The 72,089-nt window shown below is 44.7% G+C and overlaps 2 protein-coding genes across 2 annotated transcripts; one reads left to right on the plus strand and one right to left on the minus strand.

Annotated features, from left to right (window-relative positions):
* The first annotated feature begins 10,007 nt into the window (after window positions 1-10,007).
* LOC123057130 (uncharacterized) lies at window positions 10,008-12,183 on the plus strand. The gene is made up of 2 exons (XM_044480258.1): window positions 10,008-10,265; window positions 11,576-12,183. Exon 2 carries the CDS (start codon window positions 11,605-11,607, stop codon window positions 11,896-11,898), a length of 294 nt encoding a protein of 97 aa, XP_044336193.1. The 5' UTR covers window positions 10,008-10,265; window positions 11,576-11,604; the 3' UTR covers window positions 11,899-12,183.
* Window positions 12,184-12,388: 205 nt separating this feature from the next.
* On the minus strand, window positions 12,389-16,659 carry LOC123057120 (bifunctional aspartate aminotransferase and glutamate/aspartate-prephenate aminotransferase). Its single transcript, XM_044480254.1, has 10 exons — window positions 16,398-16,659; window positions 16,090-16,297; window positions 15,517-15,610; window positions 15,319-15,422; window positions 14,276-14,524; window positions 14,058-14,171; window positions 13,692-13,775; window positions 13,071-13,241; window positions 12,883-12,996; window positions 12,389-12,791 (listed from the first exon to the last, which is right to left on the minus strand). The coding sequence occupies exons 1-10, from the start codon at window positions 16,499-16,501 to the stop codon at window positions 12,648-12,650; spliced, it is 1,386 nt and encodes a 461-aa protein (XP_044336189.1). The 5' UTR covers window positions 16,502-16,659; the 3' UTR covers window positions 12,389-12,647.
* Between the last annotated feature and the right edge of the window lie 55,430 nt (window positions 16,660-72,089).

The raw sequence follows: 72,089 nt of genomic DNA on the forward strand, positions 1-72,089 counted from the left end.
CTCCAAGGGGGGGCGGCGGCCAAGGGGGACTTGCCCCCCAAGCCAAGTGGGGCGCCCCCCACCCCTAGGGTTTCCAATCCTAGGCGCAGGGGGAGGCCCATGGGGGGTGCACCAGCCCACCAGGGGCTGGTTCCCCTCCCACTTCAGCCCATGGGGCCCTCCGGGATAGGTGGCCCCACCCGGTGGACCCCCGGGACCCTTTCGGTGGTCCCGGTACAATATCGATTACCCCCGAAACTTTCCCGATGGCCGAAACTGGACTTCCTATATATAAATCTTCACCTCCGGACCATTCCGGAACTCCTCGTGACGTCCGGGATCTCATCCGAGACTCCGAACAACTTTCAGGTTACCGCATACTAATATCTCTACAACCCTAGTGTCACCGAACCTTAAGTGTGTAGATCCTACGGGTTCGGGAGACACGCAGACATGACCGAGACGATTCTCCGGTCAATAACCAATAGCGGGATCTAGATACCCATGTTGGCTCCCACATGTTCCACGATAATCTCATCGGATGAACCACGATGTCGAGGATTCAATCAATCCCGTATTCAATTCCCTTTGTCAATCGGTACGTTACTTGTCCGAGATTCGATCGTCGGTATCCCAATACCTCGTTCAATCTCGTTACCAGCAAGTCACTTTACTCGTACCGTAATGCATGATCCCGTGACCAAACACTTGGTCACATTGAGCTCATTGTGATGATGCATTACCGAGTGGGCCCAGAGATACCTCTCCGTCATACGGAGTGACAAATCCCAGTCTCGATCCGTGTCAACCCAACAGATACTTTCGGGGATACCTGTAGTATACATTTATAGTCACCCAGTTACGTTGTGACGTTTGGTACACCCAAAGCACTCCTACGGCATCCGGGAGTTACACGATCTCATGGTCTAAGGAAATGATACTTGACATTGGAAAAGCTCTAGCAAACGAACTACACGATTTTGTGCTATGCTTAGGATTTGGTCTTGTCCATCACATCATTCTCCTAATGATGTGATCCCGTTATCAATGTCATCCAATGTCCATAATCAGGAAACCATGACTATCTGTTGATCAACGAGCTAGTTAACTAGATGCTCACTAGGGACATGTTATGGTCTATGTATTCACACATGTATTATGATTTCTGGATAACACAATTATAGCATGAATAACAGACAATTATCATGAACAAGGAAATATAATAATAATCATTTTATTATTGCCTCTAGGGCATATTTTCAACAGAGGCAGCATCAAGATATGCTCAGAATGCGCCGTCGATTGATGTAGGAGCAAGATGACTTCGGCACCTCCAAAATTTTGAGTGTTAATTTATCTTTCTATTTTAATGTGTTTGTAAGTGCATGTAATACTTAATATATGACCTTCGCAACAACAAAATCTTTAAGAGTATTTCAAAAATCTTTTGAGTTAAAGAGGCTCTTATAGCCTTACTAGGAACCCGGCATTGTTCTGGGAATAGGTAATCCTGCCCGAATCCCATCGTCTACTTGGCAAATTGGCACAGTAATGTCAGTACACTACAAAAACTCCATGATCAACAAGTTAGCGGAGATGACAAGCTAGAAGGAAAAGTCAAGAGAGAGAAACCATTAGGTAGAGGGATGAGTGAGCTAGTCCGCCATTGACCATTAAAAGTCTGTCTCTTCGACAACTAAAATTGCCATAAAAACGTTTAATTTGCTACGGTCCAAATCAAAACATTCAGGATTTACCATTTTCGTAAACTCATGAAGGAAATATAATCTAAGAGATCATAAATTTCCACCAAAACCTGTTATGACTGTTTTGGGCCTACACTAACTCTTTCTTTTCTGCTAAAAGTTTATTTTATTTTTATTGAAATATTTATTTTTTGTAGTTTATATATAACTAGTACAATGCCCGTGCGTTGCCACGGGCCTTTTAATTCTTTATTCTGATTGCACATATATACATGTATTATTGTATATAACTCGGCGAATTTTAGGCCCCTTCAAACAACACCACGTCGGCAATTTTGTCAAAGGATTCCTTTTGAATGTTGACATAATACATCTTCATCTCTCTCATACTCTGCAAAAATAAGCATATATGAAAATTCATCTTATATATTATCATATCCAACAAGTATTACAGAAGAACCATTATTTGTACAAATCTCTTCCAATTGTGTAAGACTTCAATGAGTTTTCAGGCCGCCCATCATAAAGCTTTGTGAGTTGACACTTTCAAAGCATCATCCGAAGTCATAGTTCTTATCTCCAATCTACAAAAGGGAATATATAAACACATATTTGAAAAAATCAGATAAGCCCATATACAATATATATTCATTTGTCAGCTGCTCGCTTTGAGCAAGTGATATTTCTCTCACAGCAAACAAATATTTTCCCCTAAAAACACAAACGACAACATATTTTCTTCTCATCTTATAATAAACAAAACAGTTCACTCTCTCACTCTCACCGCACGACACATGCACATCTCATTCCCCCGGACTGCTCTCCACGTCACCGTGTCGACCCGGACTGCTCTCCACGTCACCGTGTCGACGCCGCCATCTCTCCCCACCACGGCCTTTTGCTGCCGCCTTCCCTCGACGCCATGTCATTCATCCCACACCTTCCTCTCACTGCCATCTCTCCTTCCCTCCACTGTGTCGCCCGCCCCCTCCTCTCCTCTCCACGACGTCCCAGCCCAATTCCCGGTGCCAAGGAATGCACATCGCTGTAGCTGAGGGCGACCACCACAGTGTGTTTTTGCTGCCAAGTTATATGAAATGATATATATCATGCGATCCTTTTGCCTCTTTTAAAATAAAAAAAAGACTCGTGTCAAGGTATGTGCCCGCGAGTTGCCATAACACCAAACTTTATTGAGGCAATAAGAGAAGCATAAGGGGACAAATCCCAGAGAAAATGAAATAACCAAAAGAAGATTATGTTTTGGTTATGAAGCATAGACAAGGTCATCCACGAGGTGCCCCACACCGCCTCGCTCTCCATGGTAACTGTCTATCAGCTCAAACCAGACAACCGCCATTCAGCAAATCATGGATCTAGTGTGGGTTAACTCCCTCATTGTGATAAAAAAAGGTATGGACCACTCCTTTGCCGTGCACTCTTCCTTGTTCACATTCTCCTTTCATTCACCCCTCTGCATCAAGTGCCGACAACAATAGTGGCAACGGAGCGGCTGCGGATTCTTTCCATATCTGAGCACAATAAGATGGCCCTCAACCAGATTTGATTGGACTTGACACCCATGATTAGAAGGCTATCATCAACTTACTCACCGAGGTACCATCTGATGACAACAACATAATAAAATTCATTTCTTGCCGAGCTATGTCCCGTAGCAATTTCCTGACAAGCACTCAATCATAAGGACAAGTCAAGACATAACAACATATTGGCTATGCATTTCTAAAAATCTACAATACACATACCATGGTCATAATATGTGATGTCGTCTCTTTTTTCCCTTTCATATTTTTAACACCGAGTTAAAATATTCCCTTGCCTCCAATGTCATTGTGACAGTTGCAATGCTCCATGTTGTGTCTCAATGTTGTCACACAATAGGGTCCTCTATTAGATGAATTTTGATAAAGAAAGTTGGTTTGGTTATATCTTTGTAGTTTCTTATATACAAAAACTACCGTAACAAGATAAATAAGTAGAAAATTATTCTATTATTCTACACTATCGACCCTAGGCAATTAGCATCATTTAAACGGTAAAATAATGCATTTCGTTAACTTGTGATGGTCAGTAAAATAATGCATTTTGATAACTTGTGAAAATAATCAGAAAAATATCATGTTTTTCTTACTCGATAAATGGCGATGCATGTGGAGTGCACACAATCACTGAACAACCTTGGTCAAGCAACCTAAATAAAAAGTAAAAGCACCATAGTTTCTAGGAAATGACTTCAGCTCATTCATATGAAAGCATGTTTAGAAGATAGAAGTATATGAGCGCACCTGGCCATAAATTCCCTCGAAGAGAAAGGAATTATGACTGAAACATGAAGCTAGCATATGGACATCGATGATTAAATAATGAGGAATGCACTCAAGAGAAAGGAATAAAATGTTGAGTTTTTGCTTACAAGGGCAATAATTCAGATCATGTGACTTCCACTTATAATTAGCAAGAAACTTTGCATCAAACATGGCCATCAGATATGAAGTGATTATTATCGGAAAACCAGGACCAACAGTTTTGGGCATGTAGTTTCTCGTTAGCTCTGTCCGAGCCACTTTATCTCCATGATAAATCAGACCATTTAGAGAAGGAGCAAACCTGAAATTAAGTATTCCACATAAGATAGCAAACAAACTAAGCACAGTGAAGGACAACTCTGGATGCTTTACCTCATTGTGTCGTTCAACCAGTTTGACAGGGTGGAAGGAAGAGCAATAACCATGTATGGACGATACAGACCATTCCCTTTAAGATGAGCAAGAAATGCAATTGTCTAAATTGTTTTTCCAAGGCCCATTTGATCACCCAGTATCCCATTAAGCCCATTTTGCCACTGTGATATTAGCCACTTAACGCCCTTTATCTGGTAAGATTTCAACTTCCCCCTCTCAATAACGAACAAGGCTGGCTTGCTCTCTTTCCCACTGTTCTTATTCTGTTAGAGTACCATCATCAGCAGAACGATCTTCACAAGATTTTGTAAGCATGTCTGCCACTGTGGTTTTAGCCTTCGTCTGAACAACATTTTATTTCCAGTAATTAGATATAACATAAGGTCTAATTGAGGAAATGAGTTGCTTTCCCTATATATTCTTCTAACTAATAACAGAACAAGATAACACTCAGAATGATGGGCCATCTCATGGAAAATATTAAAATAAATGTTATTCAACTGACATTAACAAGTCCAAGTCAAAGTAATTTAAACCTTAGAACATCTTGAATAGTCCATTTAACCAAGATTTGTAACCTTTCGTTAAGAAAGATGCTACTAATAAAAAGGAAGTCGGGAATTTTTGATGAGTAGACATTATGAGATCAAGCTCCCCCATCTAAAGTTAATTCACGAGGAAACAACGACCAGATGAGGTAAATACACTCACTTTCAAAGTAGGTCAATGACAAACATCCCGTCTCTTCCTTGCCGAGCTACCCTCAGTAAAAACTACCCTGTTCATCATGTTGACAGGCTTCCTCTCACTGCAAATCCAACACGATTCAACCTCTTCCTAACTAAGCAACAAATTTATACATTACCTTAGAGAACAGGCAATAGCATGTCATATCATGTTTGTGTAGGTAGGTAAAATTCACTAAATGATGATATTATAGAACCAAATTCTGTAAAGAACAAAAAAACAGACATGGGAGCAATCACCATCGACCAGCCAAGAAAATGTCGATCGCCTTGGTCCCGGAGTGTACAATACAGACTGTTAGCAGTGGCAAAGGTCCATTGAAGGTGTCTGTGAGCCAGAAGAGATAAGTGCCATGTAAACTGACACAAACTTACAGTGAGTGGAGCACGGCAAGCTAGATGATGTTCCGACGAGATTGGCTGGGTCGGCAATTTTGATTTGCTGAGTCAGAGATTCGATCGAGGGGCTTTATGGCACGCCAGAAGAGGGATGGCACCCTGGCAGCGAGCTGTATCAGTTCTCCGGCGCGGACATAGCACCCCATGGCCGCGAGCTGGATCAGTTTACCGACATGGCAAATCACAGCTTTTGCTCCATTCTGGCGTTTGTGCTGGAGGACGAAGTGGTGAAGACACGAACGTGGTGGGTATGAACTGCAACACAAATTCGACAGCCAACAACAAAGGGAGCACATCTCTGAAGTAAAACAAATACACGATGCAAACAAATACATGGGAGCAAATAAAACATGTACGCATTAAGATTTAATTTGTATTTTGTCTTCTATCACTTTGGCGATCGCTTCAAAAGTATTTATCTTCGATCATAGTAGTACTTTGACTTCAAGGAACTGACACTAATACAATCAGACCTATGTAGCCTGGATGAACCCCAACTCTGTTTGATTCATCGTTTGACATCCAATTAAGATAAAAATTAATCTAGACCTACAGCTCGAATAAGCTAAATTAGAGCACTGAGTGAGCACTGCACCAGCAATCATCGTCCAAGACCATGACCAAAATGTTCAGAATTTTCTTGCTTTTTCCTCCTCACTCTGGCAATTATTCAGATTTCTTTCAGAATTAATGATCACAGCAGATTTCTTTAGAAGAAAAACATGTGTGCATCCTTTCGGTAATATACATGAAAGGCAAAAGTTCAGAATGATAAAAATTTATATTTTATTTACCTAGTAAGAAAATAGAGTTCCCATATTTTGCTGGATGAAATCTGAAGTAGTCCCTCCATATCAGCTCAAATAATACCCTGAAACCATTGCCATGTCAGGAATAGCAGTCCAGTATGAATTAGAGCATTATGTATACAAGACTTCAAACATGGAATTGAGCTTAGTCTTTCCGTTTTAGTATAAGATGATTGTCTTCCTAAAAAACACAATTTAGCACACTTCCCAATAACACCTCCTATGTCCTCTCAAGTTTCTCTAGCTCCACATCAACCCAATTAACATACTTGCCTACATAGAAGCATGGCGATATTTCATATTAAAGCTAATTAAAAGAAGAGAGCAAAATTCACGACAATATCACACTACCACCTGCCATTTTTCGGTAAGATGCCATCAGTCAAAGCATGCAGATCAGAGTCCTTCTCTCTATCATAACTAATTCTAAAAATTAGCATAAGTCTAAAAGCTTTCGAGGTGGTATGTTAAAAAGAGGGAGAGAGAGAACAAGGTAATAGACAAAGAACAGTTACACCCATTGACTGGTTTTACCTGTAGTCAAAATTAGGGAAAATATAATGAAGAGAATTCACTACTAAATCCACAGTGGTGATATCTATTACAGAAGTATCCACCAAGTGGTCGTGTTGAACCTGTAAGCCAAAACAGGGGTCAAAAAAGTGAAAGACAGACAACATGCTGGTGAACTCTGCTGTCATAATTGAAGAGTTCAAACTTAACATAAGTGAACGAATGAACTGCAGTCTTTTCTTATATAATAACAACAATCTTGACAGCAACTTTTTTCCCATCATGTGTTGTGGACGCATGGACTTGCACAAGAAAAGCACTTGCAAGCAGGACAATGAAGAATTATGCAAAAACCTACACCAACGGGAATAGGGGAAAGCCAAATTTTATGTCAGAGTTTCTTCTAAGCTAAAAACAAGCTGAGCATAAATCCAGGTTCTGATTCAAGGTGAATACTCTGTTGGCCAACAACTGAACTAAGCACACTCAGTCTGATTGTTTGGTTTTGCTAATCAATACAACAACGAAGTTAGTTCAGAAGGGTGTAAGACAATGCCGTGATGCAATGAAGGAACTAAGAGTTTGTGGCAATTCTCCATTCTCTTTCTTGATGACTCCGCGGACGACCTCTTGAGCATCGGCGCCCTCATCGTCTGCACATACACCTGTGGTAGTACAAGCAAACAAGCAGCTGTTCCACAGCCACAAAATTATGCAATCTTACCACAGATGAATCCAAAGTGAATTCAGGCGTATCCTCACAGAGTTAGGAATTCCTTTCCGTACCAGTTGTGCGATGTGCTGGCCGAGCTTGATGTAGATGTTGCCGTTGCGAAAGCAGAGCTCCTGGAGTCGGTTGGCGGAGTGGCCGCCCTGCGTGCACCCACTTTGTAGGAAGGGAGGAGACATGCAATCGGAGAGGAGAGGGATGCGGGCGCCGCCAGGCCGCTGGATCGCGCGTGGCCGCGTTCGCCGGATCCCACCCCGCGTGCGCCCACTTCGTGGTTAGGGAGGCGACGTGTGACCAGAGAGGCCAGGGATGTGGGCGACACCGGGCCTCTGGATCGCGTGCGGCCGCGTTCGCCGGAGCCCGCACCGCGTGCGCCCACTTTGTGGTTAGGGGGGAGACCGGTCTGGCCGGAGAGGAGGGGGAGCGGGCATCCTTCGCCGGTGGCCGCCCACGCTCGAGGGAGGGGTAGCGGCGGCGGGGAACCCTAGGCAGAAGATCGAGAGGCGGCGGCGAAGGGATGGAGCGGCGCCGGCTTTGATGTGGGAGGGCGGCGGCGAAGGGATGGAGCGGCGGCGGCGAAGGGATGGAGGGCGGCGGCGGGCGAATGAGGGCAGAGAGTCGTGCGTGCGACTATTTCTCGCTCGAGGGCAGGAGACCTCCCTCGTACGTGCGGGCGATTGGTTTAGGATTTTTTTTCGCTGCTTAATTTTCGCCGGTTTTTTTTTCTGGTTAATTTTCGTTCGTGTCAGTTCGATGCGACGGGAGGTTGGGCGCGTGGGGGAGGGGGCGGGACTCGATGGTGGGGTTTTTTTTGGTTTTTCACGGCTGAGAGGGAGGTGAGAGGAAGTACAAAAAAATACAAAAAAAACCGGGTGAGGTGGGACGAAAATAAAACCCGAAACGCGACCTACCAACTGAGACATTAGGATAAACTAGAAGAACGCCCGTGCGTTGCAACGGGGCCACATTAACTTTAAGAGTTCAATATTAATCATGTTAATAATACATTTAATATTCTCATACATATCAAGTGACACTGGCGATCTTTTTTTTAATTTAGCAACGGACTCAGTTGCAACGGGCTCTTTATACATATCGGACAACTCGCTACTGCTTAAACTATAACTATGGCTACCAATATTTTTTTGTCAATTTAGCTCAGCAATAGTGCCTGGCTTAATAGACTGCTTTGCATTCACCCCTTAGAAGACAGAGAGAACCAACTCAACATGTCAGAAGATTAACAGAAATTCCATTTGTATTGTATGAACATATAGCAGGAGCACCAACACATAGATCAGCAGAGAGCAGAGCACAGCATGCGCACACTCGGGCCATCTATATCATACACACATCAACGCACACACGCATCACGCTGGCATACACATACAGAAAAGCAGGCACACACGCATCATGCGCATTGGCTGGTGCGACGCATGCAGAGCAAGTACGTACGCACGGAGAGTAAGCTAGCAAGCACGCACGCGTCCAACCCCGCCCCTGCATGCGCTGGCAGGAGGTGAGGCAGCAAGGAAGACTGCACATTGAAGCTGTCCATGCAAGGCTGGAGGTGCTGGGCCGGCGACGGCGGTGTCGGGACGGCGCTTGATTCGTTCCTGGTGGCGTGGAGCTTGGGGCGGCAACGCGGCGATAGCTAGTGCTCGGGGATGGGGGTTTGGGGCGGGGGCAGTCGACCCGATGGCTGGCGAGTTAACGGGCTCGGGCGGCTGGAAATTCGGCGGGTGGCGGCGGCACAGCGCGAGGATGGGACAGGCGGAAAACCTAGCGGGCGTTCAACTACCAATACCCACGCCTTTTTTTAGGGGAATTGCTTGTGAAAATAACATGCGACGACGACTTAGCGAGCGGATCCCCTTAAAAAAGACATAGCGAGCAGATTCCCTTAAAACTGGTAGGAACGGATACAATTGATGACGTTGATAAATAGTGGTGAATGTTGGCCTAATTTACTATCATCATGCATGAAAACGAATCATCAAGAAAAGGAATATTTCCTATTACTATATTCATAGGAAGCTTTCTAATCTCTGCTACCAAACAGTTTCTGCCCAAACAAGAAAGAAAAGTTATGGACGTGATTCGGAAGGAAACAAACGTTATGAAGATTAATTAATTTAGATTTAATCTTTAGAGATTGATTGTAATTGATTCTTTTACATAAAGACATTACTAAATAATTTGCATCAGTATGGAAAATTCTGATCCGTTTAGTTTTCTTCGTTGTGTGAGAGGGTGAAGTGAAAATAAACCGATGAAGTGAGAGAGGCGACGAAGAAAATCTACGACGGTTAACCTACAAAAAAACCGGACGAAAGTGGTGGGACGAAAAAAAACCTGGAAGCGAGACTACCAACTGCTCTATTAGGAGTAAAGAAAAATATCTTCTTATCTCCTTTTGCCCGTACCTTTCTTGCATCTTCCTCCTCGAGTCCCTCTGACCTCTGCCAATCCAACCCAGCACGGCCTCCGCATCGCCTGCCCTACAGCCGCCGCCGCGCCATCGCAGCCTACCGTCCCGGCCGACGCTTTCAACCCCCCCACCCCCACCCCAAGGCCTCTCACGCGCGTCGCCGTCATCACCGCTCCCGATCTCCGCATCGCGAGATCGCGTTCCTGCTGTCTCCACCTCGTCCGCAGTCTCCGGTCATTGAGCCTTTGAGGTATGAGCTTGGTTTCATCCAGTGATTAGTCAAACCCCGCCGGCCTCCAGAATTTCTGGGTGCAGCGGTGCGCACCCGGCAGATCTGCCCCTGCTCTTACGATTGGTTTGGGAGACCTGTCCATGTCTTGCTGCTATGATTCTGCCCGTAGGAAAGGGGTCCTGTTTAGACTAATAAAAGTCGCCCTTTTGCCGTGTCTTTATAGCTATATAATTGAAGCAAATGAGTACGGTGCCTTTTGTTTCTTTAGGTTGTGGATTACTTTTTGATTTGGACCTTTGGTTCCGTATATCATCCTCGTATCCGTGCAAAAGTACGTCACTTCATAGTGTTCGTAGCTTCAGCTTAATGAGAATTAGGGAGATGGTTATAGAGGTGCTTCCCATATCAATGCAGTTTATGCTTTATAAATCATCTGTTTGTTGTAGACTTGTAGATCATCTGTTTGAGTAGTATCGTAGCGTCATGTTTATGTTTCAAAGCCTGCCTGTCTGCTCAAAGAATGAAGAAATCGATTTGCATTTACCTGTTCTGTGTTTCATCTTGGAATATACAGCTCAATAGTTGCTTATGACGTTTCCTTTGCAATAATACTGAAGTCTTTGGTGTTTTTTTCTCTCTGAGAAAGTCCTGATTGTTTGTGTTCATGGACATATCCATTGGCATTCTGGTAGCTGGTTTGAATTATTCTGCACCCTAACATTGTATGTTGGATCAGTAACATATCTAGATGATAGTACTGCAGTCCTGCCAGGGCATACATGCAGATCAGATGTGTTAGTTCCTTTTTTATTTTTTGCCTCCCATGTTTTTTGTGCTAGATGTGCTCTCAGAAATATGAGCCCTGAACATGGTTCTTTTTGGTTTTCTGTTATGGGCCAACTATCTTCCCATGAATGATTAGATGCAACAGGGACTTATACTACTCGCCATAATCCATGGTGTAGCATGATACCTGTTATGTGATAACGTGTTAGCCTTTTTCTTTTAGTACAGTATAAATTAAGCTTCTAACTAACGCTGTATGTTTGATTCCTCATTAGTTAGTACTGAAGCAATATATAGTGTTGTTATAAGTCGTCCTTTTCTATGTAGCGAGATTATGACTGTTTAAAATGCCTGGAAATTTTGTTGGGGTTGATTGTTTCTTACTTTCTTGGTGCCGCGTTGATAAGATATTTCTACTTTCTAATGAAACTCTGGGTGTTGCTTTGTAGCACTAGTCACTCAAGGTTTTGACCATGATGTAAGTTGAAACAGATTATGATTTTTCATTTCACATTTTCTAACTATTGTTCATTCCATTGCAGTTACTGGCAGTTTCAGCTAGACAATAATCATGAGTCTTGCTTGTCTCGTATGCCATGGCATGAACAGCCCCTCACACTCTCTTAGAAGCTACTCGGTGTCGAGTTCAGAGGAGGACAACCGATGTGGAGCTGTTGTTTCCTGCTTAACTCGGAGAGTAACGCCGGCTGGATCTGCTAGTGTTGGGACATCAAAGGTGACCCCCTTTCCATCCATAGCGGCTGGTCAAGGCACCGAGGGCACTCCTCGCCTTCAACGAAGCCGTGCTGTGTCCAGGGACCTTGTCAGAGACTGGAACTTTGATGAAGCCGTAGTTGCAAACTAGATTAGGCGTCAGCTGTTCCCAGTTGGATTCCGCACTCTTACTTATTCAGGAGGAGACTCCATCAATTTGGTGTACATTTTTTTGCTAGTATACTCTATGTCTATCAGTACTTTTCAGTTGAGACTATCGGTCTATGCTCACTTCTCATGAGCAGTTTGTGGCTTGGTAACATATGAAGGCCAACCTGTGTAGATAGAATAAATTTTAGGGTATTTTTCCTATTTCTAAAAGTGGATATGCTATCCTGTACTTCCTGTATATTATGAAATATCTAATTTCCTATAATTGCTGGGAAAATGGCCACTGGGATTTTCATGCGTTGCGGTTGGCATTTCTTTGCCACATGATAACACTGCAGTGGTCAATTGTATCAGCTATTTCTCTTGTGCACAAAACTTGCGTAAAAATTCATCAGCATGCTATATTTTCATTGATAAAATGCTGAAAAGCAAGGATGTTAAGTACTTCTCCATAAATGATTTACAAGGTCTTTTCCACCCAAATCAGTGAACATCAATTATTTCCCATCTTAGGTTGTCGAAGCAACATATTATTTTCATTTCTGACCTGCAGGTAAAGACAATTACATTACACCAAATGAAAAGTTTGAAACAAAGCAAATCGCTCGCAAGTTCACAACCAAGAAAATGGTGAACTATCTGTTGTACAACAATGGCATGTTTTCCTATTTTCCCAATGGGCATGCTTTTAATATAATGCTGGCGAAGATGCCTTCAGCACGCTATTTTTTATTGAACCGCGGCAGGGGCCTTGAGCAGAGCCATTGCGTCTTTTATCTTCTCCATCGCAGATTGTAGCGTTGACAGTGCAGCAGCGTAGGAGATACGAATGCCCTTGTCATCCCCAAATGCATCTCCAGGGACAAGCGCGACCTGTGATGCAAGAGAAAACACCTTAGATACCCACCTACCCATTGATCTTGTTTATGTCGACTGACGCACTCGAAATGGGTGTAACCGTCACCTGTGCTTTCTCTAGCAGGAACATGCAGAGGGTCTCAGAGTCCTTGATAGTGCCAAAACCCTCTACCTCGGATCCGTAGTAGGAGCTGAAGTCGAGGAACAAATAGAAAGCACCCTGAAAATTGCGAAGCTTAGCTACCTTCCTGATATAGATATGTCACATAGTCGCGTCGCAGTCGAGAGGCTTACCTGAGGTTCTGATATTTTTACCCCTGGCAGTTCCCTGAAACTTCTTACAAGGTAATCCCGGCGCTCCTGGAATGCTTTGACCATGGTTGAAACTGCTTCACCGCCGGCATAACCAAGGTTCAAGGCTGCAAGCCCTGCCTTCTGCGATATACTACTGGCACCAGATGTGTACTGTGTAGTAAACAACTCACTATTATCAGGACAATTAAAAAAAAAATCAAGACTGGATATATGTGAGCCAATTTCTACAACATCATCAGGAACTGTCATCATTGGGGATCAAAATAAGTTCTGCAAGACTATGATTGCTATCTTTATATTAATTACAGTAAGTAAAGATGGTGGTACTGGACCTAATGGTGGCTGATGTTTAAATAATTTAGAGACTCAGGGCTGCACTCTACTACCAGTGAATTGAGCACTTTCGGGTACAGTGTTGCTGAATTAAGGATGTAAAGACAAACTTAGGATCTCTGGTGAGCTGGGCCTACCTTTCTAACCATCAGCAAAGAAAAAAAGGGGGTGATAACTAAAATAGGGAATTAGGAAGTTGCAACATTCTATAGCAGATATAGTAGCACAAAATGATTCAGATGAAAGAAAAGAGAGACAAATACTCACCTGGCTTTGGATCTTTCCACAAGCTGAGACAAAATGTTTAGGGGCAGCTAAGTATCCAAGTCGCCAGCCAGTCATAGCAAAAGCCTATAAAAATTTTGTTCAGTAAATATCAAGATATTCCAACTTGAGCTAGATCATGCATATCTAGAGAACATGGACATCTGTTTCTTCAGTTATCAAGTCTTAATTGAAAGAACACCTAAATTTATACTCCCTCCTCTTCTTTATGCAAGGCATATTTTGATTACTCAAATCCAAGCATTGACGAATACTTGATCTAATAATATGTGGGTTATGTTCCACAAAATTGTTATTTATTGCATTCATCATCACAAAGAGAGAATAAAATAAAAACAACCGTGTTACCTTAGAAAATCCATTTACAGTTAATGTTCGGTCATACATTCCAGGTAATGCAGCAAAGCTTGTGTGTTTAGCAGGATGATAGATAATATGCTCATAGATCTCATCAGATAGAACCTGCAAAAATGGTTAAAAGCACGACACATCAAAAATAGTGATGAACTGCTGACACAAAAGATCTTGAATAATCTGAATAACATACAAAAGGTCAAAGTGCAGACCAGGAGCCTAGGATACTTCTTGACTATAGCAGCAATCTCCTCAAGCAGCTCCTTAGGATACACAGAGCCTGTTGGATTAGATGGAGAGCATAGAATCAAGAGCCTTGATTTTTCAGTGATCACTGAGGCAAGTGACTCTGGCTTTAGCAGGAAATTGTCTGATATGCTTGTCGGGAGGATCACTGGTGTTGCACCAGCCAACCTAGCCATTTCAGGATAGCTGACCCAAAATGGTGCTGGTATCAAAACCTAAAATAAGATAAAACTCAACATTTTCAAAGAATGGGGTGCAAATCAATGCAGTGCTAAGAATAGTAAGATGATATAATTATATGGCTTGTTTACTCCAGATTAAGCTATAAATATCTGCAGTTCAAATAAGAAAAATCAAGCAATCAGTTAGGCTTGTAACCTGCAGGGATATTTTCTAAAATAAAAGATTAGTTTTTCAGATAATGGAAGAGAAGCCTCCCCTGGCCCCTGCATCCGAAGATACACACAGCCCCAAATTTTATTTTATTTTTGAAGAGAGGCAAAAGATTTGACTCATTCATTAAATAAGAGGAATAGAGTTTATGGTCGTGTTACAACTTACAACACAGACAGTGCCGCAACAACCCAAATAAAAGTGACCAACTACTCTCGCGTCATCAGGTATCCCAAAATTATTACAAAGCTCTTTACAATATCAAGGAGCCAAAAGGAAGTGACAAACTACAAAGAATGTGACAAAACAGAAATTTATAAGATAGGATCATACATAAAATATTACTATTACATTGGTAAGGGCATTTTATCTAAATGGCTCAGTAGAGATAGGATCACACAAACAATAAGGAGACACAATAATGACAAGGCATGGAAGACCCAAACAATATTTGCGGTTTAACAAAAAAAGAATGAAGCAATCCGCTAACTTTTATGGGCTGGGAACGACAAAATGACTGCAGGATAAGCACTTGGTGCTGCTATTTTCATGGTATGGCACTTTATGAAATATATTTCTCCTAACAAATTGCAGTGTGCAGAGATGATAACTTTACCTCATCACCAGGTGAGCAGACAGCAAGAACAGCTTGTGTAATGCACTGCTTAGCTCCATTGCTCACTAGCACCTGATCTGGGCTGTAGGTTAGACCATTCTCCTCTGCATATCGATAACCAAACAACAAGGAAGTCAATTAGACTACTTATCCAATCTGAATATTCTGCAAACAAGAAATTGATCCGGGCGCACGCACCCTGAAGCTTGTTGCAGATGGCTTTCCTCAGCTCCATAGTCCCTGCATTAGGTGTGTACCTTGTAGACCCATCCCTGATTGCATTTATCCCAGCCTGGGCGAAAAACAAAATTTAAATGCTGAATCCAATTTTACTACTCTGAAGTCTGCTACTGTATTATATAAGAGGAAAATTGGATTCAGAATGCATTAAATTTTGCTACTCCGGCTGGCAAAATTTGAATGCTGAATGAATCCAATTTTGCTACTCTGAAGCCTACTAGTATTATATGTAAGAGGGAAATGATAGTACAAGAACAGCAGGCGTGCCTGTAGAATGCATTACTCTGAAGTCTACTGTATTAAGTTTCAATGAGACAAAGGGGAATTTGAAGCGAGCTAACAATCTCTTTTGTCGCTCAATACAGTTAATCTGACTGGTAGTTTGACTGCTATCGTTCGCGATCCAAGTCATGTCGCTAAGATCCAAATCATTCCGCGATCCAGGCACCAGGAACGGGGCGGAGGACAGTTACTTGATTTCCTCCCCGTTTCCCATTGCAAAAATAAATAAATAACAAGAACGGCGGTCACCTCCGCGATCACCGCCGGCGTGTCGAAGTCGGGCTCCCCAGCGGCGAGTCCGATGACGGGCACCCCGGCCTGCCGCAGCGCGCTGGCCATGTCGGTGATGGCCATGGTCTTGGACGGCCGCAGCGCGCTCACCCGCGGGCTGATGGACGTGTCCACCGCCTCCGCCTGCGCCCTCACCGCCGCCATCCTGAACCTCCCCGCGGACGCCCTGCAACCAGAGAAGCAAGCAAAATCAAATCTTTACCCCCAACGGCAGCGGACAGATGAATCGGGATGGGCAGAGCTGCGGAGGGGCCGCCGCGACTCACCTGGAGAAGGAGAGGGAGCCTGCGCCCGGGGAGGGCTTGGTGGGGAGGGTGAAGGACGAGGAGGGGGACGAGGAGGACGGGGTGGAGAGGGAGGAGAACGCCATTGGAGCTGTCTGTTTACCTTGCTGGTGCGTGAAGTTGCAGGTTCTTCAGGCTATATTTTGGGGGGGCGGCGAGGGGAAGGTGGGGGTGGGGGTAGGTGGGCGGCGACCGGAGTTTTGCGGGCCTGCTGCTTGGGGTTGGCTGCTGTCAAAAAGAAAAGAAAAGATGGTTGTTGGCTGTCAACGTGATCAATGACGAAAGTTATATCGGATGAATTCACTTTCGGAATGTAGTGAAAAATCGTATTTCTAAGTTTCAAAACTTAGGAAAGAAAATCATGCTTAGTTTCAAAAACTTAGGAAAATTCCATGTATAAAGGTATTGGGTGGAAATTTACCTACGTTAAATTTCATTAAAAAAAGACTGATCATTTCTGACATGTGTAAAGATGAGAAAATGCGGAAGCTACAGTAGTTGTGACTACACCCAATACATGAACTATTCGCAAAAAATAGACTTATGAAAATTATTTTTCACTAAGTTCTAAAAGTGGGTCATATGTTACCCCAGTTTTTTAAAATGCATATACTAGATTAATGGCAGACATGTAAGCTCTACGGCCCACGGTGTAGTCGTAATATATCATTCATAATCTTTGCAAGTGTGTTTAGCATCGAGCTTTTTTGTATAATTGTGGTATGCTAAATTGTTCTGAGAAGTCGAGTAATTAGTTGTTCAATTATCTGGTAATCAATTTAATGTACATATTCTTTGTTGACGAACACATGTGACGAAACGTGAGAGAACGAACTATTATTGGTTCAATTTGTTTATATCTACCTTGTTTATGAAGAGATCAACACAGTTGTCTAAATTATTAGTGCAAAGCTAAAAAAGTAAAGTACACTAAACAACACTCTTAAAAAATTATGTCTGAACCTCGGTGTAACTTTGTGTTGCAAAGCTAGGTTCGAGCAACAGGTGTGTAGATGTAACGTGGGTCCGGAAACTCAACAAGAGACTTATCGAGACCCCTTCCTCGTTCCCTCCACCCCTTCTCTCACCATCCCCCGTCTTCATTGGCGGTGAGTGCTACTTCTTGAGTTTGTGTTGTTTTTTTCCTTAAAAAAGAAAGGGTGATGCAGCACAATAGAGATAAGTATTTCTCTCGGTTAAGAACCAAGGTATCAATCCAGTAGGAGAAGAACGCGCGAATCACCAATACCTGTACAAACAATCAAACACTTGCACCCAACGCGTTAAAGGGGCTGTCAATCCCTTCACAGTCACTTGCAAATGTGAGATCTGATAGAGATAGATAAATAAAAGATCAAATATTTTTGGGTCTTTTGGTTTATAGATCTGAAAATAAAAGATTGTAAAATATTATATCGGAAACTAATATGATGGAAAATAGACCTGAGGACCATAGGTTTCACAAGAGGCTTCTCTCATGAAGGTAAATAATATGATGTGTGAACAAATTATTGTCGAACAATTGATAGAAAAGCGCAAAGTTAGGACGATATCCAAGGCAATGATTATGCAATCACGTCCGTGTCAAGTAGACGGACTCCTGCTTGCATCTACTACTATTACTCCACACATCAACCGCTATCCAGCATGCATCTAGAGTATTAAGTTCATAAAGAACGGAGTAACGCCTTAAGTAAGATGACATGATGTAGAGGAATAAACTCATGCAATATGATATAAACCCCATCTTTTTATCCTCGATGGCAACAATTCAATACGTGTCTCGCTACCCCTACTTTGTCACTAGGTGAAATCACGCAAGATGGAACCCAAAGCTAAGCACATCTCCTTGCAAGAAAAACCAATCTAGTTGGCCAAACCAAATCGATAATTCAAAGAGAAATACAAAGATATCAAATCATGCATAAAGAATTCAGAGAAGATTCAAATAATATTCATAGATAAGCTAATCATAAATCCACAATTCATCGAATCTTGACAAACACACTGCAAAAGAATATTACATCAGATAGATCTCCAAGAGCATCGAGGAGAACATGGTATTGAGAATCAAAGAGAGAGAAGAAGCCATCTAGCTACTAGCTATGGACCCGTAGGTCTGATGTAAACTACTCACGTTTCATCGGAAGGGCAGTAGGGTTGATGTAGATGCCCTCCGTGATCGAATCCCCCTCCGGTAGGATGCCGGAAAAGGCCCCAAGATGGGATCTCAGGGGAACAGAAGGTTGCGGCGGTGGAAAAGTGTTTTCGTGGATGCTCCTGGTGGTTCTGGAATATATGTGAATATATAGGGCAAATGGATAGGTCAGAGGTGTCCCGAGGAGGTGACAAGGTAGGGGCGCCCCCCCCTGTCGGGGAATGTAACATGCAATTTCAGAATTTTCCTACGATCACGCAAGATCTATCTAGGAGATGCATAGCAACGAGAGAGGGAGAGTGTGTCCACGTACCCTCGTAGACCGAAAGAGGAAGCGTTAGGTTAATGCGGTTGATGTAGTCGAACGTCTTCATGATCCAACCGATCTTAGTACCGAACATACGGCACCTCCGAGTTCAGCACACATTCAGCTCGATGACGTCCCTTGAACTCTTGATCCATCTGAGGGGCGAGGGAGAGTTCCGTCAGCATGACGGCGTGGTGACGGTGATGGTGATGTGATCCGTGCAGGGCTTCGCCTAAGCACTACGACGCTATGACCGGAGGAATAAACGGTGGAGGGGGTACCGCACACGGCTAAGAGAACTATTGGTCTCCCTTTGGGGTGCCCCCGCCCCCGTATATAAAGGAGGGGAGGAGGAGGCGGCCGGCCGGCCGGGAGGGGGTGCGCCAAGGGGGAGTCCTACTAGGACTCCTAGTCCTAGTAGGATTCGCCCCCCTTTCCTTTCTTCACCGGAGGGAAAAGGAAGGAGAGGGAGAGGGAGAGGGAAAGGGGGGCCGCGCCCCTCCTCCTTGTCCTATTCGGACTCCCTAGGAGGGGGCGCATGCCACCCCTCCCCCCCCTGTGCAGGCTTCCCTGTTGGGGAACATAGTAATTTCAAAAAAATTCCTACACACACGCAAGATCATGGTGATGCATAGCAACAAGAGGGGAGAGTGTGTCCACGTACCCTCGTAGACCGAAAGCGGAAGCGTTAGCACAACACGGTTGATGTAGTCGTACGTCTTCACGATCCGACCGATCAAGTACCGAACGCACGGCACCTCCGAGTTCTGCACACGTTCAACTAGATGACGTCCCTCGAACTCTGATCCAGCCGAGCTTTGAGGGAGAGTTCCGTCAGCACGACGGTGTGGTGACGATGTTGATGTTCTACCGTCGCAGGGCTTTGCCTAAGCACCGTTACTATATTATCGAGGTGGACTATGGTGGAGAGGGGCACCGCACACGACTAAAAGATCCAAGAGATCAATTGTTGTGTCTATGGGGTGCCCCTCTCCTCCGTATATAAAGGGGGAGGAGAGGGCCGGCCAAGGGGAGGAGGCGCGCCCAAGGGGGGAGTCCTACTCCCACCGGGAGTAGGACTCCTCCTTTTCCTATTTGGAGAGGGAGAGGGAAGGAAGAGGAAGGAGGGAGGAAGGAAAGGGGGCCGGCCCCCTCCCAATTCGGATTGGGCTTGGGGGGGGGGGGCGCCCCCTCCCTTGATCATTTCCCCTCCTTTCCACTAAAGCCCATTAAGGCCCATATACCTCCCGGGGAGTTCCGATAACCTCCCGGTGCTCCGGTATTATCCCGATCTCACCCGGAACCATTCCGGTATCCAAATATAGTCGTCCAATATATCGATCTTTACGTCTCGACCATTTCGAGACTCCTCGTGATGTCCGTGATCACATCCGGGACTCCGAACTACCTTTGGTACATCAAAACACATAAACTCATAATATAACCGTTATTGAACTTTAAGCGTGCGGACCCTACGGGTTCGAGAACTATGTAGACATGACCGGGACACGTCTCCGGTCAATAACCAATAGCGGAACCCGGATGCTCATATTGGCTCCTACATATTCTATGAAGATCTTTATCGGTCAAACCGCATAACAACATACGTTGTTCCCTTTGTCATCGGTATGTTACTTGCCCGAGATTCGATCATCGGTATCTCAATACCTAGTTCAATCTCGTTACCGGCAAGTCTCTTTACTCGTTCTGAAATACATCATACCACAACTAACTCATTAGTTACAATGCTTGCAAGGCTTATAGTGATGTGTATTACTGAGTGGGCCCAGGGATACCTCTCCGACGATCGGAGTGACAAATCCTAATCTCAAAATACGCCAACTCAACAAGTACCTTCGGAGACACCTGTAGAGCACCTTTATAATCACCCAGTTATGTTGTGACGTTTGGTAGCACACAAAGTGTTCCTCCGGTAAACGGGAGTTGCATAATCTCATAGTCATAGGAACATATATAAGTCATGAAGAAAGCAATAGCAGCATACTAAACGATCAAGTGCTAAGCTAACGGAATGGGTCAAGTCAAACACATCATTCTCCTAATGATGTGATCCCATTAATCAAATGACAACTCATGTCTATGGTTAGGAAACTTAACCATCTTTGATTAACGAGCTAGTCAAGTAGAGGCATACTAGTGACACTATGTTTGTCCTAGTGACACTATGTTTGTCTATGTATTCACACATGTATTATGTTTCCGGTTAATACAATTCTAGCATGAATAATAAACATTTATCATGAAATAAGGAAATAAATAATAACTTTATTATTGCCTCTAGGGCATATTTCCGGCAGTCTCCCACTTGCAGTAGAGTCAATAATCTAGTTCACATCGCCATGTGATTTAACACCAATAGTTCACATCACCATGTGATTAACACCCATAGTTCACATCTTCATGTGACCAACACCCAAAGGGTTTACTAGAGTTGATAATCTAGTTCACATCGCTATGTGATTAACACCCAAAGAATACTAAGGTGTGATCATGTTTTGCTTGTGAGAGAAGTTTAGTCTACGGGTCTGCCACATTCAGATCCGTATGTATTTTGCAAATTTCTATGTCAACAATGCTCTGCACGGAGCTACTCTAGCTAATTGCTCCCACTTTCAAAATGTATCCAGATTGAGACTTAGAGTCATCTGGATCAGTGTCAAAATTTGCATCGACGTAACCCTTTACGATGGACCTTTTGTCACCTCCATAATCGAGAAACATATCCTTATTCCACTAAGGATAATTTTGACCGCTGTCCAGTGATCTACTCCTAGATCACTATTGTACTCCCTTGCTAAACTCAGTGTAGGGTATACAATAGATCTGGTACACAACATGGCATACTTTATAGAAACTATGGCTGAGGCATAGGGAATGACTTTCATTCTCTTTCTATCTTCTGCCGTGGTCGGGCTTTGAGTCTTACTCAATTTCACACTTTGTAACACAGACAAGAACTCTTTCTTTGACTGTTCCATTTTGAACTACTTCAAAATCTTGTCAAGGTATGTACTCATTGAAAAAACTTATCAAGCGTCTTGATCTATCTCTATATATCTTGATGCTCAATATGTAAGTAGCTTCACCGAGGTCTTTATTTGAAAAACTCCTTTCAAATACTCCTTTATGCTTTCCAGACAATTCTACATTATTTCCGATCAACAATATGTCATTCACATATATTTATCAAAAATGCTGTAGTGCTCCCACTCACTTTCTTGTAAATACAGCTTCACCGCAAGTCTGTATAAAACTATATGCTTTGATCAACTCATCAAAGCGTATATTCCAACTCTGAGATGCTTGCACCAGTCCATAGATGGATCGCTGGAGCTTGCATATTTTGTTAGCACCTTTAGGATCGACAAAACCTTCTGGTTGCATCATATACAACTCTTCTTTAAGAAATCCATTAAGGAATGTAGTTTTGACATCCATTTGCCAGATTTCATAAAATGTGGCAATTTGCTAACATGGTTCAGATAGACTTAAGCATCGCTACGAGTGAGAAAATCTCATCGTAGTCAACACCTTGAACTTTGTCAAAACCTTTTTCGACAAGTCTAGCTTTGTAGATAGTAACACTACTATCAATGTCAGTCTCCCTCTTGAAGATCCATTTATTTTCTATGGCTTGCCGATCATCGGGTAAGTCAACCAAAGTCCACACTTTGTTCTCATACATGGATCCCATCTCAGATTTCATGGCCTCAAGCCATTTCGCGGAATCTGGGCTCATCATCGCTTCCTCATAGTTCGTAGGTTCGTCATGGTCAATTAACATGACCTCCAGAACAGGATTACCGTACCACTGATGCGGATCTCACTCTGGTTGACCTACAAGGTTCGGTAGTAACTTGATCTGAAGTTACATGATCATCATCATTAGCTTCCTCACTATTTGGTGTAGGAGTCACAGAAACAGATTCTGTGATGAACTACTTTCCAATAAGGGAGCAGGTATAGTTACCTCATCAAGTTCTACTTTCCTCCCACTCACTTCTTTCGAGAGAAACTCCTTCTCTAGAAAGGATCCATTCTCGGCAACAAATATATTGACTTCAGATTTGTGATAGAAGGTGTACCCAACAGTTACTTTTGGGTATCCTATGAAGACGCACTTCTCCGACTTGGGTTTGAGCTTATCAAGATGAAACTTTTACACATAAGCATCGCAACCCCAAACTTTAAGAAACGACAGCTTAGGTTTCTTGCTAAACCACAATTCATACAGTGTCGTCTCAACGGATTTAGATGGTGCCCTTTTTAATGTGAATGCAGCTGTCTCTAATGCATAACCCCAAAATGATAGTGGTAAATCGGTAAGAGACATCATAGATTGCACTATATCAAATAAAGTACGGTTATGACATTCGGACACACCATTACGCTGTGGTGTTCCAGGTGGCATGAGTTTGTGAAACTATTCCACATTGTTTTAATTGAAGACCAAACTCGTAACTCAAATATTCGCCTCTGCGATCAGATCGTAGAAACTTTATTTTGTTGTTACGATGATTTTCCACTTCACTCTGAAATTCTTTGAACTTTTCAAATGTTTCAGACTTATGTTTCTTCAAGTAGATATACCCATATCTACTCAAATCATATGTGAAGGTCAGAAAATAACGATACCCGCCGCGAGCCTCAACACTCATCGGACCTCATACATCAGTATGTATTATATCCAATAAGTCAGTTGCTCGCTCCATTGTTCTGGAGAACGGAGTCTTAGTCATCTTTGCCCATGAGGCATGGTTCGCAAACATCAACTGATTCATAATCAAGTGATTCCAAAAGCCCATCAACATGGATTTTCTTCATGCACTTTACGCCAATATGACCTAGACGGCAGTGCCACAAATAAGTTGCACTATCATTATTAACTTTGCATCTTTTGGCTTCAATATTATGAATATGTGTATCACTACGATCGAGATTCAACAAACCATTTTCATTGGGTGTATAACCATAGAAGGTTTTATTCATGTAAACAGAATAACAATTATTCTATAACTTAAATGAATAACCGTATTGCAATAAACATGATCAAATCATATTCATGCTCAACGCAAACACCAAATAACACTTATTTAGGTTCAACACTAATCCCGAAAGTATAGGGTGTGTGCGATGATGATCATATCATTCTTGGAAATACTTCCAACACACATCGTTACTTCACAGTTAACTAGTCTCTGTTCATTCTGCAACTCCCGTTTCAAGTTAATACTCTTAGCAACTAAACTAGTATCAAATACCGAGGGGTTGCTATAAACACTAGTAAAGTACACATCAATAACATGTATATCCAATATACCTTTGTTCACTTTGCCATCCTTCTTATCCGCCAAATACTTGGGGCAGTTCCACTTCTAGTGACTAGTCCGTTTGCAGTAAAGGCACTTAGTCTCAGGCTTAGGTCCAGACTTGGGCTTCTTCACTTGAGCAACAACTTGCTTGCCGTTCTTCTTGAAGTTCCCCTTCTTTCCTTTGCTCTTTTCTTGAAACTAGTGGTCTTGTTAACCATCAACACTTGATGCTTTTCTTGATTTCTACCTTCGTCGATTTCAGCATCACGAAGAGCTTGGGAATCGTTTCTGTTATCCCTTGCATATTATAGTTCATCACGAAGTTCTAGCAACTTGGTGATAGTGGCTAGAAAACTTTGTCAATCACTATCTTATCTGGAAGATTAACTCCCACTTGATTCAAGTGATTGTAGTACTCAGACAATTTGAGCACATGCTTACTGGTTGAGCTATTCTCCTCCATCTTGTAGGCAAAGTAATGTCAGAGGTCTCATACCTCTCGACACGGGCATGAGTATGAAATACCAATTTTAACTCTTGGAACATCTTATATGCTCCGTGGCATTCAAAACATTTTTGAAGTCTCGGTTCTAAGCCGTAAAGCATGGTGCACTAAACTATCAAGTAGTTATCATACCGAGCTTTTGTCAAAATGTTCAAAACGTCTGCATCTGCTCCTGTAATAGTTCTGTCACCTAGAGGTGCATCAAGGACATAATACTTCTGTGCAGCAATGAGGATAATCCTCACATCACGGAGCTAGTCCGCATATTTGCTACTAACATCTTTCAACTTATTTTTCTCTAGGAACATATCAAAAATAAAATAGGGGAGCTAAACGCGAGCTATTGATCTACAATATAGATATGCCAATACTACCAGGACTAAGTTCATGATAAATTAAAGTTCAATTAATCATATTACTTAAGAACTCCCACTTAGATAGACATCCCTCTAATCATCTAAGTGATCACATGATCCAAATCAACTAAACCATGTCCGATCATCACGTGAGATGGAGTAGTTTTCAATGGTGAACATCACCATGTTGATCATATCTACTATATGATTCACGCTCGACCTTTCGGGCTCCAGTGTTCCGAGGCCATATCTGCATATGCTAGGCTCGTCAAGTTTAACCTGAGTATTTCTGCGTGTGTAAAACTGTCTTACACCCGTTGTAGATGAACGTTGAGCTTATCACACCCGATCATCACGTGGTGTCTCGGCACGACGAACTTTGGCAATGGTGCATACTCAGGGAGAACACTTGTACCTTGAAATTTAGTGAGAGATCATCTTATAAGATACCGTCGATCTAAGCAAAATAAGATGCATAAAAGATAAACATCACATGCAATCAAAATATGTGACATGATATGGCCATGATCATCTTGCGCCTTTGATTTCCATGTCCAAAGTACCGTCATGATCTCTATAGTCACCGGCATGACACCATGATCTCCATCATCTTGATCTCTATCAACGTGTCATCGTATGGTCGCCTCGCCAACTATTGCTTTTTCAACTATTGCTATCGCATAGCGATAAACTAAAGCAATTGTATGATGTTTGCATCTTATGCAATAATGAGACAACCATAAGGCTTCAGCCAGTTGCCGATAACTTTAACAAAACATGATCATCTCATACAACAATTTATATTTCATCACGTCTTGACCATATCACATCACAACATGCCCTGCAAAAACAAGTTAGACGTCCTCTACTTTGTTGTTGCAAGTTTTACGTGGCTGCTATGGGCTGAGCAAGAATCGTTCTTACTTACGCATCAAAACCACAATGATAGTTTGTCAAGTTGGTGTTGTTTTAACCTTCTCAAGGACCGGGCGTAGCCACACTCGATTCAACTAAAGTTGGAGAAAAAGACACCCGCCAGCCACCTGTGTGCAAAGCACGTCGGTAGAACCAGTCTCGCGTAAGCGTACGCGTAATGTCGGTCTGGGCCGCTTCATCCAACAATACCACCGAACCAAAGTGTGACATGCTGGTAAGTAGTATGACTTGTATCGTCCACAACTCACTTGTGTTCTACTCGTGCATATAACATCTACGCATAAACCTGGCTCGGATGCCACTGTTGGGGAATGTAGTAATTTCAAAAAAAATCCTACGCACACGCAAGATCATGGTGATGCATAGCAACGAGAGGGGAGAGTGTGTCCACGTACCCTCGTAGACCGAAAGCGGAAGCGTTAGCACAACGCGGTTGATGTAGTCGTACGTCTTCACGATCCGACCGATCAAGTACCGAACGCACGGCACCTCCGAGTTCTGCACATGTTCAACTCGATGACGTCCCTCGAACTCCGATCCAGTCGAGCTTTGGGGGAGAGTTCCATCAGCACGATGGTGTGGTGACGATGTTGATGTTCTACCGTCGCAGGGCTTCGCCTAAGCACCGCTATGATATTATCGAGGTGGACTATGGTGGAGAGGGGCACCGCACACGGCTAAAAGATCCAAGAGATCAATTGTTGTGTCTATGGGGTGCCCCTCTCCTCCGTATATAAAGGGGGAGGAGAGGGCCGGCCAAGGGGAGGAGGCGCGCCCAAGGGGGGAGTCCTACTCCCACCGGGAGTAGGATTCCTCCTTTTCCTATTTGTAGAGGGAGAGGGAAGGAAGAGGAAGGAGGGAGGAAGGAAGGGGGGGGGCAACCCCCCTCCCAATTCAGATTGGGCTTGGGGGGGGCCTCCCTTGCTCCTTTCCCCTCCTTTCCACTAAATCCCATTAAGGCCCATATACCTCCCGGGGGGTTCCGGTAACCTCCCGGTGCTCCGGTATTATCCCGATCTCACTCGGAACCATTCCGGTATCCAAATATAGTCGTCCAATATATTGATCTTTACGTCTCGACCATTTTGAGACTCCTCGTCACGTCCATGATCACATCCGAGACTCCGAACTACCTTCAGTACATCAAAACACATAAACTCATAATATAATCGTTATCGAACTTTAAGCGTGCGGACCCTACGGGTTCGAGAACTATGTAGACATGACTGAGACACGTCTCCGGTCAATAACCAATAGTGGGACCTAGATGCTCATATTGGCTCCTACATATTCTACGAAGATCTTTATCGGTCAAACCGCATAACAACATACGTTGTTCCCTTTGTCATCGGTATGTTACTTGCCCGAGATTCGATCATCGGTATCTCAATACCTAGTTCAATCTCGTTAACGGCAAGTATCTTTACTAGTTCTGTAATACATCATCCCGCAACTAACTCATTAGTTACAATGCTTGCAAGGCTTATAGTGATGTGTATTACCGAGTGGGCCCAAAGATACCTCTCTGACGATCGGAGTGACAAATCCTAATCTCGAAATACGCCAACTCAACAAGTACCTTCGGAGACACCTGTAGAGCACCTTTATAATCACCCAGTTACGTTGTGACGTTTGGTAGCACACAAAGTGTTTCTCCGATAAATGGGAGTTGCATAATCTCATAGTCATAGGAGCATGTATAAGTCATGAAGAAAGCAATAGCAGCATACTAAACGATCAAGTGCTAAGCTAACGGAATGGGTCAAGTCAAACACATCATTCTCCTAATGATGTGATCCCATTAATCAAATGACAACTCATGTCTATGGTTAGGAAACTTAACCATCTTTGATTAACGAGCTAGTCAAGTAGAGGCATACTAGTGACACTATGTTTGTCTATGTATTCACACATGTATTATGTTTCCAGTTAATACAATTCTATCATGAATAATAAACATTTATCATGACATAAGGAAATATTAATAAGTTTATTATTGCCTCTAGGGCATATTTCCTTCATTCCCTCTCTCTCCCATAGGCCCATGTAGGCCCAATACTTCCCCGGGGGTTCCGGTAACCCCTCGCTACTCCGGTAAAATACCCGAATCACTCGGAACCATTCCGATGTCCGAATACTACCTTCCAATATATGAATCTTTACCTCTCGACCATTTCGAGACTCCTCGTCATGTCTGTGATCTCATATGGGACTCCGAACAAACTTCGGTCACCAAAACACATAACTCATAATACAAATCATCATCGAACGTTAAGCATGCGGGCCCTACGGGTTCAAGAACTATGTAGACATGACCGAGACACATATCCGGTCAATAACCAATAGTGGAACCTGGATGCTCATATTGGTTCCTACATATTCTATGAAGATCTTTATCGGTCAAACCACAATAATAATATGCGTTATTCCCTTTGTCATTGGTATGTTACTTGCCCGAGATTCGGTCGTTAGTATCATCATACCTAGTTCATTCTTGTTACTAGAAAGTATCTTTACTCGTTCTGTAATGCATTATCTCGTAACTAACTCATTAGTTACATTGCTTGAAAGGCTTATAGTGATGTGCATTACCGAGAGGGCCTAGAGATACCTCTCCGCTACTTGGAGTAACAAATCATAATCTTGATCTATGCCAACCCAACAAACACCTTCGGAGACACCTGTAGAGCATCGTTATAATCACCCAGTTATGTTGTGACGTTTGATAGCACACAAGGTGTTCCTCCAGTATTCAGGAGTTGTATAATCTCATAGCCAGAGGAATATGTATAAGTCATGAAGAAAGCAATAGAAATAAAACTTAATGATCATTATGCTAAGCTAACGGATGGGTCTTGTCTATCACATCATTCTCTAATGATGTGATCCCGTTCATCAAATGACAACCACATGTCTTTGGTCAGGAAACTTAACCATCTTTGATTAACGAGCTAGTCAAGTAGAGGCATACTAGGGACACTTTGTTTTGTCTATGTATTCACACATGTACTAAGTTTCCGGTTAATACAATTCTAGCATGAATAATAAACATTTATCATGATATAAGGAAATATAAATAACAACTTTATTATTGCCTCTAGGGCATATTTCCTTCAGTCTCCCACTTGCACTAGAGTCAATAATCTAGATTACATAGTAATGATTCTAACACCCATGGAGTCTTGGTGCTGATCATGTTTTGCTCGTGGAAGAGGCTTAGTTAACTAGTCTGCAATAATCAGATCTGTATGTATCTTGCAAATCTCTATGTCTCCCTCCTTGACTTAATCACGGATGTAACTGAAGCGTATCTTGATGTGTTTGGTTCACTTGTGAAATCTGGATTCCTTCGCCAAGGCAATTGCTCAAGTATTGTCACAAAAGATTTTCATTGGACCCGATGCACTAGGTGTTACAACTAGATAAGATACGAACTCTTTCATCCAGACTCCTCCATTTGCTACTTCCGAAGCAGCTATGTACTCCGCTTCACACGTAGATCCCGCCACGACGCTCTGTTTGGAACTGCACCAACTTACAGCTCCACCATTCAATATAAATATGTATCCGGTTTGTGACTTAGAGTCATCCGGATCAGTGTCAAAGCTTGCATCGACGTATCCATTTACAACAAGCTCTTTGTCACCTCCATAAACAAGAAACATATCCTTAGTCCTTTTCAGGTATTTCAGGATGTTCTTGACCGCTGATGACCCACAAGTATAGGGGATCTATCGTAGTCCTTTCGATAAGTAAGAGTGTCGAACCCAACGAGTAGCAGAAGGAAATGATAAGTGGTTTCCAGCAAGGTATTCTCTGCAAGTACTGAAATAAGTGGTAACAGATAGTTTTGTGATAGGATAATTTGTAATGAGCAACAGGTAACAAAAGTAAATAAAGTGCAGCAAGGTGGCCCAATCCTTTTTGTAGCAAAGGATAAGCCTGAACAAACTCTTATATAGAGAAAAGCGCTCCCGAGGACACATGGGGATATCGTCAAGCTAGTTTTCATCACGTTCATATGATTCGCGTTCGGTACTTTGATAATTTGGTATGTGGGTGGACCGGTGCTTGGGTACTGTCCTTACTTGAACAAGCATCCCACTTATGATTAATCTCTATTGCAAGCAACCACAACTACAACAAAAGTATTAAGGTAAACCTAACCATAGCATGAAACATATGGATCCAAATCAGCCCCTTACGAAGCAACGCATAAACTAGGGTTTAAGCTTTTGTCACTCTAGCAACCCATCATCTACTTATTACTTCCCAATGCCTTCCTCTAGGCCCAAATAATGGTGAAGTGTCATGTAGTCGACGTTCACATAACACCACTAGAGGAGAGACAACATACATCTCATCAAAATATCGAACGAATACCAAATTCACATGACTACTAACAGCAAGACTTCTCCCATGTCCTCAGGAACAAACGTAATTACTCACAAAGCATATTCATGTTCATAATCAGAGGGGTATTAATATGCATATAGGATCTGAACATATGATCTGCCACCAAATAAACCAACTAGCATCAACTACAAGGAGTAATTAACACTACTAGCAACCCACAGGTACCAATCCCAGACTTGGAGACAAGAATTGGATACAAGAGATGAACTAGGGTTTGAGAGGAGATGGTGCTAGTGAAGATGTTGATGGAGATTTGTTGGAAATATGCCCTAGAGGCAATAATAAATTAGTTATTATTATTATATTTCATTGTTCATGATAATCATTTATTATCCATGCTAGAATTGTATTGATAGGAAACTCAGATACATGTGTGGATACATAGACAACACCATGTCCCTAGTAAGCCTCTAGTTGACTAGCTCGTTGATCAATAGATGGTTACGGTTTCCTGACCATGGACATTGGATGTCGTTGATAACGGGATCACATCATTAGGAGAATGATGTGATGGATAAGACCCAATCCTAAGCCTAGCACAAAGATTGTGTAGTTCGTTTGCTAAAGATTTTCTAATGTCAAGTATCATTTCCATAGACCATGAGATTGTGCAACTCCCGGATACCGTAGGAGTGCTTTGGGTGTGCCAAACGTCACAACATAACTGGGTGGCTATAAAGGTACACTACAGGTATCTCCGAAAGTGTCTATTGGGTTGGCACGAATCGAGACTGGGATTTGTCACTCCGTGTAAACGGAGAGGTATCTCTGGGCCCACTCGGTAGGACATCATCATAATGTGCACAATGTGATCAAGGAGTTGATCACGGGATGATGTGTTACAGAACGAGTAAAGAGACTTGCCGGTAACGAGATTGAACAAGGTATCGGGATATCGACGATCGAATCTCGGGCAAGTATCGTACCGCTAGACAAAGGGAATTGAATACGGGATTGATTGAATCCTCGACATCGTGGTTCATCCGATGAGATCATCGTGGAACATGTGGGAGCCAACATGGGTATCTAGATCCCACTGTTGGTTATTGGCCGGAGAGGTGTCTCGGTCATGTCTGCATGGTTCCCGAACCCATAGGGTCTACACACTTAAGGTTCGATGACGCTAGGGTTATAGGGAAAGTATGTACGCGGTTACCGAATGTTGTTTGGAGTCCCGGATGAGATCCCAAACATCACGAGGAGTTCCGGAATGGTCTAGAGGTAAAGATTTATATATGGGAATTCCCGTTTTGGTCACCGGAAAAGTTTCGGGTGCTATCGGTAACGTACCGGGACCACCAGGAGGGTCCCGGGGGTCCACCAGGTGGGGCTACCTGCCCTAGAAGGCTGCGTGGGCCAAGTGTGAGAGGGGACCAGCCCAGGTGGGCTGGTGCGCCCCCCACCAGGGCCCAAGGCGAAGAGAGAAGGGAAAAAGGGGAAACCCTAGGCTCAGATGGGCCTAAGGCTCACCTAGTGGTGCGCCCCCCTCTCTCCCCCTTGGCCGCCCCCCTAGATGGGATCTAGGGCTGGCCGCCACCCCTAGGGGTGGAAACCTAGGTGGGGGGCAGCCCCTCCCCTCCCCCTATATATACTTGAGGTATGGGCCTGTCTAACACGTGTGATTTGCTCTCCCTGTTGGCGCAGCCCTACCTCTCTCCCTCCTCGTCTCTCGTAGTGCTTGGCGAAGCCCTGCTGGAGTCCCGCGCTCCTCCACCACCACCACGCCATCGTGCTGCTGCTGGATGGAGTCTTCCCCAACCTCTCCTTCTCCCATTGCTGGATCAAGGTGTAGGAGACGTCACCAGGCTGTACGTGTGTTGAACACGGAGGTGCCGTCCGTTCGGCACTAGGATCATCGGTGATTTGGACCACAACGAGTACAACTCCATCAACCCCGTTCACTTGAACGCTTCCGCTTAGCGATCTACAAGGGTATGTAGATGCACTCTCCTTCTCCTCGTTGCTAGATTACTCCATAGATTGATCTTGGTGATGCGTAGAAAATTTTGAATTTCTGCTCCGATCCCCAACAGTGGCATCATGAGCTAGGTCTATGCGTAGTTTCTATGCACGAGTAGAACACAAGTTGTTGTGGGCGTCGATTTTGTCAATTTGCTTGCCTTTACTAGTCTTATCTTGATTCAGCGGCATCGTGGGATGAAGCGGCCCGGACCGACCTTACACGTACTCTTACGTGAGACTGGTTCCACCGACTGACATGCACTAGTTGCATAAGGTGGCTAGCGGGTGTCTGTCTCTCCCACTTTAGTCGGATCGGATTCGATGAAAAGGGTCCTTATGAAGGGTAAATAGAAATTGGCATATCACGTTGTGGTTTTGGCGTAGGTAAGAAATGTTCTTGCTAGAAACCTATAGCAGCCACGTAAAAAACTTGCAACAACAATTAGAGGACGTCTAACTTGTTTTTGCAGCATATGCCTTGTGATGTGATATGGCCAAAAGGATGTGATGAATGATATATGTGATGTATGAGATTGATCATGTTCTTGTAATAGGAATCACGACTTGCATGTCGATGAGTATGACAACCGGCAGGAGCCATAGGAGTTGTCTTAATTTATTTATGACCTGCGTGTCAACATAAACGTCATGTAATTACTTTAATTTATTGCTAGAGCATTAGCCATAGTAGTAGAAGTAATAGATGACAAGACAACTTCAAGAAGACATGATGATGGAGATCATGGTGTCATGCCGGTGACAACGATGATCATGGAGCCCCGAAGATGGAGATCAAAAGGAGCAAAATGATATTGGCCATATCATGTCACTATTTGATTGCATGTGATGTTTATCATGTTTTACATCTTATTTGCTTAGAACGACGGTAGCTTAAATAAGATGATCCCTCACTAAAATTTCAAGAAAGGTGTTCCCCCTAACTATCCACCGTTGCGAAGGTTCGTTGTTTCGAAGCACCACGTGATGATCGGGTGTGATAGATTCTAACGTTCGAATACAACGGGTGTAAGCCAGATTTACACAGCAAAAACACTTAGGTTGACTTGACGAGCCTAGCATGTACAGACATGGCCTCGGAACACGGAAGACCGAAAGGTCGAGCATGAGTCGTATAGAAGATACGATCAACATGAAGATGTTCACCGATGTTGACTAGTCCGTCTCACGTGATGATCGGACACGGCCTAGTTGACTCGGATCATGTTTCACTTAGATGACTAGAGGGATGTCTATCTGAGTGGGAGTTCATTAGATGAACTCAATTATCATGAACATAGTCTAAATTGTCTTTGCAAATATGTTGTAGATAAATAGCTCACGTTGTAGCTCCCTGTTTCAATACGTTCCTAGAGAAAGATTAAGTTGAAAGATATTGTAAGCAATGATGCGGACTAGGTCCGTAGTCCGAGGAGTGTCCTCACTGCTACACAGAAGGCTTACGTCTTTGATGCACCGCTCGATGTGCAAACCCCTACAACGTCGTCTGTGGATGTTGTGAACACCTGACAGACACATCCTGATGACTACTTGATAGTTTAGTGCACCATACTTTACGGCTTAGAATCGGGATTCCAATGACGTTTTGAACGCCATAGAACATATGAGATGTTCCAAGAGCTGAAATTGGGATTTCAGGCTCATGCCCGTGTTGAGAGGTGTGAGACCTCTGACAAGTTCTTTAGCCAACAAGATGGAGGAGAATAGCTCAGCTAGTGAGCATGTGCTCAGAATGTCTGGGTGCTACAATCACTTAAATCAAGTGGGAGTTAAACTTCCAGATAAGATAGTGATTGATAGAGTTCTCTAGCCACTATCACTAAGCTACTAGATCTTCGTGATGAACTATGACATGCAAGGGATGGAGTTGATCCCGGAGCTGTTCGCGGTGCTTAAGACCGCAAAAGGTAGAAATCAAGAAGGAGCATCAAGTGTTGATGGTTTAACAAGACCACTGGTTTCAAGAAGGGCAAGGGCTAGAAGGGAAACTTCATGGATGGCAAACCAGTTGCCGCTCCAGTGAAGGAACCCAAGGTTGAACCCAAACCCGAGACTAAGTGCTTCTATTGTAAGGGGAACGGTCACTGGTAGCGGAATTACCCCAAATGCATGGTAGATAAGAAGGCTGGCAACTTCAACAAAGTATATACGTGTTATTAATGTGTACCTCACTAGTACTCCTGGTAGCACCTGGGTATTGGATACCGGTTCAGTTGCTATTATTGGTGACTTGAAGCAAAAGCTACGGACTAAACGGAGACTGGCTAAGGGCGAGGTGACGATGTGTGTTGGAAGTGTTTCCAAAGTTGATGAGATCACCATCGCACGCTCCATCTGCCTTCGGGATTAGTATTGAACCTAGATAAATGTTATCAGGTGTCTACGTTGAGCATGAATATGATTAGATCATGTTCATTGCAATACGGTCATTCATTTAAGTTAGAGAATAATGGTTATTCTGTTTACATGAATGATACCTTTCATGGTCATGCACCCTATGTGAATGGTTCATTGAATCTCGGTCGTGGTAATACACATGTTCATGCCAAAAGATGTAGAGTTAATAATGATAGTACCACTTTCTCGTGGCACTGCCGCTTAGGTCATATTGGCGTAAGATGCATGAAGAAACTCCATGTCGATGGATGTTTGGAGTCACTTGATTTTGAATCGCTTGACACATGCGAGCCATGCCTCATGGGCAGGATGACTAAGACCCCGCTTTCAGGTACAATAAAACTGGCAAGTGACTTGTTGGAAATCATACATGCTGATGCGTGTGATCCAATGAGAATTGAAGCGTGCGGTGGATATCGCTATTTTCTCATCTTCACTGACGATTTGAGTAGATATAGGTATATTTACTTAATGAAGCACAAGTCTGAAACGTTTGAAAAGTTCAAGCGATTTCAGAGTGAAGTTAAGAATCATCATAACAAGAAGATCAAATTCCTATGATCTGATCAATGAGAATATCTGAGTTATGAGTTTGGCAAACACTTAAGACATTGTGGAATTGTTTCACAGTTGAAGCCACCTGGAACACCACAGGGTTATGGTGTGTCCGGACGTCGTAATCGAACCTTATGAGATATGGTGCGATCTATGATGTCTCTTATCAATCTACCGTTTTCATTTTGAGGTTATGCTTAGAGACAGCTGCATTCACTTTAGATAGGACACCATCTAAGTCCGTTGAGACGACGTCGTATGAACATTGGTTTGGCAAGAAACCAAAGTTGTCGTTTCTTAATGTTTGGGGCTGCGATGCTTAAGGCTTCAGCCGGAGAAGCTCGAACCCAAAGCGGACAAACACATCTTCATAGGATACCCAAAGGTGACAGTAGGGTATACCTTCTATCTCAGATCCGAGGGCAAATTGTTTGTCGCTAAGAACGGGTCCTTTCTCGAGAAGGAGTTTCTCTCGAAAGAATTGAGTGGGAGGAAGATAGAACTTGATGAGGTTGTCGAACCTTTACTTCAACCAGAGAGTGATGCAACACAGAAAGATGTTTTCTGTGGCGCCTACGTCTGTTGAATAGGAAGTTAATGATAGTGATCATGAAGCTTCGGATCAAGTTCCTATCGAACCTCGTAGGTCGACAAGGATATGTACTACTCCTAAGTGGTACGGTAATCCTGTCTTAGATATCATGTTGTTAGACAACAATGAACCTACGAGCTATGGAGAAGCGACGGTGGGCTCGTATTCTGACAAATGGTTAGAAGCCATGAAATCCGAGATAGGATCCATGTAAAATGGACTTTGGTGGACTTGCCCGTTGATCGGCAAGCCATTGAGATAAATGGATCTTTAAGAAGAAGACGGACGTGGGCGGTAATGTTGCCGACTATGAAGCTCGACTTGTGGGAGAGAGTCTTTTCACAAGTTCAAGGAGTTGACTACGATGAGAATTTCTCACCTGTAGCGATGCTTAAGTCCGTCGGAATCATGTTAGCATTAGCTGTATTTTTCGATTATGAAATCTTACAGATGGATGTCAAAACAAGTTTTCTTACCAGTTTTCGTAAGAAAAGTTGTATGTGATACAATAAAAGGTTTTGTCGATCCTAAGGATGCTAAAAGGTATGCTGGCTCCAGCAATCCTTCTATGGACTAGAGCAAGCATCTCGGAATCGGAATATATGTTTTGATGGAGTGATCAAAGCTTTTAGGTTTATACAATGTTTGCTAGAAACTTGTATTTACAAGAAAGTGAGTGGGAGCACTACAATATTTCTGATAAGTATATGTGGATGACATATTGTTGATCCGAAATAATGTAGAATTTCTGGAAAGCATAAACGGTTGTTTGAAGAGTGATTTTCAAAGGAAGACCTGGATAAAGCTGCTTACATATTGGGCATCAAGATCTATAGAGATAGATCAAGACGCCTGATGATACTTTCAAAGAACGCACACCTTGACATGTTTTTGAAGGAGTTCAAAATAGATCAGTCAAAGAAGGGGTTCTTACCTGAGTTGTAAGGTGTGAAGTTGAGTAAGACTCAAAGATTGACCACGGCAGAAGAAAGAGGAAGGACGAAGGTCGTCCCCTATGCTTTTGTCATAGGCTCTATACGGTATGCCATGCTGAGTACCGCACCTGATGTGTGCCTTGCCACATGTCTGGCAAGAGGGTACAAAGGTGATCTAGGAGTAGATCACCAGATAGCGGTCAAAATTATCCTTAGAGGAATAAGGAAATGTTTCTCGGTTATGGAGGTGATAAAGAGTTCGACGTAAAGAGTTACGTCGATGCAAGCTTAACACCTATCCGGATAGCTCTGAGTAGAGATACCGGATACGTATAATGGAGCAACAATTTGGAATAGCTCCAAGTGGAACGTGGTAGCAGCATCTACGATATGAATAAAGTTTTGCGAAATACATAGGGATCTGAATATGGCAAGACCCGTTGACTACAACCTCTCTCACAAGCATAACATGATCAAACCCAGAACTCATTGAGTATTAATCACATAGTGATGTGAACTAGATTAGTGAGTCTAGTAAACTCTTTGGATGTTGGTCACATGGCGATGTGACCTGTGAGTGTTAATCACATGGCGATGTGAACTAGATTATTGACTCTAGTGCAAGTGGGAGACTGTTGGAAATATGCCCTAGAGGCAATAATAAATTAGTTATTATTATATATTTCATTGTTCATGATAATCGTTTATTATCCATGCTAGAATTGTATTGATAGGAAACTCAGATACATGTGTGGATACATAGACAACACCATGTCCCTAGTAAGCCTCTAGTTGACTAGCTCGTTGATCAATAGATGGTTACGGTTTCCTGACCATGGACATTGGATGTCGTTGATAACGGGATCACATCATTAGGAGAATGATGTGATGGACAAGACCCAATCCTAAGCCTAGCACAAAGATCGTGTAGTTCATTTGCTAAAGCTTTTCTAATGTCAAGTATCATTTCCTTAGACCATGAGATTGTGCAACTCCCGGATACCGTAGAAGTGCTTTGGGTGTGCCAAACGTCACAACATAACTGGGTGGCTATAAAGGTACACTACAGGTATCTCCGAAAGTGTCTGTTGGGTTGGCACGAATCGAGACTGGGATTTGTCACTCCGTGTAAACGGAGAGGTATCTCTGGGCCCACTCGGTAGGACATCATCATAATGTGCACAATGTGATCAAGGAGTTGATCACGGGATGATATGTTATGGAACGAGTAAAGAGACTTGCCGATAACGAGATTGAACAAGGTATCGGGATACCGACGATCGAATCTCGGGCAAGTATCGTACCGCTAGACAAAGGGAATTAAATACGGGATTGATTGAATCCTCGACATCATGGTTCATCGTGGAACATGTGGGAGCTAACATGGGTATCCAGATCCCACTATTGGTTATTGGCCGGAGAGGTGTCTCGGTCATGTCTGCATGGTTCCCAAACCCGTAGGGTCTACACACTTAAGGTTCGATGACGCTAGGGTTATTGGGAAAGTATGTACGCGGTTACCGAATGTTGTTCGGAGTCCCGGATGAGATCCCGGACATCACGAGGAGTTCCGGAATGGTCTGGAGGTAAAGATTTATATATGGGAAGTCCTGTTTTGGTCACCGGAAAAGTTTCGGGTGCTATCGGTAACGTACCGGGACCACCGGGAGGGTCCCGGGGGTCCACCAGGTGGGGCTACCTGCCCCAGAAGGCTCCGTGGGCCAAGTGTGAGAGGGGACCAGCCCCAGGTGGGCTGGTGCGCCCCCACCAGGGCCCAAGGCGAAGAGAGAAGGGAAAAAGGGGAAACCCTAGGCTCAGATGGGCCTAAGGCCCACCTAGTGGTGCGCCCCCCCTCTCTCCCCCCTTGGCCGCCCCCCTAGATGGGATCTAGGGCTGGCCGCCACCCCTAGGGGTGGAAACCTAGGTGGGGGCGCAGCCCCTCCCCTCCCCCTATATATACTTGAGGTATGGGGCTGTCCAACACGTGTGATTTGCTCTCCCTGTTGGCGCATCCCTACCTCTCTCCCTCCTCGTCTCTCGTAGTGCTTGGCGAAGCCCTGCTGGAGTCCCGCGCTCCTCCACCACCACCACGCCGTCGTGCTACTGCTGGATGGAGTCTTCCCCAACCTCTCCTTCTCCTCTTGCTGGATCAAGGTGTAGGAGACGTCACCGGGCTGTACGTGTGTTGAACACGGAGGTGCCGTCCGTTCGGCACTAGGATCATCGGTGATTTGGACCACGACGAGTACAACTCCATCAACCCCGTTCACTTGAACGCTTCCGCTTAGTGATCTACAAGGGTATGTAGATGCACTCTCCTTCCCCTTGTTGCTAGATTACTCCATAGATTGATCTTGGTGATGCGTAGAAAATTTTGAATTTCTGCTCCGATCCCCAACAAGATTGACCCCCTCCCGATGAGAGGATTGTTGGTGATGACGATGGCGATGATTTCCCCTTCCCGGAGGGAAGTTTCCCTGGCAGAACAGCTCCGCCAGAGCCCTAGATTGGTTCCGCCAAGGTTCCGCCTCGTGGCGGTGGAGTCTCATCCCGAAAGCTGGCTTATGATTTTTTTCTCATCGAAAGACTCCATATATCAGAAGATGGCCATCGGAGGGCCACCAGGGGGCCCACGAGGTAGGGGGGCGCGCCCAGGGGGTAGGACGCGCCCCCACCCTCGTGGGCAGGGTGTGGCCCCCCTGGTGAACTTCTTGCGCTCAGTATTTTTTTGTATATTCTGAAAACGTCTTCCGTGAAGTTTCAGGACTTTTGGAGCTGTGCAGAATAAGTCTCTAATATTTGCTCCTTTTCCAGCCCAGAATCCCAGCTGCCGGCATTCTCCCTCTTTATGTAAACCTTGTAAAATAAGAGAGAATAGGCATAAGTATTGTGACATAATGTGTAATAACAACCCATAATGCAATAAATATCGATATAAAAGCATGATGCAAAATGGACGTATCAACTCCCCCAAGCTTAGACCTCGCTTGTCCTCAAGCGAAAGCCGAAATTGAAAAATATGTCGACATGTTTAGAGATAGAGGTGTTGATAAAAGTAAAATACGGACATGAGGGCATCATCATCATTCTTAGAACAGCAACTTACATAATTCTTGTCATATGATTTCTTATGCTAGAGTAATAATTCAATTACAATTTCAAGTATGAATCGTAAACTTCATTGAAAACTAACAAACTATAATCTCAGTCATTGGAGAAATTGCAATTTATCATAACACAGGAAAGAGTCAATATATAAGAGCTTTTCAGCAAGTCCACATACTCAACTATCATATAGTCTTCCACAATTGCTGACACTCACGCAATACTTATGGGTATGGAGTTTTAATCGGACACAGAGAAAGAAAGGGGCTTATAGTTTTGCCTCCCAACGTTTTACCTCAAGGGTAATGTCAACAATAATTGTTCATGAAAACTCACATCCAATTAGCCATATATACTAGGATCTTTCCAACATACTGTGCTTGCCAAAGGATAAAATATAAAAATGAAAGGTGAAGATCACCATGACTCTTATGCAAGGTAGGAGATAAAAGTAAAAATAGGCCCTTCGCAGATGGAAGCAGAGGTTATCATGCGCTTTTATGGTTGGATGCACAAAATCTTAATGCGAAAGAATGTCACTTTATATTGCCACTTGTGATATGGACCTTTATTATGTAGTCTGTCGCTTTTATTTCTTCCATATCACATGATCGTATAAATCTTATTTTCTCCCACACTAATAAGTCATACATATTTAGAGAGCAATTTTTATTGCTTGCACCGATGACAACTTAGTTGGAGGATCTTATGTTGGGGAACGTAGCAGAAATTCAAAATTTTCTACGCATCACCAAGATCAATCTGTGGAGTAATCTAGCAACGAGGGGAAGGAGAGTGCATCTACATACCCTTGTAGATCGCTAAGCGGAAGCGTTCAAGTGAACGGGGTTGATGGAGTCGTACTCGTCGTGATCCAAATCACCGATGATCCTAGTGCCGAACGGACGACACCTCCGTGTTCAACACACATACAGCCCGGTGACGTCTCCTACGCCTTGATCTAGCAAGGGGAGAAGGAGAGGTTGGGGAAGACTCCATCCAGTAGCAGCACGACGGCGTGGTGGTGGTGGAGGAGCGCGGGACTCCAGCAGGGCTTCGCCAAGCACTACGAGAGACGAGGAGGAAGAGGGGTAGGGCTGCGCCAACAGGGAGATTGAATCATGTGTCTTGGGCAGCCCAAACCTCAAGTATATATAGGGGGAGGGGAGGGGCTGCGCCCCACCTAGGGTTCCCTCCCTAGGGGTGGCGGCAGCCCCCAGATCCCATCTGGGTGGCGGCCACAAGGGGGAGAGGGGGAGGCGCACCTGGGGTGGGCCTTAGGGCCCATCTGCCCTAGGGTTTGCCCCCTTCCCCTCTTGGAGGCGCCTTGGGCCTTGGTGGGAGGAGCCCTAGCCCACCTAGGGGCTGGTCCCTTCCCACTATTGGCCCATGTAGGCCTTCGGGGCTGGTGGCCCCACCTGGTGGACCCCCGGACCCCTCCGGTGGTCCCGGTACACTACCGGTGATGCCCAGAACACTTCCGGTGGCCAAAACCATACTTCCTATATATCAATCTTTACCTCCGGACCATTCTGGAACTCCTCGTGACATCCGGGATCTCATCTGGGACTCTGAACAACATTCGGTAACCGCGTACATACTTTCCCTATAACCCTAGCGTCATCGAACCTTAAGTGTGTAGACCCTGTGGGTTCGGGAGTCATGCAGACATGGCCGAGACAACTCTCCGGTCAATAAACAACAGCGGGATCTGGATACGCATGCTGGCTCCCACATGATCCACGATGATCTCATCAGATGAACCACGATGTCAAGGACTTAATCAACCCCGTATACAATTCCCTTTGTCTATCGGTACGATACTTGCCCGAGATTCGATCGTCGGTATCCCGATACCTTGTTCAATCTCGTTACCGGCAAGTCTCTTTACTCGTTCCGTAACACATCATCCCGTGATCAACTCCTTGATCACATTGTGCACATTATGATGATGTCCTACCGAGTGGGCCCAGAGATACCTCTCCGTTTACACGGAGTGACAAATCCCAGTCTCGATTCGTGCCAACCCAACAGACACTTTCGGAGATACCTGTAGTGTACCTTTATAGCCACCCAGTTACGTTGTGACGTTTGGCACACCCAAAGCACTCCTACGGTATCCGGGAGTTGCACAATCTCATGGTCTAAGGAAATGATACTTGACATTAGAAAAGCTTTAGCATACGAACTACATGATCTTGTGCTAGGCTTAGGATTGGGTCTTGTCCATCACATCATTCTCCTAATGATGTGATCCCGTTATCAACGACATCCAATGTCCATGGTCAGGAAACCGTAACCATCTATTGATCAACGAGCTAGTCAACTAGAGGCTTACTAGGGACATGGTGTTGTCTATGTATCCACACATGTATCTGAGTTTCCTATCAATACAATTCTAGCATGGATAATAAACGATTATCATGAACAAGGAAATATAATAATAACCAATTTATTATTGCCTCTAGGGCATATTTCCAACAGTCTCCCACTTGCACTAGAGTCAATAATCCAGTTCACATCGATATGTGATTAACACTCAAGGTCACATCCCCATGTGACTAACACCCAAAGAGTTCTGGGTTTGATCATGTTATGCTTGTGAGAGAGGTTTCAGTCAACGGGTCTGCAACATTCAGATCCGTATGTACTTCGCAAATTTCTATGTCATCTTGTAGATGCAACTACTACGCTACATTTGGAGCCATTTCAAATAACTGTTCTACTTGGAGCTATTCTAAATTGTTGCTCCATTATACGTATCCGGTATCTCTACTCAGAGCTATCCGGATAGGTGTTAAGCTTGCATCGACGTAACTCTTTACGTCGAACTCTTTATCACCTCCATAACCGAGAAACATATCCTTATTCCTCTAAGGATAATTTAGACCGCTATCTGGTGATCTACTCCTAGATTACCTTTGTACCCTCTTGCCAGATATGTGGCAAGGCACACATCAGGTGCGGTACTCAGCATGGCATACCGTATAGAGCCTATGACAAAAGCATAGGGGACGACCTTCGTCCTTCCTCTTTCTTCTGCCGTGGTCGAGCTTTAAGTCTTAACTTCATACCTTACAACTCAGGCAAGAACTCCTTCTTTGACTGATCCATCTTGAACACCTTCAAGATCATGTCAAGGTATGTGCTCATTTGAAAGTACCATTAAGCGTTTTGATCTATCCTTATAGATCTTGATGCTCAATGTTCAAGTAGCTTAATCCAGGCTTTCCATTGAAAAACACTTTCCAAATAACCCTATATGCTTTCCAGAAATTCTACGTCATTTCTGATCAACAATATGTCAACAACATATATTCATCAGAAATTCTATAGTGCTCCCACTCACTTCTTTGGAAATACAAGTTTCTCATAAACTTTGTATACACCCAAAATCTTTGATCATCTCATCAAAGCATACATTCCAACTCCGAGATGCTTACTCCAGTCCTTAGAAGGATTGCTGGAGCTTTGCATACTTGTTAGCATCTTTCAGGATTGACAAAACCTTCCGGTTGTATCACATACAACCTTTCCTCAAGAAAATCGTCGAGGAAACAATGTTTTGACATCCTATCTGCAAGATTTCATAAATAATGCAGTAATCGCTAATATAATTCCAACAGACTCTTAGCATCGCTACGAGTGAGAAAGTCTCATCGTAGTCAACTCCTTGAACTTGTCGGAAAACATCTTAACGACAAGTCGAGCTTTCTTAATGGTGATACTTACCATCATTGTCCGTCTTCCTTTTAAAATCCATATGTACCTAACAGCCTTACGACCATCAAGTAGTTCTTCCAAAGTCTACACTTTGTTTTCATATATGGATCCTCTCTCGGATTATATGGCCTCGAGCCATTTTGGAATCCAGGCCCACCATCGCTTCTCCATAGCTCGTAGGTTCATTGTTGTCTAGCAACATGACTTCCAAGACAGGATTACGTACCACTCTGAAGTAGTACGCATCCTTGTCATCCCACGAGGTTTGGTAGTGACTTGATCTGAAGTTTCATGATCACTATCATAAGCTTCCACTTCAATTGGTGTAGGTGCCACAGGAACAACTCCCTGTGCCCTGCCACACACTAGTTGAAGAGACGGTTCAATAACCTCATCAAGTCTCCACCATCCTCCCACTCAATTCTTTCGAGAGAAACTTTTCCTCGAGAAAGGACCCGATTCTAGAAACAATCCCTTATTGCTTTCGGATCTGAGACAGGAGGTATACCCAACTGTTTTGGGTGTCCTATGAAGATGCATTTATCCGCTTTGGGTTCGAGCTTATCAGCCTGAAACTTTTTCACATAAGCGTCGCAGCCCCAAACTTTTAAGAAATGACAGCTTAGGTTTCTCTAAACCATAGTTCATACGGTGTCATCTCATCGGAATTACGTGGTGCCCTATTTAAAGTGAATGTGGTTGTCTCTAATGCCTAACCCATAAACTATCGTGGTAATTCGATAAGAGACATCATGGTATGCATCATATCCAATAGGGTGCAGTTATGATGTTCGGACACACCATCACACTATGGTGTTCCAGGCTGTATTAGTTGTGAAACAATTTCCACAATGTCTTAATTCTGTGCCAAACTCGTAATTCAGATATTCATCTCTATGATCATATCATAGATATTTTATCCTCTTGTCACGACGATCTTTCAACTTCACCCTGAAATTACTTGAACCTTTCAATAATTCAGACTCGTGATTCATCAAGTAAATATACTCAACATCTACTCAAATCATCTGTGAAGTAAGAACATAACGATATCCACTACACGCCTCAGCACTCATTGGACTGCACACATCAAAATGTATTACTTCCAACAAGTTGCTTTCTAGTTCCATTTTACTGAAAACGAGGCTTTCAGTCATCTTGCCCATGTGGTATGATTTGCATGTCTCAAGTGATTCAAAATCAAGTGAGTCCAAACGGTCCATTTGCATGGAGTTTCTTCATGCATATACACCAATAGACATGGTTCGCATGTCTCAAACTTTTCAAAAACGAGTGAGCCCAAAGATCCATCAACATGGAGCTTCTTCATGCGTTTTATACCGATATGACTTACGTGGCAGTGCCACAAGTAGGTGGTACTATCATTACTATCTTATATCTTTTGGCATGAACATGTGTATCACTACGATCGAGATTCAATAAACCATTCATTTTAGGTGCAAGACCATTGAAGGTATTATTCAAATAAACAGAGTAACCATTATTCTCCTTAAATGAATAACCGTATTGCGATAGACATAATCCAATCATGTCTATGCTCAACGCAAACACCAATCTCGATGGTAGAGGGAGCGTGCGATGCTTGATCACATCAAGCTTGGAAAAACTTCCAACACATATCGCCAGCTCACCTTTAGCTAGTCTCCGTTTACTCCGCAGCCTTTTATTTCGAGTTTACTAACACTTAGCAACCGAACCGGTATCTAATACCATGGTGCTACTAGGAGTACTAGTAAAGTACACATTAACACAATGTATATCCAATATACTTCTATCGACCTTGCCAGCCTTCTCATCTACCAAGTATCTAGGGTAATTCTGCTCCAGTGGCTGTTCCCCTTATTACAGAAGCACTTAGTCTCGGGTTTGGGTTCAACCTTGGGTTTCTTCACTAGAGCAGCAGCTGATTTGCCGTTTCATGAAGTATCCCTTCTTGCCCTTGCCCTTCTTGAAACTAGTGGTTTCACCAACCATCAACAATTGATGCTCCTTCTTGATTTCTACTTTTGTGGTGTCAAACATCGCGAATATCTCAAGGATCATCATATATGTCCCTGATATATTATAGTTCATCACGAAGCTCTAGCAGCTTGGTGGTAATGACTTCGGAGAAACATCACTATCTCATCTGGAAGATCAACTCCCACTCGATTCAAATGATTGTTGTACTCAGACAATCTGAGCACAAGCTCAACAATTGAGCTTTTCTCCCTTAGTTTGCAGGCTAAGAAAATCGTCGGAGGTCTTATACCTCTTGACGTGGGCACGAGCCTGAAATCCCAATTTCAGCCCTCGAAACATCTCATATGTTTCGCGACGTTTCAAAACGTCTTCGGTGCCTCAACTCTAAACCGTTTAACTGAACTATCACGTAGTTATCAAAATGTGTATGTCAGATGTTCGCAACATCCACAGACGACGTTCGAGGTTCAGCACACTGAGCGGTGCATTAAGGACATAAGCCTTCTATGAAGCAATGAGGACAATCCTCAGTTTACGGACCTAGTCCGCATAATTGCTACTATCAACTTTCAACTAAATTTTCTCTAGGAACATATCTAAACAGTAGAACTGAAGCGCGAGCTACGACATAATTTGCGAAGACCTTTTGACTATGTTCAGGATAATTAAGTTCATCTTATGAACTCCCACTCAGATAGACATCCCTCTAGTCATCTAAGTGATTACATGATCCGAGTCAACTAGGCCGTGTCCGATCATCACGTGAGACGGACTAGTCATCATCGGTGAACATCTTCATGTTGATCGTATCTTCTATACGACTCATGTTCGACCTTTCGGTCTTCCGTGTTCCGAGGCCATGTCTGTACATGCTAGGCTCGTCAAGTCAACCTAAGTGTTTCGCATGTGTCCCGAGGCCATGTCTGTACATGCTAGGCTCGTCAACACCCGTTGTATTCGAACGTTAGAATCTATCACATCCGATCATCACATGGTGCTTCGAAACAACGAACCTTCGCAACGGTGCACAGTTAGGGGGAACACCTTTCTTGAAATTTTAATGAGGGATCATCTTATTTACTACCGTCGTTCTAAGCAAATAAGATGCAAAAACATGATAAACATCACATGCAATCAAAAAGTGACATGATATGGCCAATATCATTTTGCTCCTTTTTGATCTCCATCTTCGGGGCTCCATGATCATCGTTGTCACCGGCATGACACCATGATCTCCATCATCGTGTCTTCATGAAGTTGTCTCGCCAACTATTACTTCTACTACTACAGCTAACAGTTAGGAATAAAGTAAAGTAATTACATGACGTTTATATTGACACGCAGGTCATAAATAAATTAAGACAACTCCTATGGCTCCTGCCGGTTGTCATACTCATCGACATGCAAGTCGTGATTCCTATTACAAGAACATGATCATCTCATACATCACATATATCATTCATCACATCCTTTGGCCATATCACATCACAAACACTTGCTGCAAAAACAAGTTAGACGTCCTCTAATTGTTGTTGCAAGTTTTTACGTGGCTGCTATAGGTTTCTAGCAAGAACGTTTCTTACCTACGCCAAAACCACAACGTGAATTGCCAATTTCTATTTACCCTTCATAAGGACCCTGTTCATCGAATCCGATCCGACTAAAGTGGGAGAGACAGACACCCGCCAGCCACCTTATGCAACTAGTGCATGTCAGTCGGTGGAACCGGTCTCACGTAAGCGTACGTGTAAGGTTGGTCCGGGCCGCTTCATCCCACGATGCCGCCGAATCAAGATAAGACTAGTAACGGCAAGATAATTGACAATATCGACGCCCACAACTACTTTGTGTTCTACTCGTGCATAGTAACTATGCATAGACCTGGCTCATGATGCCACTGTTGGGGAACATAGCAGAAATTCAAAATTTTCTACGCATCACCAAGATCAATCTGTGGAGTAATCTAGCAACAAGGGGAAGGAGAGTGCATCTACATACCCTTGTAGATCGCTAAGCGGAAGCGTTCAAGTGAACGGGGTTGATGGAGTCGTACTCGTCGTGATCCAAATCATCGATGATCCTAGTGCCGAACGGACGGCACCTCCGTGTTCAACACACGTACAGCCTGGTGACGTCTCCTACGCCTTGATACAGCAAGGGGAGAAGGAGAGGTTGGGGAAGACTCCATCCAGCAGCAGCATGACGGCGTGGTGGTGGTGGAGGAGCGCGGGACTCCAGCAGGGCTTCGCCAAGCACTACGAGAGACGAGGAGGGAGAGGGGTAGGGCTGCGCCAACAGGGAGATTGAATCGTGTGTCTATGGCAGCCCAAAACCTCAAGTATATATAGGGGGAGGGGAGGGGCTGCGCCCCACCTAGGGTTCCCCCCTAGGGGTGGCGGCAGCCTCCAGATCCCATCTAGGGTGGCGGCCACAAGGGGGGAGAGGGGGAGGCGCACCCTGGGGTGGGCCTTAGGGCCCATCTGGCCCTAGGGTTTGCCCCCTTCCACCTCCTTGGGCGCCTTGGGCCTTGGTGGGGGGCTCCCCAGCCCACCTAGGGGCTGGTCCCTTCCCACTATTGGCCCATGTAGGCCCTCCGGGGCTGGTGGCCCCACTTGGTGGACCCCCGGACCCCTCCGGTGGTCCCGGTACATTACCGGATAAACCCGAACACTTTCCGGTGGCCAAAACAGACTTCCCATATATCAATCTTTACCTCGGACCATTCCGGAACTCCTCGTGACGTCTGGGATCTCATCCGGGACTCCGAACAACATTCGGTAACCGCGTACATACTTCTCCCTATAACCCTAGCGTCATCGAACCTTAAGTGTGTAGACCCTACGGGTTCGGGAAGTCATGCAGACATGGCCGAGACAACTCTCCGGTCAATAACCAACAGCGGGATCTGGATACCCATGTTGGCTCCCACATGCTCCACGATGATCTCATCGGATGAACCACGATGTCAAGGACTTAATCAATCCCGTATACAATTCCCTTTGTCTATCGGTACGATACTTGCCCGAGATTCGATCGTCGGTATCCCGATACCTTGTTCAATCTCGTTACCGGCAAGTCTCTTTACTCGTTCCGTAACACATCATCCCGTGATCAACTCCTTGATCACATTGTGCACATTATGATGATGTCCTACCGAGTGGGCCCAGAGATACCTCTCCGTTTACACGGAGTGACAAATCCCAGTCTCGATTCGTGCCAACCCAACAGACACTTTCGGAGATACCTGTAGTGTACCTTTATAGCCACCCAGTTACGTTGTGACGTTTGGCACACCCAAAGCACTCCTACGGTATCCGGGAGTTGCACAATCTCATGGTCTAAGGAAATGATACTTGACATTAGAAAAGCTTTAGCATACGAACTACATGATCTTGTGCTAGGCTTAGGATTGGGTCTTGTCCATCACATCATTCTCCTAATGATGTGATCCCGTTATCAACGACATCCAATGTCCATGGTCAGGAAACCGTAACCATCTATTGATCAACGAGCTAGTCAACTAGAGGCTTACTAGGGACATGGTGTTGTCTATGTATCCACACATGTATCTGAGTTTCCTATCAATACAATTCTAGCATGGATAATAAACGATTATCATGAACAAGGAAATATAATAATAACCAATTTATTATTGCCTCTAGGGCATATTTCCAACATCTTACTCAATCCATAGGTAGGTATGGTGGACTCTCATGGCAAAACTGGTTTAAGGGTATTTGGAAGCACAAGTAGTATCTCTACTTGGTGCGATGAATTTGGCTAGCATGAGGGGGAAAGGCAAGCTCAACCATGTTGGATGATCCATGACAATATAATTTATCTCAGATGTAAGAAAACATAACCCATTATGTTGTCTTCCTTGTCCAATGTCAACTCTTTAGCATGTCATATTTTAATGAGTGCTCACAATCATAAAAGATGTCCAAGATAGTATATTTATATGTGAAGACCTCTCTTTCTTTATTACTTCCTATTAATTGGAACGATGACCAAAACTATGTTTGTCAACTCTCAACAACTTATATTCATCATACTTTTTCTATGTGAGCTCATTACTCTCCATAAGATCCATATGATCTCTTTGTTTCCTTTTTTATTTATTTCTCTTTTCTTTTATTCACTTAGGATCATGGCAAAATAATCAAGCCCTTGACTCAACACTAATCTTTATTATATATAGCTCACGGACTCGATTACATAGAGGGATCATAAAGCAAAACTCAAAACTAGATGATGCCATAAACTTTATTCTACTAGATCAACATATTACCAAAAGTATCAAACTAAGAAAAACGGTAAAGATAAAAGTGATGGTGATACGATACCGGGGCACTCCCCCAAGCTTGGCAGTTGCCAAGGGGAGTGCCTATACCAGATACTCAATTCTTCTTTGTTGGCGGAGAAGATGGAGATGATGATGGATAGTCACACATCGAGCGTAAGAGGTCCTCCAGCTTGTGGATAATGCCCTTGAGTGCAACAATATGCTCCTTCAACAAAATATTTTCACGTGTGAGATACTTGTTCTGTATACGAGCTAACTCAATCATCTTGAAAGCTTCGATCTCAGTTGGGGTAAGAAGATTGTGATAAAGTTGAAGGATGTCTTCTGCTGCCGGAGCGTGATCCTCCCTGGCCTTCTTGATCCCTTCATCCTTGTTGATCTCCATGGGTTCTGCCCTCTTCAGCTCTATCTTCATTAGCCAAGCATCGTTGTCACCATTGTTGGAGGAGGGGGACGACATGATGCCTGGCCTTGACGACCCTGATAGGAAACAACTCGAAACAAGAAAAGAGGATATTTGCGTGATACATGAGTCAAAACCTTCGGGAGATTATATAATGAATTTTTACCAACCAAAAAACGTGTCGTGTAAGAAAACGGAGTCCGGAGAGCGCACGAGGTGCCCACGAGGTAGGGGGCGCGCCCAGGAGGGTAGGGCGCGCTCTCCACCCTCGTGGAGCCCTCGTGTCCTTCCCGGACTGCTTCTTATTTTTCTATTTTTCTAAATATTCAAAAACAGAGAAATATTGCCTTAAAAACAGTTTTGGAGTCGGTTTACTTACCATACCACATACCTATTCCTTTTTGGAGTCTGAAACGTTCCGGAAAGTGTCCCTTATGTATTCCTCCCGGGTTACGGTTTCAATAACATTGGTTTCAACATTTATGGGATTACCTGAGATATAATGGTTGATTCTTTGACCGTTCACCACCTTCGGATTTGTGCCTTCGAAGTTGTTGATTTTTATGGCACCGGAACGATAGACCTCCTCGATAACATAAGGACCTTCCCATTTAGTGAGAAGTTTTCCTGCAAAAAAATCTTAAACGAGAGTTGTATAGCAATACATAATCACCTACATTAAACTCACGCTTTTGTATCCTTTTATCATGCCATCTTTTAACTTTTTCTTTAAACAACTTGGCATTTTTGTAGGCTTGGGTTCTCCATTCATTGAGTGAGCTAATATCAAATAAGATCTTCTCACCGGCAAGTTTAAAATCATAATTGAGCTCTTTAATAGCGCAATATGCATTGTGTTCTAGTTTGAGAGGTAAGTGACATGCTTTTCCATAAACCATTTTATACGGAGACATACCCATAGGATTTTTATATGCAGTTCTATAGGCCCATAATGCATCATCTAGTTTCTTGGACTAATTCTTTCTAGACCTATTGACAATCTTTTGCAAAATTAATTTGAGCTCTCTATTACTCAATTCTACTTGACCACTAGACTGAGGGTGATAAGGAGATGCAAATTAACATCATACTTAGCAAGCATTTTACGGAAATCACCGTGAATAAAATGTGAACCACCATCAGTCATTAAATATCTAGGGACTCCAAATCTTGGAAAAATAACATCTTTAAGTATTTTAATTGAAGTGTTATGATCAGCACTACTAGTTGGAATAGCTTCCACCCACTTAGTAACGTAATCAACAACAACTAAAATATGTGTATAACCATTAGAGGCAGGAAAAGGTCCCATATAGTCAAAGCCCCAAACATCAAATGGTTCAATAAAGAGTGAATAGTTCATAGGCATTTCTTGATGTCTACTAATATTACCAATTCTTTGACATTCATCACAAGATAAGACAAACTTACGGGCATCTTTGAAGAGAGTAGGCCAATAAAAACCAGATTGCAATACCTTATGTGCAGTTCTATCTCCAGCATGGTGTCCTCCATAAGCTTCGGAGTGACACTTCATAGGATCTGTTCCTGTTCATGCTCAGGTACACAACGTCTAATAACACCATCTACTCCTTTATAAAGATGTGGGTCATCCCAAAAGTAATGCCTCAAATCATAGAAGAACTTTTTCTTTTGCTGGTATGTGAAACTAGGTGGTATGAATTTGGCAACAATGTAATTAGCATAATCAGCATACCATGGAGCAGTAGGAGAAGCATTTATGACATTTAATTGCTCATCAGGAAAGCTATCATCAATAGGTAGTGGGTCATCAAGCACATTTTCTAACCTAGACAAGTTGTCTGCAACGGGGTTCTCAGCTCCCTTTCTATCAACAATATGTAAGTCAAATTCTTGTAGCAAGAGAACCCATCTAATAAGTCTAGGTTTAGCATCTTTCTTTTCCATAAGATATTTAATAGCAGCATGATCAGTGTGAATAGTTACTTTAGAATCAACAATATAAGGTCTGAACTTATCACAAGCAAATACAACTGCTAAGAATTCTTTTTCAGTAGTAGCATAATTTCTTTGAGCATTGTCTAGGGTTTTACTAGCATATTGAATAACGTTTAATTTCTTATCAACTCTTTGCCCTAGAGCAGCACCTACAACATAATCATTAGCATCACACATAATTTCAAAGGGTAAATTCCAATCAGGTGGCTGAACAATAGGTGCAGAGATCAATGCTTTCTTAAGTATTTCAAATGCTTCTACACAACCATCATCAAAGACAAATGGTATATCTTTTTGTAATAAATTAGTCAGAGGCCGAGAAATTTTTGAGAAGTCCTTAATGAACCTCCTCTAAAATCTGGCATGACCAAGGAAACTTCTTATACCTTTGATGTCCTTGGGGCATGTCATCTTTTCAATAGCATCAACCTTGGCTTTATCAACTTCAATACCTCTTTTAGAAACTTTATGCCCCAAGACAATACCTTCATTAACCATAAAGTGACACTTTTCCCAATTCAAGACAAGATTAGTTTCTTCACATCTCTGCAAAACTCGATCAAGGTTGCTCAAGCAATCATCAAAAGAAGATCCATAGATGGAGAAATCGTCCATGAAAACCTCACAAATCTTTTCACAAAAGTCAGAGAATATAGCCATCATGCATCTTTGAAAGGTAGCAGGTGCATTACATAAACCAAAAGGCATACGTCTATAAGCAGAAGTACCAAAAGGGCAAGTAAAAGTAGTCTTTGATTGATCCTTGGCTGACATAGGTATTTGAGAGAAACCAGAATAACCATCTAGAAAGCAAAAATGTCTATGTTTGGATAATCTTTCTAGAATTTGATTGATAAAACATAAGGGGCAATGATCCTTTTTAGTGGCCTTATTTAATTTGCGGAAATCAATTACCATCCTATAACCTGTAATAATTCTTTGAGGAATCAATTCATCTTTATCATTAGGAACGACAGTAATACCTCTCTTCTTAGGGACACAATGGACAGGACTTACCCACTGACTATCAGCAACGGGATAGATTATACCCGCCTCAAGGAGCTTTAGTATTTCCTTTCTTACCACTTCTTTCATTTTAGGATTCAGCCATCGTTGATGATCACGAACTGGTTTAGCATCTTCTTCCAAATTTATTTTATGTTGACATAGAGTGGGACTAATGCCCTTAAGATCATCAAGAGTATACCCAATAGCAGCACGGTGCTTCTTCAGAGTTTTCAATAATCTCTCTTCCTCATGCTCTGAAAGGTTAGCACCAATAATAACAGGATGTATCTTTTTCTCATCAAGATAAGCATATTTAAGAGTATCAGGCAACGGTTTAAGCTCAAACACGGGATCACCCTTGGGTGGAGGAGGATCCCCTAGGATTTCAACAGGCAAATTGTGTTTCAAAATAGGTTCCTGTTTAAAGAATACTTCATCTATTTCCCTTCTTTCATTCATAAACATATCATTTTCATGGTCTAGCAAATACTGTTCTAAAGGATCACTAGGAGGTACGGCAATAGAAGCAAGACCAATAATTTCATCCTTACTAGGTAATTCTTCTTCACGGTGTTGTCTACTAAATTTAGAGAAATTAAATTCATGAGACATATCATCTAAACCGATAGTAACAACATCCTTTTTGCAATCTATCTTAGCATTAACAGTGTTTAAGAAGGGTCTACCAAATATAATGGGACAAAAGCTATCTTGTGGGGAACCAAGAACAAGAAAATCAGCAGGATATTTAGTTTTCCCACACAAGACTTCAACATCTCTAACAATTCCCATTGGTGAAATAGTATCCCTATTGGCAAGTTTAATTGTGACAACAATATCTTCTAACTCAACAGGTGCAATATCATGCATAATTTCTCTATATAGGTCAATAGGTATTGCACTAGCACTGGCACCCATATCACATAAGCCATGATAACAATGATCTCCTATTTTAACAGAAATAACAGGCATGCCTACCATAGGTCTAGGTTTATCTTTAGCACAAGGTTTGGCAATTCTAGCAGTTTCATCACAGAAATAAATAACATGCCCATCAATATTATCAGCCAAAAGATCTTTAACAATAGCAATATTAGGTTCAACTTTAACTTGCTCAGGAGGTGTATATGTTCTAATATTGATTTTACGAACCACAGTTGAATCTTTAGCATGATCCTTTATCCTAACAGGGAAAGGTGGTTTCTCAACATAAGAAGTAGGAACAATAGGATCATTATAAGTGATAGTATTTTCTTCAACTTTAATAGGTGTAGCTACTTTTACTTCTATGGGAGGATGATATTTAAACCACTTCTCCTTGGGGAGATCAACATAAGTAGCAAAAGATTCACAGAAAGAAGCTACTATGTCAGAGTCAAGTCCATATTTAGTGCTAAATTTACGAAAAACATCGGTATCCATAAAAGATTTAACACAATCAAACTTAGGTGTCATACCTGACTCCTTACCTTCGTCGAGGTCCCAATCTTCAGAGTTGCGTTTAATTCTTTCCAATAAATCCCATTTGAATTCAATAGTCTTCATCATAAAAGAGCCAGCACAAGAAGTATCGAGCATGGTGCGATTGTTATCAGAAAGCCGAGCATATAAATTTTGAATAATCATTTCTCTTGAGAGCTCATGATTGGGGCATGAATATAACATTGATTTAAGCCTCCCCCAAGCTTGAGCGATGCTTTCTCCTTCGCAAGGCCAAAAATTATATATATAATTGCGATCACAATGAACAAGATGCATAGGATAAAACTTCTGATGAAATTCCAATTTCAATCGTTTGTAGTTCCATGACCCCGTATCATCACATAGCCTATACCATGTCAATGCATCTTCCTTCAAAGATAAAGGGAAGACCTTCTTCTTAATAACATCTCCGGGTACACCTACAAGCTTAAATCATCCACAAACTTCATCCACATATATTAGGTGCTCATCAGGATGCGTTGTTCCATCTCCTGCAAAAGGATTAGCTAGCTGTTTTTCTATCATACCCGAAGGAATTTCAAAGCAGACATTTTCATTTTCAGTAGGTTGAGGAGCAACTCTTTGCTCTACTGGCCGGGGTGAAGATACCCCGAACAAGCCCCTCACAGGATTACTTTCCATAGTAACAAGTGACAGTAAATTTCAGCACACTATATAAATTTTCCTTACCAAATTCCACCTACCAATGGCACTTCACACCCCGGCAACGGTGCCAGAAAAGAGTCTTGATGACCCACAAGTATAGGGGATCTATCATAGTCCTTTCGATAAGTAAGAGTGTCGAACCCAACGAGGAGCAGAAGGAAATGATAAGCGGTTTCCAGCAAGGTATTCTCTGCAAGTACTGAAATAAGTGGTAACAGATAGTTTTGTGATAGGATAATTTGTAACGAGCAACACGTAACAAAAGTAAATAAAGTGCAGCAAGGCGGCCCAATCCTTTTTGTAGCAAATGACAAGCCTGGACAAAATCCTATATAGAGAAAAGCGCTCCCGAGGACACATGGGGATATCGTCAAGCTAGTTTTCATCACGTTCATATGATTCGCGTTCGGTACTTCGATAATTTGGTATGTGGGTGGACCGGTGCTTGGGTACTGTCCTTACTTGGACAAGCATCCCACTTATGATTAAACTCTATTTCAAGCATCCACAACTGCAACAAAAGTATTAAGGTAAACCTAACCATAGCATGAAACATATGGATCCAAATGAGCCCCTTACGAAGCATCGCATAAACTAGGGTTTAAGCTTCTGTCACTCTAGCAACCCATCATCTGCTTATTACTTCCCAATGCCTTCCTCTAGGCCCAAATAATGGTGAAGTGTCATGTAGTCGACGTTCACATAGCACCACTAGAGGAGAGACAACATACATCTCATCAAAATATCGAACGAATACCAAATTCACATGACTACTAATAGCAAGACTTCTCCCATGTCCTCAGGAACAAACGTAATTACTCACAAAGCATATTCATGTTCATAATCAGAGGGGTATCAATATGCATATAGGATCTGAACATATGATCTTCCACCAAATAAACCAACTAGCATCAACTACAAGGAGTAATTAACACTACTAGCAACCCACAGGTACCAATCCCGGACTTGGAGACAAGAATTGGATACAAGAGATGAACTAGGGTTTTGAGATGAGATGGTGCCGGTGAAGATGTTGATGGAGATTGACCCCCTCCTAATGAGAGGATTGTTGGTGATGACGATGGCGATGATTCCCCCCTCCCGGAGGGAAGTTTCCCCGACAGAACAGCTCTACCAGAGCCCTAGATTGGTTCCGCCTCGTGGCGGCGGAGTCTCGTCCAGAAAGCTGGCTTATGAATTTTTTTTCTCATCGAAAGACTCCATATAGCAGAAGATGGCGACCGGAGGGCCACCAGTGGGCCCATGAGGTAGGGGGGCGCGCCCCACCCTCATGGGTAGGGTGTGGCCCCCTGGTGAACTTCTTGCGCTCAATATTTTTTGTTTATTCTAAAAACGTCTTCCGTGAAGTTTTAGGACTTTTGGAGCTGTGCAGAATAGGTCTCTAATATTTGCTCCTTTTCCAGCCCAGAATCCCAGCTGCCGGCATTCTCCCTCTTTATGTAAACCTTGTAAAATAAGAGAGAATAGGCATAAGTATTGTGACATAATGTGTAATAACATCCCGTAATGCAATAAATATCGATATAAAAGCATGATGCAAAATGGACGTATCAACCGCTGTCCAGTGTTCCACTCCTGGATTACTTTGGTACCTCCCTGCTAAACTTATAGCAAGGCACACATCAGGTCTCGTACACAACATTGCATACATGATAGAACCTATGGCTGAGGCATAGGGAATGACTTTCATTTTCTCTCTATCTTCTGCAGTGGTCGGGCATTGAGTCTGACTCAACTTCCGTCCTTGTAACACAGGCAAGAACCCTTTCTTTGACTGATCCATTTTTAACTTCTTCAAAACTTTATCAAGGTATGTGCTTTGTGAAAGTCCAATTAAGCGTCTTGATCTATATCTATAGATCCTGATGCCCAATATATAAGCAGCTTCACCGAGGTCTTTCATTGAAAATTTCTTATTCAAGTATCCTTTTATGCTATCTAGAAATTATGTATTATTTCCAATCAACAATATGTCATCCACATATAATATTAGAAATGCTACAGAGCTCCCACTCACTTTCTTGTAAATACAGGCTTCTCCAAAAGTCTGTATAAAACCATATGCTTTGATCACACTATCAAAGCGTATATTCCAACTTCGAGATGCTTGCACCAGTCCATAAATGGATCAATGGAGCTTGCACACTTTTTTAGCACCTTTAGGATCGACAAAACCTTCTGGTTGCATCATATACAACTCTTCTTTAAGAAATTATTTAAGGAATGCAGTTTTTACATCCATTTGCCAAATTTCATAATCATAAAATGCGGCAATCACTAACATGATTCGGACAGACTTAAGCATCACTATGGGTGAGAAGGTCTCATCGTAGTCAACTCCTTGAACTTGTCAAAAACCTTTTGCTACAAGTCAAGCTTTGTAGATAGTAACATTACTATCAGCGTCGGTCTTCTTGAAGATCCATGTATTCTCTATGGTTTGACGATCATCGGGCAAGTCAACCAAAGTCCACACTTTGTTCTCGTACATGGAACCCATCTCAGATTTCATGGCCTCAAGCCATTTTGCGTAATATGGACTCATCATCACTTCCTCATAGTTCGTAGGTTCATCATGGTCTAGTAACATGACCTCCAGAACAAGATTACCGTACCACTCTGGTGCAGACCATACTCTGGTTGACCTACTAGGTTTGGTAGTAACTTGATCTGAAGTTTCATGATCATCATCATTAGCTTCCTCACTAATTGGTGTAGGAATCACTGGAACTAATTTCTGTGATGAACTACTTTCCAATTCGGGAGAAGGTACAATTACCTCATCGAGTTTGACTTTCCTCCCACTCACTTCTTTCGAGAGAAACTCCTTCTATAGAAAGGATCCATTCTTAGGAACGAATATCTTGCCTTTCGGATCTGTGATAGAAGGTGTACCCAACAATTTCCTTTGGGTATCCTATAAAGACGCATTTCTCCGATTTGGGTTCGAGCTTATTAGGTTGAAGCTTTTTCACATAAGCATCACAACCCCAAACTTTAAGAAATGACAGCTTAGGTTTCTTGCCAAACCACAATTCATATGGTGTCGTCCCAACAGATTTAGATGGTGCCCTATTTAACGTGAATGCAGCCATCTCTAAAGCATAACCCCAAAACGATAGTGGTAAATCGGTAAGAGACATCATAGATCACACCATATCTAATAAAGTACGGTTACGACGTTCGGACACACCATTACGCCGTGGTGTTTGAAGGAAATATGCCCTAGAGGCAATAATAAAGTTGTTATTTATATTTCCTTATATCATGATAAATGTTTATTATTAATGCTAGAATTGTATTAACCGGAAACTTAGTACATGTGTGGATACATAGACAAAACAGTGTGTTGCTAGTATGCCTCTACTTGACTGGCTCATTAATCAAAGATGGTTATGTTTCCTGACCATAGACATGTGTTGTTATTTGATGAACGGGATCACATCATTAGAGAATGATGTGATGGACAAGACCCATCCGTTAGATTAGCATAATGATCATTTAGTTTTATTGCTATTACTTTCTTCATGACTTATACATGTTCCTCTGGCTATGAGATTATGCAACTCCGGAATACCGGAGGAACACTTTGTTTGCTATCAAACATCACAATGTAACTGGTTGATTATAAAGATGCTCTACAAGTGTCTTCGATGGTGTTTGTTGAGTTGGCATAGATCGAGATTAGGATTTGTCACTCCGAGTATCGGAGAGGTATCTTTGGGCCCTCTCGGTAATGCACATCACTATAAGCCTTGCAAGCAATGTAACTTATGAGTAAGTTACGGGATGATGCATTACGGAATGAGTAAAGAGACTTGCCAATGTGATTGGACTAGGTATGATGATACCGGCGATCGAATCTTGGGCAAGTAACATACCGATGACAAAGGGAATAACATATATTGTTATGCGGTTTGACCGATAAAGATCTTCGTAGAATATGTAGGAGCCAATATGAGCATCCAGGTTCCGCTATTGGTTATTGACCGAAGATGTGTCTCGGTCATGGCTACATAGTTCTCGAACCCGTAGGGTCCGCACGCTTAACGTTCAATGACGATTAGTATTATGAGTTATGTGTTTTGGTGACCGAAGTTTGTTCGGAGTCTCGGATGAGATCACGGACATGACTAGGAGTCTCGAAATGGTCGAGAGGTAAAGATTCATATATTGGAAGGTTGTATTCGGACATCGGAATGGTTCCGAGTGATTCGGGGATTTTTCCGGGGTACCGAGGGGTTACCTGAACCTCCCCCCCGGGGGAGGGGGAATATTGGGCCTACATTGGACATAGGGGAGAGGGGAGGCAGCCCACTGATAACCCAGAAGTATAGGGGATCACAACAGTTTTCGACGGTAGAGTATTCAACCCAAATTTATTGATCCGACACAAGGGGAGCCAAAGAATATTCTCAAGTATTAGCAGCTGAGTTGTCAATTCAATGATACATCCATTTTGCATCATGCTTTTATATCGATATTTATTGCATTATGGGCTGTTATTACACATTATGTCACAATAGTTATGCATGTTCTCTCTTATTTTACAAGGTTTACATAAAGAGGGACAATGCCGGCAACTGGGATTCTGGGCTGGAAAAGGAGCAAATATTAGAGACTTATTCTGCACAGCTCCAAAAGTCCTGAAACTTCACGGAAGACGTTTTCCAAATATATAAAAAATACTGAGAGCAAGAACTTCACCAGGGGGCCACACCCTGTCCACGAGGGTGGGGGGCGTGCCCTACCCCCTGGGCGCGCCCCCTACCTCGTGGGCCCCCTGGTGGCCCTCCGGTGGCCATCTTCTGCTATATGGAGTCTTTCGGTGGGAAAAAAAATCATAAGCCATCTTCTCGGACGAAACTCCGCCGCCACGAGGCGGAACCTTGGCGGAACCAATCTAGGGCTCTGGCGGAGCTGTTCTGCCGGGGAAACTTCCCTCCCGGAGGGGGAAATCATTGCCATCATCATCACCAATGCTCCTCTCATCAGGAGAGGGCAATCTCCATCAACATCTTCATCAGCACCATCTCATCTCAAAACCCTAGTTCATCTCTTGTATCCAATTCTTGTCTCCAAGTCCGGGATTGGTGCTAGTAGGTTGCTAGTAGTGTTAATTACTCCTGGTAGTTGATGCTAGTTGGTTTAATTGGTGGAAGATCATATGTTCAGGTCCTATATGCATATTAATACCCCTCTGATTATGAACATGTTTATGCTTTATGAGTAGTTACTTTTGTTCCTGAGGAAATGGGAGAAGTCTTGCTATTAGTAGTCATGTGAATTTGGTATTCGTTCATATTTTGATGAGATCTATGTTGTCTCTCCTCTAGTGGTGTTATGTGAACGTCGACTACATGACACTTCACCATTATTTGGGCCTAGAGGAGGCATTGGGGAGTAATAAGTAGATGATGGGTTACTAGAGTGACAGAAGCTTAAACCCTAGTTTATGCATTACTTCGTAAGGGGCTGATTTGGATCCATATGTTTCATGCTATGGTTAGGTTTACCTTAATACTTTTGTTGTAGTTGCGGATGCTTGCAATAGAGGTTAATCATAAGTGGGATGCTTTTCCAAGTAAGGGGAGTACCCAAGCACCGGTCCACCCACATGCCAAATTATCAAAGTACCAAACACAAATCATATGAACGTGATGAAAACTAGCTTGACGATATTCCCATGTGTCCTCGGGAGCGCTTTACATCTTATAAGAGTTTGTCCAGGCTTGTCCTTTGCTACAAAAAGGATTGGGCCATCTTGCTGCACCTTATTTACTTTTGTTACTCGTTGCTCGTTACAAATTATCTTATCACAAAACTATCTATTACCACTTATTTCAGTACTTGCAGAAAATACATTGCTGGAAACCGCTTATCATTTCCTTTTGCTCCTCATTGGGTTCGACACTCTTACTTATCGAAAGGACTACTATAGATCCCCTATACTTGTGGGTCATCATTCAACCACACCTGGAAACTTAATATCTGCAGCAAGGTGTTTAGTAGCAAAGTAATATGATAGTAGTGGTAATAGTGGTAAAAGGTAACGGTAGCAAAAGTAATATTTTTGGTGTTTTATAGTGATGATAACAATAGCAACGAAAAAGTAAATAAGCGAAGAACAATATATGGAAACCTCGTAGGCAATGGATTAGTGATGGAGAATTGTGCTGGATGTGTTTCATCATGTAACAGTCATAACCTAGGGTGACACAGAACTAGCTCCTGTTCGTCAATGTAATGTAGGCATGTATTCCGAATATAGTCATACGTGCTTATGGAAAACAACTTGCATGCCATCTTTTGTCCTACCCTCCCGTGGCAGCGGGGTCCTATTGGAAACTAAGGGATATTAAGGCCTCCTTTTAATAGAGTACCAGACCAAAGCATTAACACATAGTGAATACATTAATTCCTCAAACTACGGTCATCACCGATAAGTATCCCGATTATTGTCACTTCGGGGTTAACGGATCATAACACATAATAGGTGACTATAGACTTGCAAGATAGGATCAAGAACTCTGATATATTGATGAAAACATAATAGGTTCAGATCTGAAATCATGGCACTCGGGCCTTAGTGACAAGCATTAAGCATAGCAAAGTCATAGCAACATCAATCTCAAAACATAGTGGATACTAGGGATCAAACCCTAACAAAACTAACTCGATTACATGATAAATCTCATCCAACCCATCACCATCCAGCAAGCCTACGATGGAATTACTCACGCACGGCAGTGAGCATCATGGAATTGGTGATGGAGGATGGTTGATGATGACGATGGCGACGAATTCCCCTCTCCGGAGCCCCGAACAGACTCCAGATCAGCCCTCCCGGGAGAGTTTAGGGCTTGGCGGCCGCTCCGTATCGTAAAACGCGATGAATCCTTCTCCCTGGTTTTTTCTCCCTGAAGTGAATATACGGAGTCAGGGTTGAGGTCGGTGGAGCGTTAGGGGGCCCACGAGGCAGGGGGGCGCGCCCCCACCCTCGTGGACACATGGAGCCCCCCCTGACGTGGATCTTCCTTCCAGTATTTATTATATATTCCAAAATAATTCTCCGTTGATTTTTAGGTCATTCTGAGAACTTTTATTTCTGCACAAAAATAACACCATGGCAATTCTGCTGAAAACAACGTCAGTCCGGGTTAGTTCCATTCAAATCATGCAAGTTAGAGTCCAAAACAAGGGCAAAGTGTTTGGAAAAGTAGATACGATGGAGACGTATCAACTCCCCCAAGCTTAAACCTTTGCTTATCCTCAAGCATTTCAGTTGATAAACTGAAAGTGATAAAGAAAAACTTTTACAAACTCTGTTTTCTCTTGTTGCTGTAAATATGTAAAGCCAGCATTCAAGTTTTTAGCAAAGATTATGAACTAACCATATTCACAATAACATTTAGGTCTCATGTTTACTCATATCAATGACATAATCAACTAGCGAGCAATAATAATAAATCTCGGATGACAACACTTTCTCAAAAAAATCATGATATGATATAACAAGATGGTATCTCGCTAGCCCTTTCTGAGACCGCAAAACATAAATGCAGAGCACCTTTAAAGATCAAGGACTGACTAGAAATTGTAATTCATGGTAAAAGAGATCCAGTCAAGTCATACTCAATGTAAACTAACAGTAATGAATGCAAATGATAGTGGTGCTCTCCAACTGGTGCTTTTTAATAAGAGGGTGATGACTTAGCATAAAAGTAAATAGATAGGTCCTTCGCAGAGGGAAGCAGGTATTTGTAGAGGTGCCAGAGCTCGGTTTTGAAATAGACATGAATAATATTTTGTGCGGTATACTTTCATTGTCAACATAACAACCGAGAGATGGCGATATCTTCCATGCTACACACATTATAGGCGGTTCCCAAACAGAATGGTAAATTTTATACTCCCCCTCCACCAACAAGCATCAATCCATGGCTTGCTCGAAGCAACGAGTGCCTCCAACTAACAAGAGTCCCGAGGGAGTTTTGTTTGCAGTTATTTTGATTTGATTTGCATAAAGCATGGGACTGGGGATCCCGGTGACCAGCCATTTTCTCGTGAGTGAGGAGCGGAATCCACTCCTCTTGAGAATAACCCGCCTAACATGGAAGATACAGACAACCCTAGTTGATACATGAGCTATTCGAGCATACAAAACAGAATGTTTATTTGAAGGTTTAGAGTTTGGCACATACAAATTTACTTGGAACGGCAGGTAGATACCATATATAGGTAGGTATGGTGGACTCATATGGAATAACTTTGGGGTTTATGGAATTGGATGCACAAGCAGTATTCCCGCTTAGTACAGGTGAAGGATAGCAAAAGACTCGGAAGCGACCAGCTAGAGAGTGACAACAGTCATGAACATGCATTAAAATTAATCAACACCGAATGCAAGCATGAGTAGGATATAGTGCACCATGAACATAAATATCGTAGAGGCTATGTTGATTTTGTTTCAACTACATGCGTGAACATGTGACAAGTCAAGCCACTCGAATCATTCAAAAGAGGATACCACCCTATCATACCACATCACAACCATTTTAATAGCATGATGACACGCAAGGTAAACCATTATAATCTCCTAGCTAATTAAGCATGGCATAAGCAACTATAGTCTCTAATTGTCATTGCAAACATGTTTATTCATAATAGGCTGAATCAGGAACGATGAACTAATCATATTTACAAAAACAAGAGAGGTCGAGTTCATAACAGCTTTTCTCATCTCAATAAGTTCATCATATAATCATCATTATTGCCTTTCACTTGCACGACCGAACGATGTGAATAATAATAATAGTGCATGTGCATTGGACTAAGCTAGAATCTGCAAGCATTCAATTCAAGAGAAAAGACAAGGTAATATGGGCTCTTTGTTAGATTAATCAATAATGCATATAAGAGCTCGTCGGTGTCAAAACCGGCGGATCTCGGGTAGGGGGTCCCGAACTATGCGTCTAGGCCGGATGGTAACAGGAGGCAGGGGACACAATGTTTTACCCAGATTCGGGCCCTCTTGATGGAGGTAAAACCCTATGTCCTGCTTGATTGATATTGATGATATGGGTAGTACAAGAGTAGATCTACCACGAGATCGGAGAGGCTAAACCCTAGAAGCTAGCCTATGGTATGATTGTATGTTATGGTTGTTGTCCTACGGACTAAAACCCTTCGGTTTATATAGACACCGGAGAGGGTTAGGGTTACACAAGGTCGGCTACAAAGGAGGAGATATCCATATCCGTATTGCCTAGCTTGCCTTCCACGCTAAGTAGAGTCCCATCCGGACACGAGACGAAGTCTTCAATCTTGTATCTTCATAGTCTAACAGTCCGACCAATGGAGATAGTCCGGCTGTCCGGAGACCCCCTAATCTAGGGCTCCCTCAGTAGCCCCTGAACCAGGCTTCAATGACGATGAGTCCGGCGCGTAGTATTGTCTTCGGCATTGCAAGGCGGGTTCCTTCTCCGAATACATCACAGAAGAATTTGAATACGAGGATAGCGTCCGACCCTGCAAAATAAGCTCCACATATCACCGTAGAGAGAATAATATTTTCGCAAATCCAATTTGCTGACTTGTTTTGGCAGCATGACGTTATGTCATGGCCCGGTGATTATTTGAACCATTTTTCTTCAACCAGCTCCACACATAACGCGAGGCGGTTTCTTGACACGTCTTGTCAAAGTAGAGATCGTGTTCCCCCAATTACGGGATTCTCATTAATGCGGTCGTGGGTAACCCAACCATGTCTAGGACTCCTAGATTATAGGCAAGTCCTAAACGGCTACGGAGAGGACGCTTGATATTCACCCTGTTTAGAAAGGGACAAGGTTTTCGCTTTTTCCCTCTCGTGCTCAATCGAACCCTTCCCCCGCCTCGAGTTCAATTACCCAAAGCCCAGGTTAGGTGCTCCGGATCTTCAATCATGTCCGGATCCAGCCTTCAAGGCCGATGGATGCTCTCCTCCGTGACGGAAGAGGACATCAAGAAGTTAAGGGAGGCCAGATACCTGACCGCCGAGGTTTCGCATCGGCTACCTGCTCGAGGGAAGGTCGTCCCTACTCCCGAACCCAACGAGAATGTCGTGTTCGTCTCCCACTTCCTCCGAGGCCTAGGCCTCACTCTGGATCCCTTCGTCAGGGGTTTGATGTTCTATTATGGGCTAGATTTCCACCAACACAGACCCAAGACCCTCGCGAGGGGCCAAGCCTCGCGGGGCGGACGACGCGGAGCTTCCTGAGGCATGGCCTCACCAGGCTGGCTCGCAAGGAGGCGAAGAGATCAAGGCGGGGTACCTCATGAGGTGCCCGTGACACAAGCCATGACGACCAAGGGCGCCAGGCGGGCGCCAGCCCGTGCAGTATCCTCCTTTCCTCTTTGGTGCAAAGGGAGCAAGCGCAGTTGCGGAGTACCGAGGCATCAGGCAAAGGTTGCCATTTCGGTGCAACAAGACCAAGACCAGGAGGACTGCAAGACGGAGGTCATCGTGGAGCCCAAGACGGCGTCACCACCAGAGCTTTGTGCAGGCGAAGACTACTTTTGTCAGGATAGCTGGTACTAGCTGTCCCCCTTCAAATTAGCCCACCATTGTTGGCTCCCTTCCAGCTCGATATTTGGGAAGAGGACCAGGGCCTCTACAAATAGGACCAGCCCCCCCACAGGAGAGGTAGAATCAGAGAGAGAATCAGAGAGAGAGAGAGAGAGGTTAGAGGCTAGAGGTTGGAGATCAACAATCAGAGAAGAGAGAGAGAGAGAAGGGTGACTGAACTCCTCCCAGCAGTTCATCGCCCCAGCTAAGAGCAGACCCTCGCGAGTGTCAGATTTCGGGTTCCGGCAGACCCTTGAGGTTCGAACACTGGGGTGCGCGCGGAGATTTCACCTCCTACCTACCTGCACCCCCCGCCATGCTAGGATCAAAGCTATGAAAAGAACAACACAAGGGACACGGGGTTTATACTGGTTCGGGCCAACGTTGTGGTGTAATACCCTACTCCAGTGTGTGGTGTGTGGATTGCCTCTTGGGCTGATGGTGACGAACAATACAAGGAAGAACAGCCTCGCGAGGGTCTGTTCTTGGCTGGGGCGATGAACTTATGGGAGGAGTTCAGCCACCTTTCTCTATCTCTCTCTCTCTGCTCACCACCTCTCTACTTGCTGGGCCCTTGGAGGAGACTGAGCCGAACCCCTTGCTACGTGGGTGGCCGGTCCTATTTATAGTGGCCCTGGTCCTCTTCCCAAATATTGAGCGGGAAGGGAGCCAACAATGGCAGGCTAATTTGAAGGGGGACATCAAGTATCAACTATCCTGACAAAAGTAGTCTTCGCCTACGCAAAGCTCTGGTGATGACGTCGTCTTGGGCTCCACGGTGACCTCCGTCTCGTAGTCCTCCTGGTCTTGGTCTCGTTGCACCGAAATGGCAACCTTTGCCTGATGCCTCTTTACTCCGCGGCTGCGCTTGCCCCCTTTGCACCAAAGAGGAAAGGAGGACGCTGCGCGGGCTGGCACCCGCCTGGCGCCCTGAGTCGTCATGGCTTGCGTCACAGACACCTCGCGAGGTACCCCGCCTTGATCTCTCCGCCTCCTCGTGAGCCAGCCTGACGAGGCCGTGCCTAAGGAAGCTCCGTGTCGTCCGCCCCGCGAGGCTTGGCCCCTCGCGAGGGTCTTGAGTTTGTGTTGGTGAAGATGGGCCATGCTGGGCCCCCCTTTGAGCCACGCCGCAGGCCGCAGGCAGGCAAGTCTGAGGACCCCCGTTCCCAGAACGCCGGCAGTAGCCCCCGGGCCCAAGGCGCGCCCGGACTTGGCCGTGCCGGGAGGCGGAAGGGCTAGAGCGGAGCGCCACGGGCCCTAACAGCCTGCGGCCTTAGGCGCCGCGTGGCCATTGACTGGACGTGGGCGCCCCCACTTCCCCACGGCGCCTCGGCAACTGCACGGATTGGACAAGTCCCTGCATGCAAAACCGGTCATGATTACCTGCGATCGTGGAGGTCGGCGGTTGGCCTCCGCCGACTATAAGTACGGAACATTGCGCACCCTTCTAGTCCATCCCTCCTTGCTTCTCCTTCTTCCCGATCCTTGCTCCGTCTTGCTGCGATGGCTCCGATCTGCCGGTTCTTGACGGCAGAGAAGGGAAAGGCTCCCCGAGAGGGACCAGACCCACTTCCGCCGAAGAAACGGCATGTCCACCATGGCCCCGACGAGGGGCCCTTCAGGTGGTGTCGAGGCCTTGGGGCGAGCGGGCGCCACCAGGGTTCCCGCTTCCATTGTACGCCCATGTCGAGGGCCCCGAAGGAGCTGATGCTGACCGCCACGGGCGGCACCGGCGCCGGCACCGACGGGTCACGAAGGTGTGGGTCGTCCCCCTTGGGGTCCACACCGAGGGCTCCTCCCAAGAGTTCGTGCTCCACGTAGCCATTCCTCTTCAGTGTTGGATCCATCTTCCTCCCTTCTTCGCCTCCGTCGTCCCACAGGGGGAGCCCCTGGAGCTCTGGCTGCAGCACGCCGACTGCAGCACCCTCGCGACCGCTCCCTTGGCGGCTCCTCAGGTGATGGAGACGTCAAAGGCTCCAGCGACTCCAGCGAGCCCTTCGCGACTCCGGAGACGAGCGGCGACAGCTACGAGCCCCCAAGCCGGTGCTGCTCCCGGAGCAGGGCAGGCTCGTCAGGCCGCCGCCGACTCTGATCTGGATGGGGTTGGCATCGGTACTTGGCGGCCCACTATTGGTGATGGCGTCTTTTGCAGCGATGCACGTAGTTTGCGTCTCTTTAGGATCTGTTCCCTGCGAGGGACCAAAAGCGCGCCCCGTGGGGGCTTGTATGGTGCCTGTGATCCTGTTTTGTTAATATAACCCTTGCCGTAGATTTACGCGATTTGCTCATCCCGTCTTAGCTCGGTCCTCCCTTTCGAACCTCACGAGGGCTTGGTGCTCTATGCCGACAGGTCCCAGTCCCAAGGCGGCTTCAGCCGTCGCTGGTATGCTAGGTCGCGATGACGTGGTCAAGGCCAGGAGGTGAGCGACCCGGAGTCCGGTAAGAGCCCCTGAGTCGCGATGCTCAGGAGGTCCCCTTTGGCGCCCAAGCAGCCGTTGTTCGGTGAGAAAGGGGAGCGACGTCGCTAACATGGGATAGCATTAGGTGCAGGGATGGTGCCACGGTAGCTGGCGCTTCCGGGCAATAACTTATCTCGAGGATCAGGGGCCTCTCTCTGGTGTGTGGCCGGGTCCGTGCATCAGCAGGCGCGAGGTTGCTCGGTGAAGTCCTCACATGTCTCTCCCCTCTCGCCTTTGCTCCCCTTTCTGCTCTACGTCCTCGGGTCCCGGCCCTTGATCGAGTCTCAGCCGTCGCTGGTATGCCAGGTCGCGATGCCATGGTCAAGGCCAGAGGGTGAGGGCTGGAGAGCCAGTAGGAGCCCTGAGTCGCGATGCTCAAGCACCCCCCCCTTTAACGTGCAAGCGGTTCGCGCGGACGAGAGCGAAGGAGACACGGCAAGAACCTCGCCTGACGCAGCTCCTTCAGGAGGTCCGGCAGGTCCATCATAGAAAGAGCAAGGAGTTGCCATAACAATTAATGGTCAACCGTTGGTTGCTTCCGAAGGGTAGTGAGGCACTGAAGGCTTGACGAGGTGACGCTATGCGGGGCTGCCGCGGCCAGAGCTCAGCCATCCAGGTTTGTCGGCGTTGCAGGGACGGACCCATGCGCAAGTGTCGTGCCGTTTGGGAGCAGCTCTGTTAGTTGGCGTCAGCTGAGCAGGCAACTAGGTAAAGCACATTAGCCGCGAAGGAGTGGATTCGTTCAAATAGATGCGGAGATCACTGGGTCAGGCCCGAGCGACTTGGGGATCATGCAGCCCAAGGGGCGCCCCCAACAAGGTAAGCTAACGACACAAAATAAAAGGGATACAAGCCGCAGGGACGGACCCACGCGGCCTGGGAATAATGCAGCCCTGGGGGCGCTCCCAGCCGGAAGTGAAACTTGAAAGATGTCACCTGATGACGCTGAAGACGAATGGGTGTTGGTGTATCCGGCTCGGTGGGCTGCGGAAGCCGATCCTCATGAGCCCCCAGGCCCAGGGGCCTCGGGAGGCTTCAAAGGCGCTGGCGGTTCCTCGCGGGCCATCTTCATCTCCGCCAGGGCTGCGGAGCACCTGGCCTCTTGTGCCTCCGTGACGCCCCTCATGAGGCGCTGGTACGCGTCAGCCGCGCTCGGCAAGCAGTAAGGCATGCGAACGTAGCTGTGGGGTGGACCTCCGCAGCGCCCCACTCGCGAGGGCCAGAGGCGCTCCAGGGAGGCGACTTGGTTGAGCCCTGGTACGTCGACGCAGACGCGTAGCCCGCCATCCTTGCCTGGATGGGGAGCCACTGCTAGTAGGCGGCGGGCGCCTCTCATGACTCTGGACTCCTGTAGCTCCTGAATGGCCTTGCTGACAAACTCCTGTGGGTCTGGATCTCCTTGCCTTGCTCCTTCTTGAGGGAAACGTGCTTCGAAACACGCCTCCATGTGGTGCCCCAGCGCCTCCCTCGTGACCCTTGCTAGGTCGGTGGCCCTCCAGGGGAGAGCCCCCGAGCCCTGCCTGAGGAGGGCACCGGGCGCGCTTTCCTATGCGATGGAAGGAGGTTCCCCCTGGGCAGGCACGGGCCCAGAGGGGCCTACCTCCTGAGGGGCCAGGCCGGACGACATCTTCTTCTTCTTGGGGGCGGCCTCGGGAAGCCTCCTGCTTCCGCGATCTGGGTCCTCCAGTGATGCGGCCTGAAAGGCTCGCTCCAGGGAACACACTGCGTCCTTCTCTTCACAGGGCACCGTGATGACTCCGCCGCTTCCTGGCATCTTGAGGACGTTGTAGCCGTGGTGAGTCACGGCCATGAACTTGGCCAGCACCGGGTACCCGAGGATGTCGTTGTACGGCAGGCGGATGTGAGCGATGTTGAAGTCGATGAGCTCGGTGCGGAAGTTGTTGCATGCCCCGAAGGTAATGGGGAGGCGGACCTGCCCGATCGGGACCGTGGAGCCGTCGGTGATACCGGAGAAGGGCTTGGTTGGCTGAAGCTGGCTGTAGGGCACTTGGAGGTTGTTGAATGTCTCTACGGACAGGACGTTGAGCCCTGCCCCGCCATCGATGAGGGTCTTGGTGACCACCACGTTGCTGATGATTGGGGAACAAAGCATCGGGAGGACTCCGGCTGTGGCCGCACACTTGAGTTGATCTGCTGAGCTGAATGTGATGGCACACGCCGACCACCTGAGAGGGCGCGTGGCTTCGAGCCTGGGGAGGGCTGCATTCACTTCGCGGGCGAACTGCTTGAAGATGCGCTGAGAGGCTGGGGCCTGAGCTCTGCCCAGGATGTAGGCGAGCGCGCGCAGCTCCTGGAAGCCCCCAGCCTCCTCGTCCTTGTGGCGGTCCTCGTTTCTCCGTGGCTGCGGTGGCAGCGGTGGGAGGCCTGCCTTGCCTTGTGGGCGATCCTCGCGAGGATGATCCCTCCAGCCTCCCTCGCGAGGTGGGTCTTGCCAGTGATCCTCACGGGGTTGGTCGCGCCACCCCTGGCGCGGGCCACGGTCTTCCCAGCGCCCTGTGTTCTTTCCTCCTCCTCGGCCGTATCCCCGGTCACCACGGTCAGGGCGACGGCCGATCCTTCCTTCATGCACGGCTCGGAGTTCTTGGCATTCGCTGGTGTTGTGGGTGTGGAGGTCGTGGTACACGCAGTACCGGCTGCCCTTGGGAGGTTCGGGCTGATCTCTGCCCCGCTTGGTGTCTGGTTCTACCGCGAGCACGACAGCCCCCTTGCGCTTCACTTCCTTGGCCTTGAGCTTCTTCTCTTCTGGGTCTGCGGCAGGCAGCTCAAGGAGGGAGAGACGCCCTTCCTCAGCCCTGGCGCACTTGTTCTCCAAGTTGAACAGCTCCAAAGAAGTGCACAGGTCTTCGTGCATCACCAGCTCCTCTTTCATCTTGACGTCGCGCACGCCGTCGAAGAAGGCTGAGATGATGGCCTCTTTAGTCACCTTGGGAATCTTGAGGCGTGCGTTGTTGAAGCGCTGGATGTACTTCTGCAGGGTCTCCCCGGGTTGTTGCTTGATGCGGCGCATGTCGCTCACGGCGGGTGGCCGGTCGCGAGTACCTTGGAAGTTGGCGATGAAGCGGGTGCACATCTCTTCCCAGGAGGAGATTGTGCCTGGAGCCAAGTTTAGGAGCCAGGTGCGGGCCCCGTCCTTGAGCGCCATGCGAAACCAGTTCGCCATGACCTTCTCGTCTCCGTTGGCAGCTTTGATGCCCAGCTCGTAGAGCTGGAGAAACTCCGCAGGGTCGGCCGTGCCGTCGCAGTGAGGAGGCAGGTTCGGCTTGAACTTGCCTGGCCACGCAACGCTGCGCAGCTCGGTGGTGTAGGCGCGGCAGCCTGCTATGGCCACGGGAGGCCTTGGGTGATGGAGAGCCTGGTCTTGCATGTCCCCATGCGTCGGAGCAGGAGGATGGTCGCGACGTGCTGGAGCAGGGAGCGCCCGGGCAGCTTCTGGCGTGC

This window comes from Triticum aestivum, chromosome 1A (genome assembly GCF_018294505.1).
Source record: "Triticum aestivum cultivar Chinese Spring chromosome 1A, IWGSC CS RefSeq v2.1, whole genome shotgun sequence".
Lineage (NCBI taxonomy): Eukaryota > Viridiplantae > Streptophyta > Magnoliopsida > Poales > Poaceae > Triticum > Triticum aestivum.

Excerpts from the sequence above, each read along its gene's own strand:
- LOC123057130 (XM_044480258.1), top strand. The coding sequence starts at position 11,605 with ATGAGTCTTGCTTGTCTCGTATGCCATGGCATGAACAGCCCCTCACAC.
- LOC123057120 (XM_044480254.1), bottom strand. The coding sequence starts at position 16,501 with ATGGCGTTCTCCTCCCTCTCCACCCCGTCCTCCTCGTCCCCCTCCTCG. Across the intron at positions 16,298-16,397 it reads GGCTCCCTCTCCTTCTCCAG|GGCGTCCGCGGGGAGGTTCA; the intron begins GTGAGTCGCGGC and ends CTCTGGTTGCAG. Across the intron at positions 13,242-13,691 it reads GTGGAAAGATCCAAAGCCAG|TACACATCTGGTGCCAGTAG; the intron begins GTGAGTATTTGT and ends TTTACTACACAG.